The following is a 72,089-nucleotide window of genomic DNA, read 5'->3' as shown; positions in this document are numbered from 1 at the left end:
TAGAGTACTCTGAAAAAAAAATTGAACCATGACTGAGCAAAACTAATAGCTCAGAGTTACGACAGTGCAAAAGTTATGAGTGGCAAGTCGAATGGGGTTAAGAAATTAAATAAAGGCAAATACCCAAATGCAAGCTACATCCATTGTTATGCCCATCAGTTCAGCATTGTTATATCTACAGCAGCTTCTGTTAATCGCAAAGCCTGCATCTTTTTTGGACATCTTTCAGGTATTTCTTCTTTCTTTTCTAATTCGTCACAGAGACCAAAACTGTTGCACACCATTATTCAAAAACACTTGCTTGCCTCGTGTGTGCATCAAGAGATGGAATTACCATTCGCAAGTAGTAAAAGACATTTTCGAAAACAGGGAAAATCTTATTACTACACTCCTGGAAATGGAAAAAAGAACACATTGACACCGGTGTGTCAGACCCACCATACTTGCTCCGGACACTGCGAGAGGGCTGTACAAGCAATGATCACACGCACGGCACAGCAGACACACCAGGAACCGCGGTGTTGGCCGTCGAATGGCGCCAGCTGCGCAGCATTTGTGCACCGCCGCCGTCAGTGTCAGCCAGTTTGCCGTGGCATACGGAGCTCCATCGCAGTCTTTAACACTGGTAGCATGCCGCGACAGCGTGGACGTGAACCGTATGTGCAGTTGACGGACTTTGAGCGAGGGCGTATAGTGGGCAAGCGGGGGGCCGGGTGGACGTACCGCCGAATTGCTCAACACGTGGGGCGTGAGGTCTCCACAGTACATCGATGTTGTCGCCAGTGGTCGGCGGAAGGTGCACGTGCCCGTCGACCTGGGACCGGACCGCAGCGACGCACGGATGCACGCCAAGACCATAGGATCCTACTCAGTGCCGTAGGGGACCGCACCGCCACTTCCCAGCAAATTAGGGACACTGTTGCTCCTGGGGTATCGGCGAGGACCATTCGCAACCGTCTCCATGAAGCTGGGCTACGGTCCCGCACACCGTTAGGCCGTCTTCCGCTCACGCCCCAACATCGTGCAGCCCGCCTCCAGTGGTGTCGCGACAGGCGTGAATGGAGGGACGAATGGAGACGTGTCGTCTTCAGCGATGAGAGTCGCTTCTGCCTTGGTGCCAATGATGGTCGTATGCGTGTTTGGCGCCGTGCAGGTGAGCGCCACAATCAGGACTGCATACGACCGAGGCACACAGGGCCAACACCCGGCTCATGGTGTGGGGAGCGATCTCCTACACTGGCCGTACACCACTGGTGATCGTCGAAGGGACACTGAATAGTGCACGGTACATCCAAACCGTCATCGAACCCATCGTTCTACCATTCCTAGACCGGCAAGGGAACTTGCTGTTCCAACAGGACAATGCACGTCCGCATGTATCCCGTGCCACCCAACGTGCTCTAGAAGGTGTAAGTCAACTACCCTGGCCAGCAAGATCTCCGGATCTGTCCCCCATTGAGCATGTTTGGGACTGGATGAAGCGTCGTCTCACGCGGTCTGCACGTCCAGCACGAACGCTGGTCCAACTGAGGCGCCAGGTGGAAATAGCATGGCAAGCCGTTCCACAGGACTACATCCAGCATCTCTACGATCGTCTCCATGGGAGAATAGCAGCCTGCATTGCTGCAAAAGGTGGATATACACTGTACTAGTGCCGACATTGTGCATGCTCTGTTGCCTGTGTCTATGTGCCTGTGGTTCTGTCAGTGTGATCATGTGATGTATCTGACCCCAGCAATGTGTCAATAAAGTTTCCCCTTCCTGGGACAATGAATTCACCGTGTTCTTATTTCAATTTCCAGGAGTGTATTATGGAAGTCACTGAAAGAAATGAGAGCATAAAACTCTACTATAGAAAAAGCTGGTTCATACAAACAAAGAATGCAACATAACGAATTCATTTTCTGGCTATCATTTTTCTGTAAGATAATGATTTAACACTGTGTTACCAGATATACTGGTGCTGCGGGATCGAAAATGTAGTACGGACTTCGCCACAGTAGCAGAGAGCTGCTAATTTCGGACTATGACTGTGTATTACCCTTGGGTCAGCTGCTGGTCAGAGTGATGCAACTGTAAATGGAAGGGTTTGTTTGATAGTCTTGTGCTGATTCCGTCTGAATAAATTATGCCAGTGGATAAAAAACGGTTTAGTTTTGAGACCTAACCCTCGAGAGGGGGGGGGGAGGGTCTGCTTCATGAATTCCAGGCAAAAAAGCACAAAGAACAACGCAGGAAGGGTTCAAACAACTGCTTTCATTCAGAGACATGCATTTGGAATCTATTGATCGTGTAGGGGCCAAACAAGAGGATAACATTATAGAAACAATGATCAGGCTACTTAGTATATAATAGAACATACAGATTTCAATGATTAAATGTATGAAGACGCAGACTTCCTCGTTATCCATATGTGCGGCATATCTTTCGTGTTAACGAAAGTAATATCCCGCTTTAGCTCTTCTTAAATCACAAATGAAATTAATTCCATGAGGAATCGAATAGTTGTTGACTGTGTCTGTTCTTGCTTCCATCCCTACCAACATATTTCTTCATTCTCGTGGTAATCGTGACATTCTATATGTATGCTGCAAAAGATTGCACGTTGACACATTCGACATCGAGGTGCAAAGTGTTTGATATCACACATTATATTCAATTCAAATAAACTTTCGATGTATTTTTACTTCGTCTGTATTTTGAGTTGATTATGAACGTTACGGAAAATTATTTCACGTGCCTTATGCTTAATGAGAAACACTGAATCATCCGTTTTGATTTCCCTACTTTGAAATGATATAATGTCGGCGTCAACAGCCTTCTTCCCCGCCGGAAGCTGAAATTTGTATCATTCTGGATTAATGATTATTCAATGCGTCAAATGTATACATAGCCCACAAGGCGACGTCAGAAACTATGAGGGGAGAACGCCGCATAAAAACCAAACGTTCGCGCGCGTCTCCCGTCTAAAGAACCATATCGAAGAATCACGGCAAGCATTTCGCTGGAGAGCGGCCTCGTAAGAGAGCTGAGAATTGGCAGCGTCGTAGCAAGTATTTGTCAACACTGTGATAGTGCATCTACTTCCGGGTGTAGCCCGGCATTACCTCGCTAAATTCACTTGGCATTCGTTTTTCACATCGAAGACTCATACGATATAATCCACTGTAAGATGAAACACTTAGAACGTATATTTAATTTCTGGACTCCAAGAACTGCGTTCTTCACATAGGTAACACCTGCTTGTGTTTTTAATGATGTGTTTTGAGGCTCAGTCAATATCTCAATGACTATAGGCCGCATTTTGTAGCCAGTGTGACGTTAGCTCAGTGGTTCCCTTACATGTTGCGATGCTAGTGCTATATGAGGTGGCAGTTCCAATCTTGGTGAAAGCTGCAGAACACGACCTTTAATTTTCCATTTTAATTAATGGAGTTGCAAACTGTTAGTAAAAGTTCCTTATACGAAAGTTGAAGAATGCCTTTACACACAAATCTTTGTGTAATTTTGAATTAGTAAATTATGTTAGTATCACGGATGACTGCTTTGCAACTGCCAAGGTGTTTCACTGTAAACTAGTTTCTGAAAAGATTCAAACCAACTGTCAATGATACGAATTTGAGCTTTGTTCGTCATATAGGTCTAATATGTCATGGAGGTTGATTATGAAGTGAACATGTTGATTAACATAATTCCTCTCCTGTAAATTTTTGCAATAGCATTTAACTGTAGAGGTTTTCTGACACCGGCGTTAGCAATTCCTTTCCATTCTCTGAAACGTCAAAAACGATAACTTACTCTGATTTAAATCTGATGACCTTAACTATCACTTCCGATCAACGTAAAAATACTTCATGAATCCTTACATGGAACTCCAAATGTGCAGTGTTCCTGCTCTGCTACAGAGCATGCATTGCAAGATATTCACACAGTTTATCGCATAGACTTACCACAAGGAATGAAAAAAAACTGTAATATACTTTACACCATAGACACTCACTCTGCCTTGACGAAAACATCCGAATATTGGCCTAAAGTTGGACAAATAATTGACTTTGAAAGAAAAAGAAACGAGGTATGAAGCATTTGTAAATTCATCGAATGTAGTGAGGTGGTTTAACTTCATCCCAGTCTATAAAATTAATTTCGGGCCATACTCAGCTCTTGCCGATTAATGTAATACAATAATCTCTGTTGCTTTCGAGCGTGAATGGAAATCGTAGAAATTTTCTGTGAAGCAACATTTAATAATAATAAAGCGTTTTAAATTATCAAAAGCGATGAGCGGTAGCAAGTGCTTTCGATAAAGAACGGGGGAGTGCAATGCCGCTCCTGTCGCCACGGCCGCTGCCGGTAGCCAGCAAGGCGCATACGGCGTCCAGAGGACAGTCTGCGAGAAATCTGCCGCAAAATGGCTACTGGATAAAATTTTGCTATCGGTGTGTCAGAAAGTGAAATAGGTTCAATCTGCGCTACCATTACATTCACGTCTTCAGCATTCAGACAGAAGAGACTATAAAAATCTTTTGCGCCAGCTGGTCTCGATCCACAGACATTGTAGACCAAAAGAATCGCATGCTACCGCTAGACCACGGGCGTGTACAGCGTATGCTCTCTCTAGCACGGCACAAGACTTCCTCCAGGAAGTGCCGCAGTCTACAGTGTTGCCAGATTGTGCAGATAGGCGGACTTAGAGAATTAGCGAGTTGGTCAGTTTATTTGTCCCATGTCGCGATCGGCGCGGACTTAGCCTCTGCAGCGGCTGGCCGCCGGTCAAGTTTTGTGTCAAAGAGTGTACATTTCGCCAGAAAATGATACCGTACTTCAGTATTGAGTTTACACGAGCGAAGTATACAGCCCTAACTGTTTCTGCACTAGTACTGTTGCAGAGAATTCTTACCAAATAGCTCATTTTTGCTACTTTTGAATTAAGGGCTGTTATATGAGTGCTCAATTTACGATTTTCCTGGATATGAATCCCAAGAAATTTAGTTTCATTGACAGCACTAATGTTTTGGTTATCTATACATAATATAGGTTGTGCCGGATTTTTATTTTGATCAGTGTGGAAATTCATGAGTACTGTTTTTTGGGGATTAACTAGTAGCCTGTTTCTGGTAAACCATTCAGACACTCCTTTTGTAATATCTTTTGCAGATGCCATAAGATTTTCCTTTTTATTCCCTTCAATCAAAAGACTGGTGTCATCTGCAACGTGTGATGGGAAATCAATGTAGACCAAAAAAAGAAAGGGACCTAAAATGGAGCCTTGTGGAACACCATGACTAAGTCCATATGGTTCTGAAAGGTGTACCTGGAGTTCATTTCCTTGCATGTAATTAATTTCAGCTACCTGAGAGCGATATTCCAAACATGATTCAATCCACTGATTTGGCACACCTCTTACACCATACCATTCAAGCTTCCTCAGGAGTAGAGAAAGATCAATCACATCAAAAGCTTTTGTTAGGCACAACAATAAACCTGAGATATTCCTGTGGTTGTCCACCTCATTTAAGACATGGTTTATCAGATTGAAAGTGGCTATTTCAATTGATCTTTGTGGTCTGAAGCCATGTTGACATCCAGAAATAATATTATTCTTGTCGAAGAATGTAATTAGTTTTGAAAGGAACATTTTTCAATAATTTTCGAAAACACTGACAATAGAGACACAGGCCTATAGTTACCCATACATTGATGATCACCTTTTTTATGTAGGGGTATCACTTTTGCCATTTTCAGTTGCTGAGGGAGGCACCACATGATAAGGTGGAATTGCGTATGTCCAATAAAGGTGAAAGTATTTGTCTTGCTTTTATTTTTATAATATAATCTGGAATATCATCAATACCAGTTGAATACTTACTCTTCAGTGAATTAACGGTATTTAGGAGCTCTGTTGGGCTTATTGGAATAAGGAACAGGGATATATTATTTATTTCAATAGATGAAAGTTGTTTCCATTTTGTATTAGGTGGATTTCCAAATTTTTCCTTCACTAATTTTCCAGCAACAGTTGCTTAGTAAGAATTGAAACTGTTTGCAATTGCCCTAGGGTCAGTGATATTCTTACCATCATGTGATATCACAATATTTTTGTGAGTTGTCTTCTTCCCCGTAAGATCTTACATAGCTTTCCACATGGACTTAGTTTTTTTGGATGACTTCATAATATATTTGTCATTTTCCTTAATTTTTGTCTGTTTTATGACACATCTCAAAACTAGCTTGTATTTTTTGAAATAATTAATAAATTATGGACTGCTATGAGTTTCTGACTGCCGAAAAAGTTCCTGCTTCCTTTTACAAGATACTCTGACGCCTGGTGTAATCCAGTTTTTGAATCTATCTGTGCTTTTGGAAATCACTTTCCCTTGTGGAAAAGCTATGTCAAAATTATGCTTGAAAATGTTCAAAAAATGTTCCATTGTTTCATTAGTATTAGAGGTATCATATACTTCTCTCCAAGGTTGTTCACTGATTAGGTACTGGAAGTATTCAATACTTTTTCTGCTGTAAATCCTTTTATGGATAACATTTTCTATACCGATCGAAATGTGATTTACAGGTATGGTCAGTAGTTGCAAAATGTGGTCACTATAGCCAGTATCAAAGTTTTCTGATGTACACTTGTCCATGTTTACACTTCCTGATCAAGGAGAATGACACTAGTTTTTTTTACATGTGTTGGTGAGAGCTAACAGACAGACGAAGATTGTAGGCTTTTATAATATTTAAAAACGTTTCCCTGAGATGGCTATGGCTCAGAAAGTCAGTATTAAAATCACCACATAGTATCACTGTTTTCCCAGTTCTCTTAAGTTTGCCTAAAGCAAGGTCAAATTAAAAAAAAAAAACAACACTAATGTTGCTAACAGGAGAGCTGTACACATATAAAATAATAGTTTTTTCAGACATTAACTCAACAGCTGAGATTTCAAAGTCTCTTTCACAACCAAGTTTGCAAACTGATGCTATACTCTTATAATCTACATTTTCTTTTACATATATACAAGTTCCCCCTGTTTTGATTCCATTCTACAAAAGCAGTTTGCAAGATTAAAATGCAATATTTTTAAGTACTGAAAAAAATTCATTTTGTAACCAATGCTCACAAAAACATAACACTGAAACATCTTTCCATTCACTATTGAGGAGTATATTTATTTCATCAACTTCGTTTGTTAATGACTGTACATTCTGGTGTACTATCTTCAGTCTATATTTGCAATTTAATTCTGAATCACATTTTTTTGTTATACAGTCTACACCCTAAAAATTGTCTTTCGCACTTTTTATAAGACATCACATCTTTCTTTATGAACCATTTGTCCAAAATACTGTGGACTGCTTCTATATTATGCCTATTGTGACTCAAATGTGCTAGACGACAGATTTATTCAACCAAAAATTGTTTCCCACTGTGATTTAAATGAAGGCCATGGCTGGTGCCCATGGACCTGTCTAACATGCTTACATTTATTAAGTTCACATACAGAAACTTTTTGCATACAGCATCTATCTCTTTGTTTACTGTTTCTATTAATTTATTTAGACTTGACCAAGGAGGTAGGTAGTATCTATGTGGTTGATTTACAAAATTACATTTGTGTTGCCTAATTTGGGTAGCACACTTTCAAGAACAGTGATGAGTTCACTACCTTTATCTCTGGCAACATCATTCGCACCTGCACAAATTACGACACAGTCTTTTGGGTTACGGTTTTCACACGATTTTACCACTGTTTTTGTCATTTCTGCAATGCCTGCTCCTGGTTTGACAAAGGCTTGGACGCTTTCGTTAGTTTGTGTATCTGCTACCTTTTCTGCTATGTGACGTCCATGATTATCGGCAAAAATCAATACTTTTTGTTCTTTTTTGCACACTTGAGGCCAATCGACTGATTTCTTAATCACATTTCTTTGTTTAGGATGCGACACGCGCGAAAAATTTCCATTGCGCGGCTGTTGTTGTTTACAGAGAAGCGTATGTAATAAGAGATGTGTAATTTAACTGAATGTTTTTCACACTTTTATTATTTTGAATGTGAATTGTGTGTGTTATTTTATTGTTTGTTAGTGTTTGTAGGGCAGATATTACGCCATTTCGGAATAGGGCAGTCAATTAAAAACGAAACTTTATTTTCGGAAATCTTAAGCTTCATGATGTTGAGTGTCAAAAAAGTTTCGACACTCTTGAGAGTGGTTTATGAAGTGACATGTTAAATGTGTCTCAGTATGTGTACCGCGGGCGAATCTCGTCCAAGACAGAGCGGGACATCACTGTTTCGATACAATTAGTCGTTCTTTGAAACAACGATACAGTTTCTGTGGATGGCTCAAGATCGAATTGGTCCAATTATCCGAAGCACCACCGTTTCGAAACAGAGAAACATAGCAGTTTGGAAACATTGAAACAGTTCCACGTATCGATATACTGTATCGAAACATAGAAACAGTGGCCAAGTCTACACAGTACCTTTCGATGTCTTCTTCTGCAACATTCCTTCCAGTTTGTAGTAATATTTATAGCAAAACAGCTGGTAAAGAATCTTTGGTAACACTACGACGTTTTACTCAATTACGCAAATTATGGGAATTGAGAACATGTTATATTTATAACCAGCTCAGATATCCTCACAAAAAGAAGGTCATGACTTTTACAACATGTCGTTCTAGTGTGAAAACTATTATACACTTTAGTACACCAATAAAAAATATACTATAGTCTTTTCATGGTAGGTGAGCACCCTGCTTATAGCCTCTTAAGAGAATTGCTACAGTATGATGAATTTGCTGCTTTTAATTATGGCTTAGACGTCGTAGTACTTTCCATCGTCATACTTGGTCAGCACAATAGATCTTGCTGCAACGTAATGCATGCTGTAAGCTAGCATACAACAAATTCAAACGGCCCACAAAATATATAGCCACATCTTCTTCCTTGGATAAGAGCTGCTTAAAAACGTTGCAGAATGAATAGTAGGAAGTTTATCTCATCAATCCGAGGGTTTTATAACAATTATACTCAATTTTGCCGACACAGCGTAATACTCGAGTTCACCATTTCACACGGACCTCGAGATTGTAATCCACTTAGAGAATGTTCTAGTGAGTAAAAAGGCGGTAATTTTGCCGCCGAAACCCTTCTGTAGGGAAGTCCCTACTGATTATGCCTTAAGTCCATGATAATTACAATGATAAAAGCAGTTTTACAAAATACATATAACAATACACATGGCGTTATTTAAACAGTAAAGTTTAAAAACTTGTCTACGAGTTAAAATTGCTCATTTATCTGCCTGGCGGCAGCACCGTACAGTTTTAGTTGAGCTAAGTTTATCACTTTTGCCGCTAGATGGCAGAAGCGTACCGTGCTTGCTCTGACACCTCACTGCCTTTTATATGTCGTTGTCCGTCTATGCACGGCTATTATTTGTAATAACAAGTTAAAAAAACTAATATATATCTATATTATTGGAATGGAACAGTTTATACAGGGTGGTAATGATACTTGTATCGTTACAAACTCCACAATGTGAGCAGAAGATCAGTGAAGTTATTTTGTTTAGTCACGTAAGACAACTGGATAGAAAATACTGGGAAGGTACAGTTTGTCTGTAAGCTGAAAACCGATCAGCACTCGTGACAGAAGTTGCCTTTTCTGGAAAAAAATGTTACATTACACTTACCATACAGGACGAGGTAAATCAATTTCTTTTCTAGCACCGTAGAACAGTGTGCAAAGATTTAGGTGTTTCTTATATTAGTGTTATGAGTAGCTCATATCTTTTGTCGATGTAACGGACTTTGTGGAAAATCAATACTGCCCAGGTATGTCTGTTCATCGTCACAGCACACTGCAAAAAAAATGACTCTGAGCACTGTGGGACGTAACTTCTGAGGTCATCAGTCCCCTAGGACTCAGAACTACAAAAACCTAACTAACCTAGGGACATCACACACATCCATGCCCGAGGCAGGACTCGAACCTGCGACCGCAGCGGTCGCGCGGTTCCAGACTGTAGCGCCTAGATCCGCTTTTTTAATTTTTTTTTGCATCTGCTCGGGGTGCGCGTCTTAAGACATCCGTTTTTAAGTTCATTGTTGATCGATTAGCTCAGTTTTTTTTATTACAGAGGGCTGCTAACCCTCTGACCGAACATGCTGAGATACCGTGTCGGCTCTCGGCTACTCCGGCTGGCACAGCACACTGCAGAAGAACAAGTTATAGCTGCTTCTTTTGGCAAAGGGGTGTTAGAGAGAATAGGGAATCGCCTGCTCGCTCTTCAGTTCACATATTATGAAAGAATGAAGAGCATGACCACATTCCTGTAAACTGCCTTCGCCCACAAATCCACTTCCACCGCTTCTCTTCTGCTTGTAATACCAAAAGAACACAATTTATCCCTTAATACAGCTCTACAGCACATACATGTGGTACACACATTTAATATTTATTCTTGCCCCAATGTACTTAAGAATAAATATTAATTTTATGCCATTAAAACACTATTTTAGTAATTTGCGATTTTCCCATTCCCTGCAAAGTGGAAACTATTAAACCTAGAGAAAAAATGTATATGACCTTTTCTGTTGGTAATTTAATATAGTTTGATTTTGTACTGTAAAAAATTTTCACTAGAAGACATAGTTCTCGAGTTATTCGAGAAAAACATAAAAAATTGACCTAAAAAGCCAAGCTACCCTGGCTTCACGGCACCCCCACGTCATGGCACCGTCACATTAGGGTGTACAGTCATTGCCCATCACATAGGGCATATCAAGTCATTTCAGGACAAGTGATCTCGATCCTCAACCTTTTTTCGCTGGTATTACGATCTTCACAGGATGATTTTCATGTGTCTGGGCATGCCAAGTGCACGTGCACAATGGTAGCTTATATAAGTGGATGCTGGAGTCCACATTTCCATGAAAATGACATTTATTGGACTCAAACGGTTTGCAGATTGCAGGGTTATTTTGTACAGTAGAGAAGGGAGACAGAAGTGCAAAACAACGCAGAAAAAAATGTGGGTTCGGAAAAAGCATTATGTGGTACAGAATGGGAGATTCACGCGCTATACAAGGAGCTCAAGGAAGGGGAAACTGCATTTTATAAATACTTTCGAAAGTCGAAGCACCAGTTTTTTATTTGTTACGTCAATTGGACCATGAATTATTCAAAGGAACACAGTGTAATGAGCTGCCATCATTTCCTGTGAAAAATTGGTTTGTTTAAGTTTAATTGCTAATCTAGTGCAAATTTTTGTGCAGTAACCTTATCTCCCTCAATATCTTTCCCTTAAAGCTTTATAGGTTATCTTTATGGCTTGTATTTAGCTTTCAATACTACAAGTGCCTTATTTGTACTGGGGTTAGCTAGTGAAACGACGTAAGTATCGACTATTGATGATTGTAAAACATTTTCACAAACAATCCACAGTGCTACTTAACAATTAATAAGCCTCCCACTGACACATATTTAAGAAAATAACTCTAATACTTTATTTGACATATACATCAGAAAAAACTCATTTTGTCACTGTTGTAATGTCTTAAGGTTTCAGTCCATTTCTTTATGAAACATTACAAATGCCTTACAAGATAAGAATAAATTCCACTTACTAATCGATCTGATCCTACCCTAGGCACTTTTTTCACTTTAGGTTACAGCTACACTGCAATCCATTTCACTGTAAAATATTAAATACGGTACCAGTGTGAATAAAACTCCACTTCATAAGTATAGCAGAAGACAAGTAATTTAGTAGACTCGAGTCGTACAATTCGAACTGCTATCTCACAGCTTCGGTTAATCTTTCGTCATTAATTATTACATTATAAATATTATCGAAAGAAATAACGAAAAAATTTATAAGAAATGACAAAAATAACGAACAACACACAACTTACATCAAACACGAAAATCACGAGGAAAGGAATATGGAGATGTACGCATGGCTGTGTAGCGGAAGGAAATGTGCTTTGGAGACCCTGATCAACAAAGGACAGAATACATCAGCCATCAAAACTTTCTTCCTGAGATACTTTGAAGGTGCCGTAATGGTATGGGCAGTGTGGATGTCGCGATTTTAAATGCAATACAGAGTAGTTTAAGCGGACAGGACGTGATGTGACATGACGGCCAGTGTGAATTGTCCTTTAAACCTCCCCATTTCCCGTCTGCACCCACACATCCCAGGAATCAGGATGTTCAGTATGTTCTTCACAACACTGCCTCCTGTAAGTGCACAAAAATTTGTGGCTACATGATTTTGTCCGGCTTTGCAATCATTTCTTTTAGTTTTCGTTGATGGGTCATAGTAGAATGTTTTGACGCTACTTCCATTCTGTCTAGTGTGAATCGGCCTTACGGCAGCTATGAACAAGAGGTTTCTTTGTATGCTGATCTGATGACATCAGTTTACGTTTTTGCACATGCTGAAAAAGCTGCTGCGCGATATTCTTTTTTAATACATCGAGAATTCGATATTATTCTGTTTGGTGGTAAATATATGGGTCAATGATCTTTTGACTGTATTAGACGCATTTGTTGATCTACACAAATTGAATGTACGTATTCAAATTTTCCATGAGGCCGAAGGAAAGTTTTCTAGCGTACTTACTGAACCAAAAATTGGTATCATATGTGAGCGCCTAGAAGTCTACGGATGACAGAAGTGATTCATCTCTGCTCATGCATGTTTGACAACAGACGAATGTACTAACTTTAACCTTGACCTCGAACGTGCGTAAGGGACTACGCTAGTCAGTGGCTTTTGAAAATCTGCAATATCCGAAATAAACTTTAAAAAAATTATTTGTTGTGTGTAATGAATGTACTGAGTATAAGATACACATACTGTCACTAAACAATGAGGTGTGAGTATATTTATGAATGACACGGCGTTAGTTTATAATGCCGCGTAACTGCGACATGGCGGGGTTTCGAGAAGTTGATCGGCAACAGTTCCCGCTACAAGATATTTCTTCAATTGTTGGTTTATTTAAACAACAATTAGAAAGTTCTTACGAGCCTGATTTAGCACTGTTATCCATAATTGTTGGAGCTGTTGAAAATTCATTAACATGGAATCGAGCATTATCGGCGCAGAAAGAGACCGAAAATTTTACAGAATTCAAGTTGCCTCCTGTCGAATATCACATTGTAGAAGCATTGTATTCAAAGTTTCACGCTATAATAAAAGGCGCAGTCGATCTTTCACTATATGGACTCACAAAATTTGCTACACGGGATCTAGTTAAGAAAGTGTCTGATGTCATTTGGAATTCTCTGACACGAAGCTATTATAAGGATAGGGCGCACTTGCAGAGCTTGTATAGTTATTTGACGGGTGAGTTACTGGCGAACGTTTCTGTTTATGTGACATTTCACTACGAAATGTGTTAGATGTTTACATTATTACTTACAGGAAACAAACTGGATTGTTTTGGAGTGGCGTTCGCCGTGGTTGCCGGTTGTCAAGTTCTTGGATTTCGTGACGTCCACTTAGCTCTGTCAGAAGATCATGCTTGGGTTGTGTTTGGAGAAGGAGGCAAAGAAACAGCCGAAGTTACGTGGCATGGTAAGTGTTTACCTTCGCACGTACTATAAACTAATCGAAATTCCGCATTGAGTAGATGAATTGTGACATCTCGTGCAGTAACATTTTCCGACTATTTTCTTCTAGTAACCTGTCAATTTACACTAAATGGCGTGTTACCAATTGGCGGAGAATTGTGGAATTCACTGTGAGGCTAGAGTTGTCATTTTAATCATTTGTTGTAGGTAAGGGGAATGAAGACAAGCGAGGGCAACCAGTTGGACCTGGTATTGGATCAAAGTCTTGGCTGTATGTAAATGGACGTCCTGTGATATGTACTAGGCCAATGGAAGTTGCAGCTTTAGTCTCAGCAATAAATCCTAGCCTTAGTCCAACCACAGAGGCAATGGAAATAGCTTTGTTGCAACAAGAACTGCTGTGGTTATTGTATGATCTGGGACATTTGTCTCATTATCCAATGGCTCTTGGTGAGTGAATGCTTAATTCTTTTGTATCTATGAATTATGAAAAACAGTGTGTTACGTACAATGCTCAGTGATGTGTCTTGCACTGTTTCATAACATATTTGTAGATGTAGTTGATGAAGTAAAAGGGGTCCCTGGTTTTCTAATATGATCCACTGTAAGTGATTATGTAAATGTGATTTGCCAGTACTTGTTAAAACCTACTTGTGAGAAGAAACACATTTTTAGGAATGATTGATGTACGGTAGGCCTAAATTGCGATTTATGTTTATTAGTGAGACTGCCCCTTAAGGGACTGGAAAGTATTAGGTAATTAATTCAAATATGTAATCAACCCATCAATAAATTCTACAGAAGAGAGATTGAACCAGTTATTTTTGTCAGTCATCTTTCAAATAAAAAATGACAAGCAGGTAATTACTTCATTTTGTCCTTTCCAGTGTTTCTTGGTCACTGGCCAACATGGACAAAACAAGATAGTAACTTGTTCTAGGTTATTTCATATGATCATGCAATGGTTAAAGTATTGGCTTAAAACCAGGAGGAGTTTAGTTGAAATCCCCAGCTGGCCATCTAGATTTAGATATTTGTGAATCAGTAGAATGAATGTCGAGGAAGCTCTTAATGGGGTGCTAATGCATGATTCCTTCCTTTTCTCATTGCAGATTTTATTTCATTGTTATTGGGGAAAATTGCAATGAGTCCCCAATGCTTTGTGAAGGTTATTATTTGTGTGGGAAATTACACTCACCTCCATAAAGCTACACATACATTTATTTAAGTTAATATTTTCAGCAGAGTAGCTTTCACTGCTGTGATACATTCCAGTGATTGATTGGTTGATCTATGTCAGATGTGTAAATTTTTTGAAACTTCATACTAAGTTTAAAAGCTGTAAACAAGACGTATTACCATTGTTTTGCAAATAAAACTAAGGCACCAAAAGCAAAAGGTTTCAAAAGCATTTCTGTGAGGCTGCGGACTTGTATTGCTATTAGAGGTCACTGTCTTAGCTCCATGTAGCAATATCGTAAACCTCAATCATGATCTCTGCTTATACAAGAACGTTGTAGTTCTTTCAGAATGTAAATAACTTAGGAGCAAACAAGACCACAGGCCAAATACTGGAATCAAAGTGTTGATCTGTTGATGGGCACACACAGAAAGAAAAGAAAACTTGGTAGCTGTGTGTGTGTGTGTGTGTGTGTGTGTGTGTGTGTGTGTGTGTTTTTCCTTTCTCTTCTGTATGTGCCTGTCAGTGATGCCACACTTCTGCTAGGATTGGTATCCTTTACCCTATATTATTTATAGGCCTACTAGAAAATACCTATTCCGCCTTGATTGACATTTTGTCTTGAACACTTCAAATTGTTTTTTGTTAATGCACATACGCTATTATTTAATAGCTCGTGGGTGAAGCACAGGTAGTAATCAGTAGTATACATTAAGATTTCAGTAACAAAATTAACACCAGGAAAAATGCAGACTTACATGTTTGTTATGGAAAAGTTAAATTTATTTAACATTCTGTATCTTCACGTGAATCTGTTAGTGGTATCTCCATGATGGGATATAAATTGTGGAGAGCGAAAGGTAACAACTTGATAACAGAATACACATATATACTTGTGCAACATGATTCAGTATACCCACAAATAATGGAGGTCACATATCACAAGAGTCCCCTGGCATGTGATGGTTATATGGGCTATTATAATGGTGTTTTATATGCTTCAGTGGTCCCATTTTGGTCCGAAAAATAATCTTGGTATACTATGGTGTCTGCAAGAGAAATGGTGGTGCACAAATCATTATATCATCCCCTTGAAATTGAATGAACCCGCAACTATAACACTTGGTGTCCACCTGTTCAAATACTTGCTGTGCCCTCTGTCACGGAAAGGCAAACTCAAAAGAGGAGGGGGTCTGTTAATTATTGGCAGTTCAAATATACAGTGAATGGTGGTATCCCTTATTAGCAGCAAAGTTTGTGATGGATCATCATGTGCACTCAGTATCTATGCCTAGAGAGCTCATTCAACATGTTGAAGAGGCTGTTGCATCAGCTGTTGAGTGAACATGGTGCATCCAGCTGCAGATTGTGGTGCATATGCCCATTGTCTTGGCACTGAGGACATACAGGGGCCATTCCAGTGACTGACAGAGAGGTTTGAGAAGAGCAGCATTGCTCATGGTCTTAGAAAGAAATTCAAAATCTACAACATTTTCCTCAGAACTGATTGTGGCCAACTGGTTCTAAATCAAGTGTAAGGTTTGAACCAGCGACTTAGAAGGTTCTGTGCCGAGCTTGGCTGCAACTACTTAGGTTTGTGCCATAGGATTGAGAACTGTAGGGTCCCCCAAAATACACCAGTGGTGAACCATACATTAGAGGCTACAGATAGCTGACAATGTGTGGGCTGCAAAGAAGGCATTTTTTTAGAGTAATTGATTCTCCGTCAGTCCAAATAATGATAGCTGCAGTAAACACTGAAGTAAGGGCCAAAGGTATGGCCACCATAGGTGATAGTATTAATATCCTATTGTTCAACTGCCAAAGCTTTCAGAATGAAGTGCTTCTGAAAAGCAGTGGAGCTAATATTTTTAGGTACAGAAAGCTGGTTAAAAGCCGAAATTGAAAACAGTGTGAATTTTGGGGACATTTAAAATGTGTATCAAAAGCGTAAGTAAATTGGAAATGGAGGTGGTGTATTTGTTGCAGTCGACAAGGATTTCAAATCCATTGAAATAGAAATTGGAAGAAATTGAAGCTGAACTTGCAATTTTATCTTGCTGTTGACCACCAGACCAATACCCAGATGTAGCCAGAAACCTTAGAGAAAACCTCATTTCATTGTATGTAAGTTCCCCAGTCATACTGTCATCATTGGAGAAGACTGTACTCATCCAGGAGTCAGTTGGTAGAAGTGGTGAGGTTGCAAGACATCTTGTGAAACAATTTTAAATGTGTTCTGTAATTTAGAAGACCAGTCATGATGGAAACATATTTGATTTGATGTCAACTAATAGACCTGACATCTTTGAGGATGTCCATGTTGAAGCTGGTATGAAACAGCAAGTGGCAGTTGTTGTAACAGTGTTTACCAAAGTACGAAGGACAACTAAGAAAAGTAGAAGGAATTATATGTTCAGCAAATTAGTTAAAGAGGTTGTTATGTTTTGTCAGAATGAAGAACTATGAACATTTAGCTCGGTACTGGACCATGTAGAGAAACTATGGCTCGATTTCAAAAGGGTGATTGACCTTGCACTGGTTAGATAGATATCTAGTAGAAAAGTTCAGGTATGAGGGGTGCTCCATAGTATACATTCACTGTAAAGAAACTAGTAAAGGAACAGAGACTACAGCATAATACGTGTAAAACAATGCATAAGGCAATAGAGGGAGAGATCCTAATGAAACACATTTTATTGTCAAGAAGACAATGAGTGACTCCTTCATTGACTATTGTAGAAGAATATTATTGGAAGATCTCTCACACAACCTGAAGAAATTCTGATCAAATATGAAGGTTGCCATTGGCATCAAAGTTATGTTCGTCTATAAAGGAAAATCTAAGAATATTACCCCAATTTTATTTTGTACTACTGCAAAATGAGTGCTGTAGATATTAATGTCCATAGTGTGGAGAAACAATTGAAATCACTGAAACTGAATAGAACTCCAGAGTCCAATGGAATTCCTACCAGATTCCATATAGAATTTGCAGTCGAAACTCCCGTTTTTCAGCTGTAATAAGGTCCCCTTCCCTTGGGGGGGGGGGGGGGGGGACACCTGTGCTCAGTAGTTGGAAGAAAGTGCAGAACACACACATCTACAACAAGGATAGCGATCCACAGAGGTACAGTCCAATCTCATCGACATTCCTCTGTTGTAAAATCCTAGCATATAATGAGGTATCTCAAACAGAATGACTGCCTTTGTGACAACCGACATGGACTGTGAAAACATAGATCTCGTAAAATAATAACTCAAGCTTTTCTCATTTGACGTACTGAAAATGATGACTTAAGACAGTCAAGTAAGTCCAGTATATCTTGACTTGCTAAAAGCATTTGACTCAGTACCACGCTATCAAAAGTACAGAACTGTATGATGTATCAAGTGAAATTTGTGATTAAATTAAGGATTTATTCATTGATGTGGAGTACGCAGAATGTTGTCCTGGATGTCGAGTTACCAACACATGTAGAAGTAACTTCAGATGTGCTGCAAGGAAGTGTGCTGGGGTCCCATGTTGTTTATATTGCACGTTAATGTCATGACAGACAATATTAACAGTAACCTCAAAATTTTTGCAGATGATGCAGTTGTTTATGATGAAGTACTAATTGAAAAAAAGAAACTGCAAAATTATTCAGTTAGATTTTGATAAGATTTCAAAGTGGCACTGAGATCAGAAAATTGCTTTAAATATACATCTGTATTCTGCAAAACAAGCCAGGTGGCGCAGTGGTTAGCACACTGGACTTGCATTAGGGAGGATGGTTGTTCAAACCAGCGTTAGGCCATTCTGATTTAGGTTTTCCGTGATTTTCCTCAGTCGCATCAGGCAAATGCTGGGATAGTTCCTTTGAAAGGGTATGACTGATTTCCTTCCCTAATCCGATGGGACTGAAGACCTTGCTTTTGGTTCCCTTCATCGAATCAACCAACCTGTACTCTGCAAACCACAGTAAGATGCATGGAAGAGGGTACGTCCCATTGTAACAGTTATTAGGTTTCTTCCTGCTCCATTCACTTGGGGAATGTGGGAAGAATGATAGTTTGAATGCCTATGTGTGCAATCATTATTCTTATCGTACCCTCACAATCCCTAAGTGAGTGATATGTAGGAAATTGTAGTATATTTTTCAAATAATCATTTAAAGCCGTTTCTTGAAACTTCCTTGGGATAGTTTATGACTATTTGTGCTGCCCTTCTCTGTATATGCTCAATATCCTCTGTTAGTCCTATTTGGTACAGGACCCACACGTTTGAGCACTACTCTAGGACTAGTCGCACAAGTGATTTTTAAGCAATCTCATTTGTAGATTGATTGTGCTTTCCCAGTAAACCGAAGTCTACCATCTGCTTTACCCACGATTGAGCCATTCCATTTCATATCACTACACCTGGGTATTTGTATGAGTTTTCTGATTCCAACCTTACTCATTGATATTATAGTCATAGGTCACTACGTTTTTTTGTTTTATGAAGTGCAAAATTTTACATTTCTGAACACTTAGAGCAAGTTGCCAATCTCTGCACCACTTCGAAATTTTATCAAGACCTGACTAAATATTAATGCAACTTCTTTCAGGTAGTACTTCATTATAGATAACTGCATAATCTGCAAAAATTCTGAGGTTGCTATTTATATTGTCTTCAAGGTCATTAATATAAAACATATATAGCAAGGGTCTAAATACAATTCCCTGGGGCACACCTGAAGTTACTTCTATGTCTGTTAATGACTCGTCATACAAGATAACTTGCTGTGACCTTTCTGCCATAAAGTCCTCAATCCAATCACGAATTTCCCTTGATGCCCCATGTAACTGTACTTTTGACAATAAGCGTAGATGTGGTACTGATTCAAATGCTTCTCGAAATCAAGAAATACAGCATATAATTGACTGCCTAGATCCAAAGCTTTCAGTATGTCATGTGAGAAAAATGCGAGTTCGGTTTCACATGATCTATGGTTTCGGAATCCATGCTGGTTGGCACTGAGGAGGTCATTCTGTTCAAGTTACCTCATCATGTTTGAGCTCAGAAAATGTTCTAAGTTTCTACAACAAATTGATGTTAAGGATATTGGATGGTAGTTTTGTGGATCACTTCTACTACCCTTCTTCTAGATGGGGGTGGTATGTGCTTTTTGCCAAGAACTGGGCATGATTTTTTGTTCAAGGATTCTACGATAATTGTAGTCAGAAAAGGGGCTAGCTCAGCTGCAATTTCAGTATAGAAACTGACAGGGATTCCATTGGGCCCTGGAGCTGTGTTCAGTTTTAATGTATTCGGCTGTTTTTCAGCATCTCTGACACTAATACTTATTTCATTCATCTCTGCAGAGTGGTGGGAGTATGAAATTGGGGCTATTCTCTTGGGGCTTCCTTTGTAAAGGAACATTTGAAAACGGAGTTGAGCATTTCGGTTTTTGCTTGTTACCCTCAATTTCAGTTCCTCTCTTATTTGCTAGAGACTGAACACTAACTTTGGTGCCACGAACAGCCTTTACATGCCATCCGATTGTCTTTGGATGTTGTGAAATATCATTTGACAATATTCTGCTGTGGTAGTCAGTGAAGGCATCACACATTGCTATCTTCACAGCCAAAATCATTTCATTCAGCAACTCTCTATAGCCTACGCTTTGTTTTACATCCAGTAATCTCTGTTTCTTGAGAAGTTTCTCTACAGTGAGTATACCAAGGAGGTAAAATTGTGCACATCACATAATGAAAAAATTGTGTCATCTTAGTACTGCAGTATCAACAACTCACAGTTGGAATTGGAATACAAATGCCTGGGTGTAACAGTTTCTGGAGATAGGACATAGAAAAATCCCATAAGCTCAGTTGTAGGTAAAACAGGTGGCAGACTGGTTCATTGGTAGGGTACTAGGAAAATGCAGTCAAATCTACTAAGGAGATTGCTTACAAAACACGTATGCTACCCATCATAGAATACTGCATAAGTATGTGTGACGCATTTCAGATAGGACTGTCTGGGGATATTGAATGTAACCCATGAAAATAAACATGATTAAGAGCAAATCAAAATAGTACCAAAAATATGATGTATACATCATCTGCTATTGTAGTAAATACTAAATTCTAAATTACAAGTTTGCACTTAGTGTGATTTTGTACAATAAAAGAAACTAGTTTTTAACTGACAGTAGACAGATCTACAATACATTGTTCTGAAATAAATTTTCATTACTCATTTAGCACTGTTTGCACATGAAGATAATTTTCGTAAAGTTTCCAGAGTATGTAAAGTTATGTTATTGTCATTACGTATCACATCTGCCACTTGTGTGTGTGTGTGTGTGTGTGTGTGTGTGTGTGTTTTAATTACTTGCAAATGCATTGTCAATTAAATTAGTGTATTGTGGTATCTCTACATCAATATACATTTTCACTCTGCAGCAGAGTGTGCACTGATTTGGAACTTTTTGGCAGATTAAAACTATGCCAGACTGTGACTTGAACCCAGATCCTATGCTGCCTAAACGTGACAATTGCTCTACTGACAGCTAAGCAGGCATAACTCAAAACCTGCCCTCATAACTTTACTTGCACCAGTACCTTTCTGTTACCTTCGAAACATAACAGAACTTCTTCTGTATACTTTCCAAGACTAGCATTCCTGGAATAAAGGATATTTCAGAAAACTGCCTTAGTAGACATAGCAGTAGCATTGGAAAAAAAACCTTACAACTGAAGAAGTATTTTCAGTCTCTACCATAATGCTCAGTTTCAGATGTGTCTCTAGCAGGGTTGTTTGTAGAAAGGACATAGCTGCTGCAGAATGATAATTCATTCTGGAAACAATCCCCTGGGTTATAGCTGAAGGTAGGAGATGGCTGAAGGTTGGAAGATAGGAGATAGGTGCTAGTGGAAGTAAAGCTGCGGAAGCAGGGTGCGTGTCATACCTGGATAGCTCAGTCAGTAGAGCAAGTGCCCGCTAGAGGCAAAGTTGTTGGGTTTGAGTTCCAATCAGGTGCAGTTTTTATACGCCAGAAATTTTCATCTCTCTGCCATTTTGTAGCATGTGAGAAGCACCATTCATTAACTTCTTAGAGGTCACTGTACCAATTTTTGTCTGGCAGATGCTAATTTTTTAATTGAGTACGCAATCATTTGTCTTAAAACAAGAATGTCCCTAAATTCTTTTTTACATTAATTACCCCTTTACATTAGAAGTTCTGGACTATATTTTTTTCCAGTGTTATAATTTGTTTTCTCTTAGGTTGACTGGTACTGATAGTGATAGGTATTACTCATACAAATTCTGGATATTGGTGATGTTCCAGTACTCTGTTTTCAACGTAACACAATTATTGTCATCATGGCTGTCATTGTGCCTGGAAACTCCTGTGTGTGGCATCTTGCTGTCTCATTACCGTTAACAGTTTGAATGAGTCTTGGTATCTTACTGGCTTCTACCTGTCTTGTCCCAGAGACATCTACAGGTATACTCTGTAAACCATTGTGAAGTGTGTGGCAGAGGATTGTCCCATTGTACCAGGTGTTATGGTTTTTTCCTGTTTCATACACATATGGAGTGCAGGAAGATTGATAGAGAGAGAACATTGGTGCAACAATGAAGGAAACATAATATGAGATAATAGGACAGAAGTTAGACATGTCAGTATATAATTATGGTAATGAAAAGTCCTTGGTGCAATATAAGTTGGTGAGTGGTCAGTAGGCACATAAACAAGATTGAACGTTAAACTATGCATAGAATGATGTCCTTTTTCAGAGCTAATTGCATATTATACATGCACCTGCATGGCTACATCGTCTTAGCTGATGAAATTGTACTGGCACTGCATCATGTCTTGGGTGAGGTTTCCATATTTACTCCTCTCGTTATTTGTATTCTGTCTAGAATTTTCCATTACTATAAACTTAGGTGACAAAAGTTACGGGATAGCGAGAAGCACATATACAGATGGCTGTAGTATTGCATATACAAGGTATAAAAGGGAATTGTATTGGTGGCACTGTCATTTATACTCAGGTGATCCATGTGAAAAGGTGTCCGATGTGATTTTATCCTCATGACAGGAATTGACAGACTTTGAATGCAGAATGGTGGTTGGAGCTAGATGCATGGGACATCCCATTTTAGAAATTGTTAAGGGATTTAATATCCTGAGATCCACAGTGTCAAGAGTGCGCTGAGAATACAAAATTTAGGCATTACCTCTCACCACGGGCAACACAGTGGCCGATGGCTTTCACTTAACAACCAAGAGCAGTGGTGTTTTTGTAGAGTTGTCATTGCTAACAGACAAGGAACACTGCATTATATACAGCGGAAATGAATATGGGGAGTACGACGAACATATCTGTTAGGACAATGTGCAGAATTTGGGGTTAATGCACTATGGCAGCAGATTACTGACACGAGTGCCTTTCTGACAGTGCAATGTCACCTGCAGCACCTCTCGTAGGCCTGTGACCATATCAGTTGGACCCTAGAGAAATGGAAACCGTGGCATGGTCAGATGAGTCCTGATTTTAGTTGGTAAGAACTGATAGTAGGGTTTGAGTGTGGCCCCTCAAAGTCATGGACCCAAGTTGTCAACAGGCTGCTGTGCAAGTTGGTGCTGGTGGCCTCCTAATGGTGCAGACTGTGTTGACATGGGTCCTCTGGTCCAACTGAACCGATCATTAACTGGGAATGGCTGTTTGGATACTTGTAGACCATTTGTAGCCTCTTATGGACTTCATGTTCCCAAAATGGTGGATTTTTTATGGATGACAATGCACCGTGTCACCAGGCCACAATTGTTTGCAATTGGTATGAGGAGCATTTTAGACAGTTTGAGCAAATGATTTGGCCACCCAGATCATCCAACATGATCACAATCAAACATTTACAGAATGTAATCAAGAGGTCAGTTTGTGCACTGGCAACACTTTCGCAATTATGTATGACTGTAGAGGCTGCATGGGTCAGCCTTTCTGCAGGAGACACCCAACAACTTGTTGAGTCCATGCCACGTTCAGTTGTTACACTACACTGGGCAAACGGAGGTCCGACATGATATTAGGAGGTACCTCCTGATTTTTGTTGCCTCGGTGTACATGTGGCTCCTGTCTGTACACCATTTGTTACTAAACCTGTTTCCCCCCCTCATATTATCTATCCAATATCCCTCCTTATATTTTCCTTCTCACTTATCTTACACACACACACACACACACACACACACACACACACACACATACACACATAAACAACATCCCCCCCGCCCCCCCCCCCATCCCCTTCATTACCAAGACTGCACTGGACTTGTGGTACCAAAGCATTGGTTGTGGCCACTTCAAATGCATTGCACATTATCCATCTGTCTGACTGACCACTAGATTTTAGTTTAACAGGATTTAACTATGAGATTACCTCATTTTAGCCCCTCATACTTGTACTTTCCACTCTCTCTCTCTCTCTCTCTCTCTCTCTCTCTCTCTCTCTTTCATTCATTGTTCTCTTTCCCCCTGCCACTCCACTCCTTCATGTCGTCATGTGCCACATGCAACTCTCAACGTATGCAACAGAGTTCACCAGTGCCACAGTCCTATCCTGTGTGCATCCTGCCACTCCATGCCAGCCATCCTTCCATCTTTCCATTCCCCCATTTTCCTCCCCCCCCCCCCCTCCCAACGTCCTTCCTCCTTCCATCCACCCCACCTGAGACGCATCCTCATAACTGCAGTGGTGTGTGTGTGTGTGTGTGTGTGTGTGTGTGTGTGTGTGTGTGTGCAAGGAAGTGCTTATTTTTGATCTGTCAAATAGTCTGAATATATGTGAAAAGATTCTACAAATCTTGTGAGCCTTTGATGTAATCTGATTGTCATTTGATGTGTTTTATGTTCTATATCAACTTCAAACATATTGCTTCAAAGGCTGTACTTTGAATGCTCCCTAAATGCAGTTAAACATTTTGTCAAACTTTTTGTGACAGTTTGCATACAGTACACTGATGCCCTTACAATTTTGCATACCAGTTTCCTTACATGGCACCTACAGTGTTCAGCTTCATTCTGCCTGAAGAATTTCTTTGCGGTCAAATATTTTTCCCCTAAAAATATAAAATCTTGTACTTTGTTCTCTCCAGCTTGATGTTCACACGTCTTCACTTGCAGTCATTAAAATATGCCAGTCTACGTATTTTATCCCAGAAACCACAAATCTTTCTATGGTTTCTGTTTTATGTAGATGCCTTGATGTACTGCCGACCTATTTGGAAGCTGTTGTCAGACGGTGCTGATGCTGTCATGCAGTCTGTATGCTTGAACACCATGCATATCTCAATGCTAGAATCACATCATTTTATGTATATTTTTTAATGCAGATCATCTGCTCCATGAAAGATTTGGTCTTCCGTCTTCACAACCTAGCATATCCATTCTACCTTAATATTTCATGGTGCTTTCATTGATTGGTTCTGGTGAGTTTTCTTAACATTATGGTCAGCTACAGACTGCAACACTACAAATATTCTCAAGTTGAAATAAGTGACAGTGCAGTGACATCAAATACGTATTGCATAGTCCTTGCTCCAGTATCTTAAATTCTTGAATACTTGGTGCATTCACAATATACCCAATCATAGACAGTTGTATGTTTTAAATGATGCTATCAATATTCCTCTTTGCCTTTAATTTGTAATACACTACTTCTTCTCCCTTCATCCCTCCCTCCCCCCTCCCTCACCCCCTCCCCCTTCTCTCTCTCTGTCTGTCTTTAAGATACTGCATAAAGCTGTTCACACTTATGCCAGCCAAGTTTAATCAATTAAATCAGAAGGAAAGGTGCTGAGCTGCTAGTTTGGAGGGATAAAACAACAACAACAACAACAGGCCGTGAATCTAGATATTTGTGGGAAGATGGCTAATGAGGTGTGATTTTAATTTTCCTTTGAACTGGTAAGGATTCCCAATTTCTTGCTTTATGTTAAATGGGGGCTTGTTGAATGTTTGCGGACCAGAGCTTTTAACTTGTTTCTGAGCTGTGGACAAGGAAGCAAAGACTACACAGAAACTATTTTTGTGTTTTGTATTGTGATTGTGTATAGCACAGCTCAGCTGACACTGACATTTACTGGAGAAAAAACATTAAGGAATAAATCTTTGTTTCCCTTTGTCACAACAGCAGAGTTCCTCTCGTCTTTGTGTCTGAATGATCTGCCCATCCTTTTTAACCTTCCCCAATATACCCCTCTCTCCTCCTTCACCTTCAGGAGGAAGGGCCTGTCAGCTCCAAAACCTAACTTTTTTGACAGTATTGACATTTTTCTTGAAGATAAGTACTGGCCAGCAGTTTTGTTTCATAATATTGTAATTTTCTATGTTTGTAGGTTTAAAAATGGTTGAGTTCCGGTGAAAGATGTTTTATATTGTTTTGTTTTTATTACAGGGAATCTGAGTGACTTGGAGGAAGTAAGTCCAACACCAGGACGACCTCCTTGCAATGCCCTCTTCCAGGAAGCTGTTCTCTCAGCTCGAACATATTATGCAAACCAACATGTTTATCCATACACTTACCAAGGTGGTTATTTCTACAGGCACAAAATGTACAAACAGGCATTTGAAAGTTGGGCTAATGCCAGTGATGTTATAAGGCAGTAAGTAGTTGTACATTATTATATACTAACATGTCTCTTTTCTTTCTTATTCTTTCAATAGTATATTTTAATTAGAGTTTTAATAAGAGCAATAAAAAATAAACAATAAGGAATCTAAATCTACAGTTATCAGTGGGATCTAAATTGGGGACATCTTACATGACTGAATGGGGCCAGGTACTGAAAAATATTTCTAAAAGAGAATACCAGTTTGAAAGAAATTGGCACCAGTTGTAGATTGTTTGTCATAGTACAAGTGGTTCTATTGAACATTCTTTCAATCAGTCAACAACAGAACTGATCTATCTGTCTATATCAAGCCTCAGGTGTGTGTGTGTGTATGTGTGTGTGTGTGTGTGTGTGTGTGTGTATGGAGATGGCCAGGTATTTTTCAAGCCTCCACTGTATTTCTGGGGAAGTATATTCTTATTACTCTTAATAACCTGTAAGTGCTGTGTATCATTATGAATTAATAAATCTTATAATTAAATGTTTCCCTGAGACATTTAAGTATCTTTTTATTATCTACGATAATGATTGAAACAAACAAAATGAATTAAAATTTGTGCGGCGGCCGGGACTCAAACCCCGGTCTTCTTTGCTTGCTAGGCGGAAATGCTACCATTACACCACCGTCTGCTTCGATCATTATCGTAGATAATAAAAAGAGACTTAAATGTCTCAGGGAAACATTTAATTATAAGATCACCAATGGTACAAGGGCATCCCATTACGTCCATTGCTGGGGTGCTTGCCGGTATCGTAGAGCCCTGGCAGTAGTGACAATATGTAGGGAAAAAATGAATTGAGTTTGTGCTGGGGAGGGCACTCAGCTTAGGTAGTTCGTGCAGCAATGTTTACCATTTTACTGCGGTGGTGTAATGGTTAGCATTTCTGCCTAGCAAGTAAGAAGACACGGGTTCGAGTCCTGGCCGCAACATAAATTTTAATTCATTTCGTCTGCTTCAATCCTTATGAATAAAATTTTCTTATAAAATGCTTTTGGTGATGTATACAGAAATTATAATAATACTTCATCATATATACCGAGCGAGGTGGCGCAGTGGTTAGACACTAGACTCGCATTCGGGAGGACGACGGTTCAATCCCGCGTCCGGCCATCCTGATGATTTAGGTTTTCCGTGATTTCCCTAAATCGCTCCAGGCAAATGCCGGGATGGTTCCTTTGAAAGGGCACGGCCGACTTTCTTCCCCATCATTCCCTAATCCGATGAGACCGATGACCTCGATGTCTGGTCTCCTTCCCCAAACAACCCAACCCAACTTCATCATATAGTTATTTTTATAAAGAAATAAATTCAGACTATAAAGAGTAAAAATTTTTATGTAAATACGGTGTATGACATAAATACAACAATCACTTGCCAAGCCTCGAAATGGGAATGAGAAAGTCCTACGGGAGAACACACACAAATAGAAGTCAAATTAGAGAAATCTTGAGCTTTCAGAGTGGGGAGTTCATTTGTAAGACTAAAGAGGCAGAGAAAAAAGAAAGAGCTACTGTACACATTTTCTTTTGTGTTTTCAGTTACAGCTAACTTTCGTCATAAGAAAGGTATTGCCAGTTAAAATTTTTAACTATTTTTGCTGTTGATATTTCTGTTGCTGTCATAAGGGTGTGCACACACAGAATGGAGGTTACCTGTAATGGAGGCCAGTGTGATGCCACTTGAACCAGTGCCAAGAATATCCCCATATTATCTAATTGGACCACACACAGTGGCTGTACTGACGGCAATGGGTACGTCCTTGCCTGATAGCTGGTATGAATGGTATGTTCATTGCCTGTTTAGGAGTGACAGGTGACTGATGTACTTCGACAGAATGGCAGTGCTCTGACATTGGGCACTCTCAAACAGTATTACAGAAACTATTCACTGGAAAGTTTTGATTCTTTGGTTACTTATAACAGGTCTGCCCAAAAGTTCCTGGAAGGATTAATTTTTGGTAGATGCCAATGCTGGCTGGTGGGGTGGAGGTCAGCCGGAGAAGTTGGTGGGGGAACTGAGCTGAAACGAGACCAGTGTCAGTCCCATGCAGGCAGTTGAAGCAGAAGCGTGCTTCATGGACAGATATCTACTGCAATTCGTTGAGCAAAAAAATGGACCAGTTTTTGGAGCGGCATTATGCAGTAAAGTTCTGTGTGAAACTTGGCAAAAATGGCGCGGAGACACTTGAAATGCTTCAGAAAGCCTATGGTGACAGGGCAATGAAATAAAGCCCAATTTTCATGTGCCACAAGATGTTCTGGGAAGGTCAGTAGTCTACCAGCGATGACGCCCGCTCAGGATGCCCATTGACATCACAAACTGATGACTCTGTGCAAGAAGTGCATCAAGTGGTGGACAAGGATAAATGATTAAGTGTTCGGATGATTGCAGAGGAGTGTTGAATACCCGAGGAGTGTTGAATACTCGGAACAATCATTCACCACATTTCAACTGAGGATTTTCAAATGAGGAAAGCCTGTGCGAAAATTGTACTGAAAAGGAATTGCATCAGCACTGTGAAACAGATCCAGAGTTTTTGGACAGGGTGAGCACAGGGGATGAGATGTGGCTCTTTTTTTTTGAGTAATCAGTCTTCTGACTGGTTTGATGCAGTCCACAATGACTTCTTCTCCTATGCCAACCTTTTCATCTCAGAATAGCAATTCCACTCTAAGTCATCAAATATTTGCTGGACATATTCCAATCTCTCTTGTACTCTACAGTTTTTACCATCTGCAGCTCCCTATGGTACCATGGAAGTTATTCCCTGATGCCTTAACAGATGTCCTGTTATTCATCCCTTCTTCTTCTCAGTATTTTCCTTATGTTCCTTTGCTTCCTTAGCATATCAGTCCATCTAACTTTCCAACATTCTTCTCTAGCACCATGTCTCAAATGCGTTGACTTCATTCTGTTCTGGTTTTCCCATAGTCCACGTCTCACTACTGACAGTGCTGTGCTCCAAATGTACATTCTCAGAAATTTCTTTCTCAAGTTAAGACCAGTGTTGGATACCAGCAGAATTCTTTTGTCCAGGAATTTCTGTTTTGCCAGTGCTAGCCTGCTTTTTATGTCCTCCTTGCTCCATCCGTCATGGCTTATTTTGTCGCCTTGGTGGCAGAATTCCTTAAATTCATCCACTTTGTGATCCCCAGTTGTAACTTAAAGTTTCTCACTGTTCTCATTATGCTACTTCTCATTACTTTGGCCTTTCATTGTTTTACTGTCAATCCATATTCTGTACTTATTAGACTGTTCATTCCATTCAACACAGTCTACAATTCTTCTTCACTTTCACTGAGGATAGCTGTGTCATTAATAAATTTATCATTGATAAATTATTTCTCTCTGAATTTTAATCCCACTCTTGAAACTTTTTTTTAGTTTTCTCATTGCTCCTTCAATGTACAGATTGGACATTAGGGGAGAAAGACTACATCCCTGTCTTACACCCTTTTTAATCCGAGCACTTTGTAGTTAGTCTTCCATTCTTACTGTTCTGTCTTGTACGTATTGTACGAGGGTTGACTGAAAAGTAATGCCTCCACCTTCGTAACTCTTCAACAGTTGGCAGCATTGTTATGTGGCAGGTACTGGCTTGTTCCATAGCCTCTTCTCTACAGCTCCTGTTGGCGGGGAGCCTTAGCATTGATCGGTTGTTTTGTTACAGTGTAAAATATAGAACCCTGCACAGACGGTCGGTCAATGTGATTTAAGCAACGTGCAGTCATTGCATTCCTGACGGCGGAAGGTGTCACCCCAAAGGAGATTCGTCAGAGAATGAAAGCAGTTTATGGTAATTGTGTTGATGTGAGTACTGTGCATCGTTGGGCGAGTAAGTTCAAAGATGTTGAGGCGGGTACATCTGACCTGCGTGACAAACAAAGAGTTGGAAATCCTGTGACAGCAATCACAGAGTTTCGCAAGCAAAATGTTGACAGATTTAGACAATCATTATATCACTCAGAGAGAAATTGCAAGCACAATCGGCATTTCACAAGAACTTGTGGGCCACATTATTGCTTTGCTTGGGTATTGGAAGATCAGAGACTAAATCTCGTTACTGAATGGCATCCTCCATACAGTCCAGATTTATCACCTCTGACTTCCATCTGTTCCCGATCATGAAAGATGATCTGCGAGGACATCATTGTGCTTCTGATGAAGACGTTGAGGGAACTATGAGACTGTGGTTGCGGAAACTGTGTTCCGACTTCTTCCGTGACGGCTTCAGAAAACTTGCATTGTGATCTGAGTCGATATCTGCTCCTGGATATGCCTTGCAGTCCAGTATCTGATTTCGGAGTCTGTGCCCAACAGTGAAGTAATCTAAGAGAAATCGTCCAATATTTCTCGGCCTTTTCCGAGTATACCTCCCCTCTTGTGATTACTGAACAGAGTATTTGCTTTTACTGACTGATGTTTATGGCAGAACTCAATTAGTCTTTGTCCTCAGTTGTTCGTACTACCAAGCCCATATCTTCTCGTAACTCTCTCTTCTATTTCCTCCCCTGCAACTGCATTCCAGTCACACATGATTATTAGATTTTCATCTTTACTTTCTGAGTTACCCATTCAATATCTTCATATACTTTCCCTGTCTTGTCATCATCTGCTTGTGACGTCAGCGTATATACCTGAACCATTGTTGTTGGTGTTGGTTTGCTACCTATTCTGATGAGAATAACCCTATCACTGAACTGTTCACAGTAACTCTCTCTCTCTGCCCTACCTTCCTATTCGTATTGAATGCTACTTCTGTTATACGATTTTCTGTGGCTGTTGATATTACTCTACACTCGTCTGACCAGAAATCCTAGTCTTCCTTCCATTTCACTTCACTGACCTCCACTATATCTAGATTGAGCCTTTTTGAATACAATCTCGAAACAAAGCATCAAAGCAGGAATTGGCACACTGAGGAGTCTCCTTGCCTGAAAAAGCAAGGATGAGCAAATCGCAAATCAAGGCAATGCTCATTGTGTTTTTTGACAGAAAAGGTGTGGTTCACGAGGACAGTCAGCAAAGAGTTTTCTGTGAATTGCTCAAACGGTTGCGCAACAGGATTTGATGCTTCCGAAAAGAAGTTTGTGTCTGTTGGATCATATGCCGGGACAACATGTCAAGCCACACCGCATTCATTGTCTCGGAGTTGCTGACCAAATAGGTGTGGCAATGCTGCCCCAGCCACCGTGCAACCCCAGTCTGGCACCAGATGACTTCTTTTCATTCCTAAGGATCAAAAGAACCCTGTAAGTAAGTCGGCATGGGATGCTGGAGGCAGTAAAAACAGCTTTGATGGCCACACTGAAGGTGATTCCCGTTGATGACTTCCAAGTGCCTTCAGTGATTGGGTAAAGGGTTGGCAACGGTTCATCGAAGCAGGGGAAGAATCCTTTGAAATGTTGTGAAAAGATTGAAAGCTGGTGTTTATAAAGATTTATAAAAAATTCACTTTGGAAACTTTTGGGACAGACCATGTATATCAGCGTCATGATCAACTGCCTATTTTTTCATTGAAGATTAGATTTATTTAGGAATTACGTACTTTGGTATACATAATTCAAATAGTGAACAATGAAACACATGAGATGCTATGAATTTACATTTGGCATATATTAGATCATACATTTCTGTGGACGAAATATTTCTTTAAACTTGGGAGGGGCTCTATACCTACCTCCAGCCTTGAGAAAATGGATTGTATGTAGTGTGTTCACTTCCACTCGTGTAGGCTAAAGATGCAGCAAGAATGAAGTATTCGTAACATAAGTTGTATTTTCTAAAAGCTTTGAGATATCAAAACAAGTTGTCATCCCCACTCCCCCCCCCCCCCTCCCTCCGAATGATAGTATCAGTTAGGAGAATATTTCTTCCATATGGTTAACGTGCAATAGTTTCTCGTCTACTGTGATATATGAGTAACTACAGACTTTTTCAGTTGAATAATGTAATTTTTTTGTGGGCTATTGATAGCTGTTGAAATGAGGATTAGTTTGGCTTTGCCACAAAATAGTGAAGAAATTATACATTCATTTCTGTCCCAATACTGTATTTTTCCCCATATGTTATTGACCTGACTTGTTCTCAGTTTCTCCTTTAATAAGCCAACCTTTCAGGAATCTGCCACAGTTGCAACTGTATTAGCACTTCACTGTTTTTTGTAAAAGAAGCAAATTTTAACATGGCAAGAAGTTGTGGATGTTACCCTAAATTCGTCACTGATGATGCTTTTGTGAAGTAGAAAAAGGTTAAGTAGCCTGGGGCAAATAATTACTCCTTTTGTTCTAATTTAACCCAATGTATTTCCTCTTTTTATTTATTTATTTATTTATTTATTTTTTGTAATAATGAACAGTGGGCATTGAAACTTGCCAAAGGATTTTGTGTCCGTACCTCAAAGATCTGAGAAATATTAAAACAATCCACAGCTCACAGTGCACTTGATTGTGCCTGTCCCCGTTAAGAATGAATCTTGATGAGTAGTTAAGCAACACAGAAAAGGAAGTAATAGTGTTTAATGAATAGAACTACACTCCTTTTGACTCTGGAATTGTAGTTCTTGTTGAGAAAATATACTTCGTAACTCTGTAGTTTTGTTCGTTGTGACGACTTGCAGAATCCTGTCAACTTTTGTCTAGGGGAAAATAGATTATCAAAATCTTTGATGAACCAAATGATATTTGAGATGAACAAGTACACAGTGCTTTATCTATAAACATAATCTTGCATAGAACTGCCACATCCCTTTGCAGTTTTCATTGACACAATTCGGAGAACTGAAACACATTACGAAGGTCATTTTGACATGAAGTCATTGGTGGAGTGAAGTATGGAAAGGATGAAATGCATTGGAACATGTTATTTGTAGAACACTCCTTTTTTGATCTCATTGACCCATCCAAGCTGCCTCGTAGTAACATGTGGATGGTTTGTTACTGCTGCTAAAATGAGTTGAATTTCAGTCATTGGTTGCTGTTCTTTTTTGTTGGTGTATTTTAGTCTTCTCATTTCCAGTTTCTTGAAATTTGTTTATAATGGATGCAAAGATAAATTTTACAACTGTACACATTGATGTGTTAAGACTTCTGCACCACTTGTTAGCAGCAGACACAGTGGCTGTGCCAAAGAATGAGACGGCGTGGAGTTTTACAATTATTTATTGAACTTACTTTACAATTTCTCCCTCGTCGTTGCTGCCCTGCGGATCCCCCTGCCTGGCTGCTGCTGCAGTGTTGATTCTCCGACAACGCACGCATCGCGCGCCGCTGATCGCACTCGGGAGCCTGAGGCCACCAGTGCTCAGCTGAAGCCAGGATGCCCTGTGATTGAGATGAACTTGTTTGCGCTCGGCGCCCCAGTACGGCATTCCCACGGAGCCACGTCTGCTGTGAGGTCAGCTGCCGACGCCTGCTGCACCGGCAGCTGGGAAGCTGTCAGTCGCGATGTCTGCGAGGTCCCGTCATGAACGGACCATGCGCCGTATGGCCGGATTGCCGTGAAGTCCAGGTGTCAGTCCGTGGCGGCGCCTGTGACCAAGACCACACTGCAGCCGGTCCTGCTGGAAGTTCTCGCTGTAGTTAGTCAGCCATGGTGCTGACCGAACTCGGGCCAACCTCCAGAGCTGAAGTTGACATCTGGCGGCGAACGGATGACTCTTGCAAGCTGGAACAGACTTACGGAATCGTCACCTATGAAGATTGAACATTCAGACACGGACCACGTCCGTCCTCAGATCCGAACTGCTTCCTAATGGCTTCTGTCTGTTGCTGCCTGCGCTCCACTATTTATATCCGGCAGGAGGACATTTTGTACCCTTGGTGGTAGCTTTTTGTTATTACTCCCGCTGTATATTGCAGCGTAACTTAGCGTGCTGGCCTCACTTCCCCTTACTCAGCACTCTCCAGGCTTCGCTCAGTCTGTGTGCGTCCTTGTGTCAGTCTGTTGGTAGACTGCTGCTGTCAGCAAGGCTATCTGTGTCTGCCTACTTCACAACGCCTCTGTCGCCGGTGTGCCTTTGTTTTGCCATTCTCCACTGCGTGAAGCAACGCTTACTACATGTGGCCGCAACACTGCCTCCTCCTAAAAATTAAATTCGTTCCCGAATTTACCCTATACGTTAACTCTAGTTCTATCCTATCTTCTACTTCTTCCCCATATACATCCAGGTTGCCCTGACTCATGCCCTACTGGTTATCCATTCTACAGGAATCTCATGGAGCGGTCTTGCAATAACATGCTGAATCCTCCGTTTTAATATGACATATACCACACTGATAAATACATTCAACACGGTAATAGTACTGGTAGAAATTTCCATGGTCACTATGCTACGTTTCCGCCTGGTATCGTACTCCTCCACATGCCTTAATAATTCCGCCTGGTATCGTACTCCTCCACATGCCTTAATAATTGCTGCATTGAAATTTGACCTTTCTCCGAATCTACTAGTTTATCTATCGTTTGCAATAGAGTAGCATCCAAGGTGGTGTTAAAATACATCAGATTTTCTCCTGGAGTGATGCTGAATGACGCATCTGGCCAGTACAGCGTCAGATGAGTATCTGTAACCTTGGTGACTCCCGTGACTGTTGCTGGTAAGCTGAAATGATCCCCTACTATTTCACAATGTGTCCCGTTGATTAGCAAACCACTGTCCCGTAATTCCATCTTTGTGTTTGCTGTCCAATTCCCATTGTCATAACACTTGGCTGATATCCTCTCCGTGGTGAATACTGAATACAACCAATGCCTCCCAACTTGCTGAAAATGTGGCGTAGGCTTCACTATTATTCTCCGACACTCCGAAGCTTCTGCTTAGGCCCTAAATAACTGGATCTCACACGACCCCTTGCCTGTGAAAACAACCTGTGATGGACAAACGGAAACTTAATCCATTAGACATCTACTCAACTCTAAACTCGACATAGTAGCATGAGTATCCCCCTCCTTAGAAATTAATGAAACCTCCTGTGTCCTGAACTGTACACCCTTCCCCATGCACTCCCATCTGACCGGATAAGGATGCACTGTGTAACAGTGATACTGTACATCAACGTCACACTCACCTGCCCGTGCAATGCGTGATGTACGCCTTTTGCAATTCATCCGTCCTCACTCTGCATCACCAAAGCTGTTAACCAGTTCCCGCAGCAATTTAGCCATTTCCAGCTTCCTTTCCGCTATATCCAATCACATTTGTACTTGTTCCAGATTGGTATTCAATGATTTCTGTGTTTGTTCTATATATGCTCGTAACCCTGTAGCCATCCCACGCACCACACCTGTCACATTCAACAACTCTGTACCTAATCCCCGTATCCCTGTTGTGTGTATATCCACTAACTTCCCTATGCTTTCCTCCCTGTCGCGAATAACTGTTAAAGAATTGTTCAAACCCTCAATATCGTCTCTATCCGCTGTTCCAAAAATTGTTTTCAGCAACTTCCCACCTGCATTCAACCAATCCCTCTTTACACTCTTCCTTCTCCCTGGAATCATACTCACGACTTGGCGCAGTTGTTCCCTTATTTCGTTACATGACCTATCCAAAGCCTCGTACTCTTCTTGCACGTCCCGTAATATTCCATTCTTAGATGCAACCATTTCCACACTCGATACCACCTCCTGTAGCTGCTGCATCTCATTCCTTACCTGCAGGATGTTGAGTACCAGCCGAAGAGTCCACTCGTGACTCGTGATGACCACATTCGGTTGTTTCCCAAACAACACCCCACTTCGCAGCAGCATATCCTGTACATGGCCAGCTTGTGTCAGCTGCCAGAGGACTACGCCCCATACTATCCACGTGTACCCCATCCTGCGTCACCTAAAGAATGGAGAGAGAGGGAAAAAACTCCCATCACTACCCCTTAATACCAATAAAATAACCCTAGTCCGTGCACAAAAATAATACACATATGATAATTACTGCTAACTACACATCCCTCGAACGCAACTTATACTTCATACCTGGTTAACTGTCTGCTTCTGTCGCTTCTTTTCGCTTTCTGCCAGAAGTAGTAGTACATATACACGGATCTACTACCCCCTGGAACGGCTTAACTCTACTGACGTGAACCACTGTTGTCTTGGTAGGCAATTGTAATTTTGCATTGACAGGTGATGTCATTTCCACTACCTGGTACAGTCCCTGGAACTTGTTTGTTAACTTCTTGGTTCTCCCTTTTGGAACATACGGATTAGCTAGTAGCTCTCATTGGCCTACTCTGTACTGTGGCAACTTCCTCGTTGCAACACTTTCGTGTTAGCTCGTCTAACTCTCTGCCATTCTTCGTTAATGTTTTTCGCAAATTGCCTTACATGCTCGTCCTCCGCTCCCAGCCTTGGACGAAGCATGTCAAAAGGTGATTGCATCTTCTGCCCATACACCACTTCGTACGGCGACAATCCTGTCGACGTATGTACCTTACTATTATATGCACTGGTTATGAATTGCAAGTACACATCCCAGTTGGTGTGTTGACTATTTACATAGTGACTCAACATCTTAGCGATCGTGCGGTACACTCTCTCCATTCGTCCGTTTGCTTGCGGGTGGAATTGACTAGTCCGTAGTTTCTTTACCTTCAGTAACTTAAACCGTTGCTTCATCAGATCAGACGTGAAATTAGTACCTTGATCCGAGATTAAGGAGGTATCCCATACCTGAGTAACCAAGTATTAACTAAAGCTTGTGCCACTGTACTTGCATTCTGTTCTGGTAATGCGACCATGATTAAATACCTAGAAAAGTGGTCAATCACTATCAACACATACTTATTCCCTGCTGCACTCCTATTAAATGAGCCTAATACATCAATTCTGATTTGTTGGAAAGGTCTGTCTACCTCTGGTAATCTTTGAAGCTGATTCTTTTGATGGCTCAAGTCCGCACGCTGTGCGCATGGCACACAATTCCTGTCGTACTCGTCCACATCTTGACATCGTGTCTTCCACCAAAACTTCTTCGCTATTCGCCTATCCGTAGCTCTTCTCCTGCCATGCCCTGAAAGAAAATGGTCATGCGCCTGTTGCAAAACTTCAGATCTTAACGCTGCTGGTACGACGACCCACGGGTCGCATTTTGTTGACCTGCAAAGTAACCCATCCTGTACTAGGAACTGTGGTTGCTTTCTGAACAATTCACTATCCATGTCTTGTACCCTTTTCCACTCATCTTCAGTCACCCCTGTTACTTGTAATGCTGCCACTTTCCTGCTCAATGCGTCAGCATTGGCACGTTTCACACCTGGCTTGTGTATTACCTCATAATCGAACTCACTGAGTTTCAGTGCCCATCTCACTAGCCTACTCGCTGGGTCTTTCAGACCTAATAACCATTTCAGAGCTGAATGATACGTCACAACCTTAAACCTTCTGCTGTACAGATAACATTGAAAGTATGAAATCCCGTATATTACCTCTAACAATTCCTTCTCCGTCGTGGAGTAATTTTGTTCCGTGTTGTTAAGTTGAAGAGACGCGAACGCAATCAGATGTTCTTTGCCATTAATTTCTTGCCAAAGTAAAACCGCAAGAGCGTGATTAGACGCGTCACATTGTAGTATAAACTCCTTCGAAAAGTCTGGGAACTTCAAAACTGGATCTGATGTCAGTATCTGTTTCAACTCTCGAAATGCTTTCTCGCACTCTGGTGTCCAGTGGAAGGTAACACCTTTTCTTAGCAACTTAGTAAGTGGCCTCGCTATTTCTGCGAACCCCTGCACGAATTTTAGATAATAGCTCGCAAGACCAATATATGATTGCAGTTGCTTAACCGTTTGCGGAACCGGAAAATCTTGTACTGCAAAAGTGAGACGAGGATCTGTCCATACCCCGTCCTGACTGATAACATGCCCGAGATAATTTACTTGTGCTTGTGCAAAATACCATTTGTCCAAACTTAATGTTAGCTGTGCTGCCTCTAATCTTTTAAACACCTCTTCTAACCGTTCCACATGCTGCTCTATATCTCTTGAAAAGACTATAATGTCATCCAGATACACCATGCATTTTTTCGGTTTCAACCAGTGAAGGAATCCATCCAACACCCTCTGAAATGTTGCTGGAGCGTTTTTTAGTCCAAACAGCATTCTTTTATATTCAAATGCTGTTTTTGGCCTGTCCTCCGGACATACTTCATTCTGGTGATAACCGCTTCGCAAATCCATAGTGGAGAAAAATTTACACTGCCCTAGGTTGTCTAACATTTCTGTGATATTCGGAATCTGATATACGTCCGCCACTGTCCGTTCATTCAAATGTCTGTAATTGCAACAAAAGCGAAATTTGAAACTTCCTGGCAGATTAAAACTGTGTGCCAGACCGAGACTCGAACTCAGGACCTTTGCCTTTCTCGGGCAAGTGCTCTACCGACTGAGCTACCCAAGCACGACTCATGCCCCGACCGCACAGCTTTACTTCTGCCAGTACCTCGTCTCCTACCTTCCAAAGTAGGAGTGCTAGTTCTGCAAGGTTTGCAGGAGTGCTTCTGTAAAGTTTGGAAGGTGGGAGACGAGATACTGGCAGAAGTAAAGCTGTGAGGACGGAGCGTGAGTCGTGCTTTGGTAGCTCAGTCGGTAGAGCACTTTCCCACGAAAGGCAAAGGCCCCGAGTTCGAGTCTTGGTCTGGCACACAGTTTTAATCTGCCAGGAAGTTTCATATCTGCACACACTCTGCTGCAGAGTGAAAATCTCATTCTAAAAGCGAAATTTTTTTGACCCGTCCGGTGTCTCCTTCAGAACTAGGACCATGCTACTAGACAAAGGACTATTATTGTGCTGGATTATCCCATCTTCCAGTTGTTGCTGCTCTATTAATTGCCCTACTACTGGTTGTAATTTTTTTGGTAGTCTGTATGGCTTACGATACACTGGAGCGTGATTCCCTGTCGGAATACTATGCTGTGTTATCGGTGTAGCAGGTAACGTACCCTGTGCTTCAAACAATGCTTTATACTTTAGTAATAATGCTTCCATACCCGAACGATCTATTCCTCTCAAATGATTTACCTTGTCACGTAGTACAGACGTGCTGACTGTTTACTTTACGTCATAGTCTAGCCTTGAACTATCGATGTCCTCTTCATCCATTAACTCTACTGTGGCTATTACTAATCCCTTCGGCAGATCGACATCATCCCGCCCTAAGTTATCTAAACTCACCTGGAATCATAAACTGCCCATTTATGTCTGTTACCCGTGATACACTCCTACGAATAAAGCAATGATTTTCGTCTAAAACCTCATTACTCGGTAGTGGCTCTACCAAGAATAATCCCTGCTGTGGCATAAAGACATCCACCGGTACCCAGATCAACTTCCCTGTACCTGTTCGTACTTTGTCACACGAAATCATCTTTAATGCACTTGTACGCAGTTTAGTTGGTGTCACCTTAGCTATCGGTACACCTTGTGACTCTGAAACATTTGCAACGGCTGTACCCATTCAGAACAAGTTCCCATCGTGTTCCAGCGTATGTTGCGAAAGGTCAATTTTGGCGTGATGTTTAATCAGAAAGTCCAACCCAAGTATCACTGAAAATCCCTGTCCCACAGTTGACAACACCTCCATTTGCTCCCGGAACCACACGTTCCCTATCTTAAACTTGAGCTGTGCTGTCCCTAGTGCATCTAATTTTTTATCACCTACTGTGCGCAATCTGTATCTCGGAGCTTCCAATCCTTTCTGGCCCATGAGGTCCACACTGACAACTGATACATGCGCTCCAGTATCCATTAAAACTCTTCGCCACTTATCTTTTATCCAAATCATCAAACTACAGCCTGCCTCTTCGTGCACTCTCTAAGTACCTCTTTTTACTGCCCCTTTTCGTTTAACAGTTTTTTACCTGCTGTATCATTAACCCGTTTCTTGGCTTTACACTGCCGTGCCTTATGCCCTATTTTCTGACAGTTGAAACACTGCGGTTCCCGACATTGTTCCTTAAAATAACCTTGCTTCCCACAACGGTAACATTCTTTGGAAGACGAAAAAATTTTCTTGTCATTGCGACTTATATTGGTGCTATCCACTTCCTGCAAATGTGTTGCTACACGCAATGCTGCTGCTAAGTCACTTGGATTTTCCATCTGTATCCGGCGTGAAAAATCCGGCGAGACCCCTCACAAAAATCCGTCTCAAACTCTAATCTCCGCTTTTTTCAATAGAACTTCGTTTGCACTCGCATCTTGCGTTAACTCATACATGTGCTCATTTGTTCTCCTAATTCTGTCTGAATATTCTTTACCGTTTCAACCGTTTTTTGCATCATCCTCCCCAATTTTTCTCTAAAAATTCTGGCACTGTTTTGTTTCCTGAACCTTTGCAATAATCCCTCAGCCAACTCTGTGAACGTAGTAGCATCCTTTAACCCTTCGTGATATGCCACATAAGTCTTTGCGTCATCTACTAACCGTAACCTCGCCATTTGCAGACACATTTCATCCGACCAGCCACACAGTCTAGCCATACTACGTACGTCACCAATGAAAACATCAACATTCTCTGATGTTTTACCCGGGAAGGAAGGTATCAAATTAGCCGCTGCCACACCGGCAAAGACAGTACCCTTGCATTCTACACCACAGCTTCCCGAGCTTGATTGAGTATTTTGCAACAATTGTTGCTCTATCCTCTGCATGAGCTGCTTTTGCAGCTTATTTTCTTCAATCAGTTTCTGAACTTGCTCTGTCAATGCGACTGTGGCGTCACTTGTCGCGGTTGCACGTGTATCTCGCATTTTCCGTGTGGTATACTTCGCCCCACAAAAATAGAATTGTATTACCCAGAAGCAATTTAATTCCTAGCACGTCTAATGGCAAGCCATCTAGACTTACCACATTGCCCCGTTACATGGCAATAGAAGCTACACACATCACAAATGCTTGGTACAAATTTATCGCAAGGAGCAACGTGACCTGTTAATCCACACACTACACATTTAGATGGCACTAAATTAACAGACTTACGGAATCGTCACCTATGAAGATTGAACATTCGGACACGGACCACGTCCGTCCTCAGATCCGAACTGCTTCCTAATGGCTTCTGTCTGTTGCTGCCTGCGCTCCACTATTTATATCCAGCAGGAGGACATTTTGTACCCTCGGTGGTAGCCTTTTGTTATTACTCCCGCTGTATATTGCAGCGTAACTTAGCGTGCTGGCCTCACTTCCCCTTACCAGGCTTCGCTCGGTCTGTGTGCGTCCTTGCGTCAGTCTGTTGGTAGACTGCTGCTGTCAGCAAGGCTATCTGTGCCTGCCTACTTCGCAACGCCTCTGTCGCCGGTGTGCCTTTGTTTTGCCATTCTCCACTGCTTGAAGCAACGCTTACTACATGCCAACAGATGATTCCTAGCAGGGCGACTATATTTGATTCAATTTGGTGTTCATTAATAGCTTGCTTAGGGTCCCATTTCCAAGTGAGTTTGCATCCTTCGATGCAGAGCTAAACACAGGCTTAAAGGCACTGGAACTGATGATGTGGGATCAATGTAAGAATTTATTCACCTGTTCTTCTTTATCTGCTTTTCTTCTAAAGGACTTTTTTTACCATTCAATAGGTATATTTTTGTTCACATTACATTTATTTCTTAGCCCCTTAATTCAGAATAGGCAGAAATTGGATTTTTTTGGACAACCAGTGTAAACACTTTGGATTTTGTTAGCTTTGAGAATAAACAAATTGATGTCGCACTAGTATCCTAAGTGGCATTATCATGTTATCTGTTTGTCTTTATTTATTTATTTTGGTTTTTCAGTGTAAATGGAAATATTTGACCACCTGTTTATCACTGCAAACTAGTTGTGAGTTGAAAAGCTTCTCCAGGCGAAAAGAAAACTTAGTTTTTATTTCTTAGTTTTCCCGTATATCATAAGGTTGGTTGTTATTCCTGAACCAAACCCCCCCCCCCTTCTTTCATGCCAGAGCTAATTCCCTCTATTTTCACATCCCCCTGTTTAAGTTCCTAGTAATTCAATGAGCTGAGAAGTCATTTGTTGGTGAAAGAGTGGCTGTCTGAAGTCACAGAATAACAAACAATGGCGGCTTAAATCATTGACTTCTAGCAGTGTGAAAGTCATGTGCTTCATAATGCTTCAGCACAATTATGAATAGGTAAAACCCCTCTGACAAATGGCCTCCTCCTCTGGTAGATTGCAGGGGAGTTTTCCACAGGTTAGAATAGGTAGGTAACCATACCTACTGCAAATCTTTTCCTGTTCACACACCTAAATGTATCAGTGCTAGCCCGAACACTTGCAAGACATATACATTTAAAGGAGAACCAGGGATAAGACAACCCATGTTATGAACCAGTTAACATGTTACAGTGCATGCCAAACTGACTCTAAAGACAAACAAACTCACAGTGCTATTACACAATAGTCATATCGTTGGTCTTTGCTTAACTGCATTCTATGAATCCCTTCCCCTCAAAATTTACAAGTAACTTCATTTAGGCATAGTGCACACTTTGGTGTGTCTCGGCCATCTGGCAAAGGTGTGTGTGGACAGGGCATAGGTGAACACACTGAATTAGTGCTACAAGGAGACACAAGATGGCTGTGCTTTTTCACACCAAGATAGTCATGCACCCTCTCTCGCAACTCGTATATGTTCAGGAGCAAAGAAGATATTGATTACAATCATTACAGTTGTGAAAGTACCGCTGAATATAACATATTCAATATGTGAAAGATCCCACCATCTATTTTTGTCATTTCCGGAAAGTTAACAGAATGTCTTGGAAGGGTTTCTGTATTGTGGTAGGTAAAGTGAAGGACAGCATACAAGGAAAAGCAACAGAGTGGAGCAAAATGATTTTCTACACATCGTGTAACCTGCCCAACAGTGTTGGCAGTTTGAGCATTAAATACATTGGAATAAAGCAAGAGTACATTCGGGATGCCATAGTGAACTATAAGGAATTTTTTAGATATGTGCTGTTTGGATTTGCAAGTGCACCAATTTTATTTGTAATGGTGGACATGGGTGAATATACAAGCAACTGATACACAAGCATTTCAGAACATTAACTTGGTGAATATACAAGCAACTGATACACAAGCATTTCAGAACAGTAATTTTGGATTTATTTTGCAACAAGAATACATAAATTTATGAGAATCAACTCCATTACCAGGTGAAACACATAAGATTCCTTTCTTTATCTCTTTAGACAAGAAGTGTCTCAGGTATCTGCAACCACCTTTAGCACTGAATGGCAACACTTTTGTCTTGGTCACTAATATAATTTGTGTTTACCATCTCATTCTGCGTTTAGGGATAATGCTATCATCTGATCAGTCAAATAAAAGCATTGCTATCATCAGATCAGTCAAAACAAAACAAAAAAAAGAGTTCCCAGTCACCTCCTCCTGCATTCTGAAACACGGTCAGTGACAGTTTGGGAACTGGTGTTGTTGCAGAATTGAGTGGGAAGTTACAGGGTATTATGTATTGATTTCGACAGATTTTATGATGGTGTTATCCCCAAATGTGTAATGAGATGGTAAGGAAACCCTGTGATCAGACACTGAAGACCATGCGATAGTCACCTGACTGCCATGTCATCCTTGGCATTCGTCGTCGGATGCAGTGTGGAAGGACATGGCGTCAGTGCCCAACACTTCCGGCCACTGTTGATATTTTGACCTCGAATGTCCTACCTCTCAATCAGATTTCTCCTCAGTTGGCATCACAAGATTGTGTGCAGCCCAGTCCAGTCCTCCCACCAAGGAAAAATCCCTGGCATTAATGAGAATCTAACCTGGGTCCCCCCGCATGAGGATCTGTCGCGTTGACCACTCTGCTATGGAAACAAACACAATGAGACGATAAACAAAAATTATATGGGTGATCGAGACAAGTGTATTACCATTCAGAATTGTCTCTGTTTTGTTTTTGTGACGTGTGTAATTTGCCCATCACAAAAATATAATGAAACCATTCTCATGGAATCAGTTGACAAACGATCAAAAAATATTCAACAGCAGATGGTCGGTGAAGAAAAGCAGTAGAATGCACATTTGATACGTTCACATGAAATTCAGAACTATAAATATGCTACTGTGTTGCAAACCCAGCCAAACTTGATGTTATGAGGGTTAATCCAAAAGTAATGCCTCCTATTTTTTTTCTCCTCAAATAAAGTCTGTTAAGTAAAATATTTGAATTTGGCTCTGTTTTATAAAGCTCCTTCTCCAATCCATTGCAATAGTAAGTTCCTGCCTCAACAGATTCCAGTACTACAGTCGCTTGCAAAATGGCAAACGTCGATGTTCATATTAGACAGCATTACGTGATAGAATTCTTGAACGCAGAAGGTGAAACACCCATTCTCATTCCTGAAAGACTGAAAAATGTGTACGATGATGCAACAGTGGAAATCAGCACTGATAGACGATGGGCTCGTCGCTGTAATAAAGCTGCATGACAAACACTGTTGGCTGATGAAATGCAGAGTGGCAGGCCAGTGACTACAGTGACTCTACACAACATTTCAGTGAGTTGTGACATTGTTTGTGGTAACTGCCTGGTGACTCCAAATGATTTGTGTCGCATAACCTCTCTCAGTAAAGGCAGTTGTTATTCAACAACTGGGGTACTCAAGGGTTTGTGCAACTTTGGTACCAAGAAAGTTGTTGTTGTTGTGATCTTCAGTCCTGAGACTGGTTTGATGCAGCTCTCCATGCTACTCTATCCTGTGCAAGCTTCTTCATCTCCCAGTACGTACTTCAGCCTACATCCTTCTGAATCTGCTTAGTGTATTCATCTCTTGGTCTCCCTCTACGATGTTTACCCTCCGCGCTGCCCTCCAATACTAAATTGGTGATCCCTCGATGTCTCAGAACATGTCCTACCAACCGATCCCTTCTTCTAGTCAAGTTGTGCCACAAGCTCCTCTTCTCCTCAATTCTATTCAATACCTCCTCATTAGTTATGTGATCTACCCATCTAATCTTCAGCATTCTTCTGTAGCACCACATTTCAAAAGCTTCTATTCTCTTCTTGTCCAAGCTATTTATCGTCCATGTTTCACTTCCATACATGGCTACACTCCATACAAATACTTTCAGAAACGACTTCCTGACACTTAAATCTATACTCGCTGTTAACAAATTTCTCTTCCGAAACGCTTTCCTTGCCATTGCCAGTCTACATTTTATATCCTCTTTACTTCGACCATCATCAGTTATTTTGCTCTCCAAATAGGAAAACTCCTTTACTACTTTAAGTGTCTCATTTCCTAATCTAATTCCTTCACCATCATCCGACTTAATTCGACTACATTCCATTATTCTTGCTTTGCTTTTGTTGATGTTCATCTTATATCCTCCTTTCAAGGCACTATCCATTCTGTTCAACTGCTCTTCCAAGTCCTTTGCTGTCTCTGACGGAATTACAATGTCATTGGCGAACCTCAAAGTTTTTATTTCTTCTCCATGGATTTTAATACCTACTGTGAATTTTTCTTTTGTTTCCTTCACTGCTTGCTCAATGTACAGATTGAACAACATTGGGGAGAGGCTACAACCCTGTCTCACTCCCTTCCCAACCACTGCTTCCCTTTCATGTCCCTCGACTCTTATAACTGCCATCTGGTTTCTGTTCAAATTGTAAACCAAGAAAGTTAGCTAACCAAAATAAAGAGAAAAGAAAAATAATTCCCTAACTCTTGGTGTGCTTCCATTTAGAGGGAGAGGAGTTTCTGGAAAAAAAATTATGACTGGGGATAAAACATGGGTTTATTTTTTTGAACCAGAATCAAAGACATAGTCGGTGGAATGGATCACAGAAACTCACAGAAGAAGAAACAATTCAAAACTGGGCAGTTGGCAAGGGAAGTTAGGGCTGCAGTATTCTTGGATGATGGTGTGATTATGGTTGATTTTTTGGAGCAAGGATCACAATAAATTTTGTCAAATACATCAGTACCCTCAAACAGATTAAAGCACATTGTCAGCAAGTTCATCCAACGAAAACTGTGGTGGATGATCATGTTTTGTGTGACAATGCAAGACCACACACACCAATCGTCACACTGCTGAAGATATTGTGAAAACTGGATGGGAACTCTTGCCATATCCCTTATACAGCCTTGACCTGGCACCATCAAGTTTCCACCTGTTTTGCATGCTAAAAGGAGGTCATCGTGGGATTCACTTTGATGATGAAGCCATGAAAACGGAGTGTCAGTATCTGTGGAAGTAGGACTGTGTGTTTTACCACACTGCAATACACACAATTTTTAAAAGATGGGCAGAAATTGTGGAAAAGGATATTGAATTGAAAAGTTGTAAATTAATTGTCAGTATTGTAGTTTGATTGACTGTTGTAACAATCAGTGTGTTTGCATGTTACACAACTTTATCACAAATTGTGACAGAAGATTCTCACAACCTCAGTACCTTAATAGGAAATCAAACAAATGTTGAATTATAGTTACAGCAAACATCTTCACGATATGTTAAAACATATACTTCCTAAAACACTTTTTCACTTCATTTCAGGGTAGATTTGACATTTTCTGAACACTCTTAGCAAGTAGAACCATCAAACTGATCCCTAAAATTTATAATTTGCAATTATGTTCAAAGATGATTGTTTATGTGATTTGCCTATGACTAATGATGAAACAAACTGTTCCTGATAGGAATTGATTTTATCATATGAAACTGTTTAATGCATTTAACTAAGCCTGAAACTTGTGAACTTACGCAAGTGGTAGCTATTATTAAGTTCAGTTTAGTTATCTGTCAGATTTTGTTACGCTGTGTTTGACCTGTGAACAAAAACATCAGTGCACCACTTAAATGTCTCCGCCATGTGTAGCTCTGGAGTGCCACTCATGACTGCAAGTATTCACAGTGCAGTCTACAGAGGATATTGTTGGTGCATGCCACATCTGTGTGTATTGCTGCACACATGGTTGACACGTAACTGCACCACAGGTACACCACAACTTCTCCACATGTCTATGCCACATTGCTCGTGTGTGCATTGCGCCTTACATCCGGATATCTGGTATTGGCTTTCCCCTTTTCAGTATCTCAAGATATTTTCCATGAATTGTTTGTTAGCTCTGCAAAGTGACATTAGTTCTGCAAATTTATGTTCAAGTGTAAGATTCTGTGAGATATTTGTAAAACTCGTACTGATGCAAATAACTCTGGAACTAGTGATCAACAAACAGTCCCTGCAGCGAAGTAGTATCTTTTAAGATGTGATGGTGACAAGAATCAGAAACAGATAGCTCAAAGTGGAAAAAATTGTGTGATCTAATGATGAAATGTATGATAAAAGGATTACAGTATACCTACTCTGTGTGTGTTGAAGAATGCTGAGCGCACCAAAGTTGCTATAATGTACAAAATTAGGAGAAGTCTGGATAGGGGGGCAAGCTACTTGACATGGGAAGTTGGAAGCCAAACTATTTGTTGATGGAAGCCAAGGTCATCTTGAGTGAAGTGCTGGGAGTATGGATTGTATGAAGCCAAGGTCATCTTGAGTGAAGTATGGATTGTACAAGTCAAAATCTGAAACCAAAGCCGTTGTCAGTCATCAACGTAATACTGCTGTGGTACATAACTGTAGGCTTCATAGATGTATACAAACTGTTGGTGGTCAGTGACACTTGTGGCTTTGTAGGGACTTGTTCACCAAGAATTCTGTCAATCACAGCTATTTACTCTGGTGACCTTTGCTGCTACTTGGATTACATGTGGTATGCCACACCTCACTAATACAGTATACGGCCTCTATTTTCGTCCCACTGTCTGGTGGGTACGTTAGTGCTCCTGTTTCTGAACCTTTGCATGGCAGGAATACTAAACCTTTCTTCATACTCAGTGTTTTGTTTTTGCTTTATTGTCACTGTTTTATATTTTGTAACTTGTATTGTCATTTCTTATCTACAGTTTTTGCTGTCTTCTTACCCACTTCATTTTGTGTGTCATTGCCCATTTGTGTCTCATCTATATATCTGTCCCTCTCTCTCCTTCACTTTTTCTTGACACACTGATTGCCCTTGTGTGCCACTTCCAGCTTTTCAGATTTGAAAAATGATGTGGTAGAATTCCAGTAGTGATTTATTTCTAATGCCTCCTTCTGTTCAGTATACTGTGTGACTTTCCTGCTTAATACTTGATTAGTCTTATTTCCTCCAGTCATTTCTTCTATCTTCCAATCTAAAAGTATTCCTTGCCTGCAGAGCTGATGGTTCTCTCTGAAAACACATCAGTCTACTGCTACCTTGTATGTAGCATTTTCCAATCTCTATTTATTGGAAGAAATGAAATTCTGACTACATGTGAAACACACTTCAAAACATAGGTATTCGTGCATGGATGTGAAATGGGAAAGTTACTTAAGAAGAAAAGAGGAAGAAGACAGGTGTGACAGATAATGTTACAAGAGAACTATGTCTGTTCATGACCTTGCTTGACTTAATATTTTTATTTCAGTTGTTACCTCACTGTTGCCACATTTGACCACACTCCACAATGATTTGCAATTTCATAAAATATCTTTTTCTGTTTTCTGTGGTTTATAACTGTTGAATGGAGACCATAGTAAAAAGCTAGTTTTATTTTAAAGAGAAGTCGGATTCACATTATAGTGTAGCCCTTTTGACTTACATTGCCTGTGGTACATTTTAAGAACTGTGTGTTGAAACACTGAAACAATGGCCTGCATTGAGACTGTGGGTGGTCAAACTATTCAAAATTCTTTCAAACAATTTATCATTGACAATAGGGAAAAAAATAATATGCAATAAAACACATTCTTCCTCATATGTGAAAATGGTGCAATAGTACAGAAGTAAACACACTTTCACATCAAGATACCTGAATCACCGCTGATCATTATGATTATTAATTTGTGTCGCTTTTGCAGTAGATTCTCTTAGACGGCAATGACCAAGTTTTAAGTTTTTGACACTTTCTGTAAATAGAGATTGTAGAGTACAGCAAGCTTGCAAATTTTCTGGGTTAATGCAGACCTGTTAAACCACGGTTAACTGAAAAACATGCATAATCCAACATACACATTTTTACAGATTCTCCGTGTTGCGTTTGAAATCCCATTGCATTACTTACGTATTGCTTCCCAGAATTTGATAAATTATTTACAAAATTAACTTAAAACACACTATTTCATATCATTTGCATTCAGTTCACTTTTGTGACATAATCACTTATAATTTTTTTGTTTCTGTTTTTCATTTCCCTTTTCCCTGATAACAGCTTTCATTTTCTGGAATGTCAAAACATAAGTATAGTCAAATGAATTTTGTCCTGTATTCTCTAATAACTGATCAACAGCATTTCAGTGCCATTGTGCTGGATAACAGATTCTTCAATTACATCATCTTTGCACTTTTCACCTGCCAAACTCTTTTCACTATATCTGCATGACTTAGTTACTCAGATCGCAGTTCATAGGCATTGCTATTTAACCGCTCACATTTGTTTCCATCATCTACGTCTTAATAATCAGAAATTTGTATTCTAAATAAAAATATTCGTTTTGCTAAAAATGCAGTACTGCAGGCTTTGTTTTTTATTATTTCAAAATACGGTAAACGTTGTCTAGATAATCCACACCCAGGTAATTGGGAGCTTGCTGTGTGTAGTGAATAAACAATACATATATTATTTGCAATTTCCTTGAAAGTATAAAGCATCTATCCATTGTTCTTTTTGTCACAGCTACAATTACTCCAGAGATGACGAAGAAGTGTACAAAGAATTCCTGGAAATAGCAAATGAGCTGATCCCTCAAGTGATACGTGTGGTGGGATCAGGTCACAGTGCACGTTCTCTACTCAAGGACCCAGAGTGCTTTGCGCACCTCTTACGTTTCTATGATGGAATTTGCCAGTGGGAAGAAGGCAGTGCCACACCAGTATTGCATATAGGTTGGGCAAAACCATTAGTCAATACTATCTCAAAATTTGATGCAGCTGTACGTGCACGTGTCGACATTATATGCCGAGGAGCTACACCGGAAAATGGAGGCGAAGGCGGTGGGGACAATGGAGGAGGGACAGGAAGTGCAAGTGGTCACCTCAATAACAACAATTACCGTGAAACAGACATTGTTCGGAGTCTGGAATCACGTGTCGGACCTGTAGGAACTTCTGCCGGAGCTCATCCCAGCATTGCTGCTCTTACTGCCGCTTGCGGTGAGAAGATTCTCAATCGAGATTATTTACTAGCAGGAGGGGGACCGCCATTTGCTTCGGAAGGCCGCGAATCGCCAGGCCCATCAAGTGACATACCAGAGCCGACTCCATCTGTACCATCATTACCTCCACCATTGCCGGTAGTGGAGGAATTGCCCCTCGGACCTACTGAGGAGGGACGACCACAGGTGATACTGCACTCTCAAAAGATGCGTGGGTTGAAGGATTTGCTTCTGGCAGAAAAACTGAATACTCATGCCATCTCTTTGCAACTTACAGCACAGTCACAAGTACAGGTAGGGCGCAAAGTACGTGCATCTGACCATGATTCAATGGATGGCTTTGGTATTCGCAACTCTTATAAACGTGCCAGGAGAGAGTAGCTAAGGCAGTCCTAAGTTATAATCCCACTTTACTTCGTTGTCCCACATTTGCTGTGTAATTTTAAGAAATAACACAGTGATTGCTGAACTCGAGTACAAATCCATCTCCATTAAAAAAGAAAAGTGGTTGTCTATTCTTGAGATATGTCTTCTGTAGTTCCATTTTGAAAATAGAAGCACAGGCAGTTTAACCAAAATCTTATAGTCTCTATGTAGTATAAGTATATTTGACTAAAGTCATAATAATAGCTTTGCCCACACTATTTATTTGTTCAGGGTACAACCCAGTCAATCATAGAAATGTGATATACTGTCAGGTCTGACCGACAGTTGTGATCTTCCCCCCCAGTGTTTAGTCAGATTCTCTAACTTAATAGAATATTGAGAATTTAAGGTGAAATACTGTAAGCACGTTATTTAACTACAATTGATGTAAATTACTGCACCAAATTGGTCCAAATATAAAAGAGTTATTGATTGTCAGATATTCTAAGTGTACAAAAGAAGTGTTGTATAAAGTGCAATCAGCCGAGTCCAGAAAAGGCTGTAAACAAACTAGTTTGTGGTCTGAGTATTGACTATGAGCTTAAGCGAATATGTAACGGTAAACATGATGCAGTTAACTGGAGCTACTTTTCTTCAAGAAAGCACTGGAAAGGTTTATAATTATGTCTCGGCATTCTACATAAATGGATATTTGTTTATGTTGTTTGAGCCTCATCAGCTGATACATTTACAATGGCCAGCTCTGAAATGTCATACATATTTAAATAACCAATTTAAGAATGTTCTTTCTAGCTATTTTGTATCTTAAAAGTAAAATATGAAGAGAAAAAAAGAAAAGCATCATTCAGAACTTAATTTCCAGAGTGATCTTTTTTTAAATATTGATAGAAACTTTTATGTTTTGTAGTAGCTTGCTGTCTTGCCATTTTATGAAATGTATTTATTTTATAGGCACTTCTGCTTTCAAACAATGAAAACTCCAGGATGGGATAATAATGTGAATTAGGATAGATTGCTACTCACTGCATAGAGGAGATGTTGAATCACAAACACACACCTTTAAAAGTAGAGCATTTAATATTGTTTAGCAATTGGAGAAAATCGTTATCAGATGAAGAAGCACACTAACAAACACACAGTCATACATGGGGATTTCTGCATGTATGAAAGTATGTGTGTGTTTATTCTTCTGATGAAGGACTTTGTTTGAAAGCTAAAATGTATTCTACAGTTTACTTTTAAATGTTCTTATCTACTGTTCAATTCCTCCTGAGTGTGGTGTGTAGCAGTCCAAAATAATTCATATTTCTTTGTCTGCCCCCCCCCCCCCCCAAACTACTGACGTACTCTTGTTTGATGATTTTCTTAGAAAAGTAATGTGAAATTGCTGTTGTATAAAGAATATGTCCAGTATTGTAAAATATTGATAATTGTAAAAGTTATTCCTTTGTGCAACTGCCTCAAAAAGAAAGTAGCAGTTGTTTGAATGATATACTAGATTCCAGCGTAATTACTGATACAACAGTTTTTTTCTTTCGTTTGTTTCGTACATTCCATAATTTGTTATTTTGCATTCCAATTTGTCCAGTAATTTGTATATTGGTGTGGCATATGTAATCTCTTTTACTTTAAGATTTGCTTCCTCGTCCAACAAAAAAAGTTAGAAATCGTACCTGCAATAGTTGTGCAGCAAGAAATACTTTTCTTTAAGACCATTTGCTAGTTTGACCTTTTAAAGTAGTATGCCTCTGCTCCTTTCTACTTTTTTAAGTGTGTCCTTGCTATTTTCTATAGTGCCCACTTTTACTTGGGAATTAATGTACATTTTTTTCTCACCAGAGTAAGACCTGTACTGAATATGAAGTACAAATCATTTTGGTAGTACTTATCTATTTTTGAGAAAGAGAGACACTTTTAAAGAAATGAGAGTATGTTTGTGTGTTTGTATGTCTTTACAAATGTTATAGCAGTATTGATATATTCTTTCCATTATAACTTTTTTGAGCTGTCCCATGTTTTTATAGTTGAATGTTATGTGGCCTAAGTTGTGAAATTGTTGGTAATCTGTTGGTCAATGTGAGTTGTTTTTATTATAATGTTAATATTACACATTTTCAACCAATAGAGTCATTTTAATTAAAATTGCTGAGCTGTGTGCCAAAAGAAAGACAGTAAGGTTCCTCACGCATGGAAGCATTGAAGCATTTCTGTGCTGATGTTATCTAGCTTATTTTGTATATGTGTAAGACACATTTGCACATAATAACTCTTCATTGAACTGGTGCTGCATGACTAAAATGTCTGTATTTTAAGAAGTTTTCCATATACTTGTCTGTTAGCTTATTACATGAAAGGTTAAGTTTCCTATTTGATACTGTCTCAAGACCAGCTTTTCCCATCGTCTGTTACTCTGCTTATAAGAAGGATCGGTTCTGTTTCTTGCCTTCTGTTACCTCTGTTCTCACTCTAGGAATTTCCTAAAAATTGTCTGCATTAAAATAGTGTGAAACACTCATAATAAGTGAAGAGACAGTAGTTTAGTATAAGCTGTACTTTAATATCAAAGTGTAAATTGTTTATCCCACAGCATCTGCTGATCAGTAGACAGTGGTGTGCTCCTGTGACTCTCAGCAGTGTCATTATATCCCTTTAGTTTTTCCTCTTCTATGAACAGTGAATAAACTTGGCACAATTAGGCATCCTCAGATCTGATTCATACATGACACTGTGTTATAGATTTTATCTGGGTAGTGAGAGTTCAGCATATTGTCCTCCACAGCTGGTGAGAGTGAGATTTGCTGTTATCTGGAAATGGTTTAAAGTGATCTGACGGCAGGAAATGAATGTACTGAAAAATGGTAGTGGGATAAGTTGCCAAGGAGTCAAGTTTGTATATAGAATGGGATGTATTCGCAGCTACACTGCGTTATAGTAAGCTCATAAGATGTTTATTTTACCTGAGGTGAATACAATGGAAATGGATGTAGGCAGTATGTAAATGAGAGTGTACTTCTCACAGTGATCGTATTTACAACTCATCATTTACTTTGGAACGGTTTTTCGTTCTACCTCATGCCTGTTAGACACTGCTTCATTTATCCTATGATATGCAATTAATAATCAGGAGTTATGTAATCTTGTTAAGATTTTCTTGTTTACTAACAGAAAATATTGGGGAAGGGATTAGGAAGCAACTTTTGCCATCAACAGGCAGTGTCAGTATTGCACATTGTAACAATCTACTTCCTCTTTTTAACAGTTTGATATCACAAAAAGTCTGTCAGTGCCACGTGTGTGTGCTCTAGGGCTTTGCGACCCACATGATCTTGGCGGTGTGACACAATTGGACTGCTGTTGGCTAAGTATCTATTAATCAGTTGATACAGGTGAATTATCCACCCTGTATTAGTTAAATAATTTTTGGAAAAGACCAAATAGCCTTTCATTGATGTGTGAGACAGAGTTAAACAGTTAATACTGTGACACAACTGGCTACTGCCAGGAGCAATCTGATTGCAGTCAGGTAAACTGTAAGATCCAACTGCTGGACTGTAAATACATAAAAGTAACAGAAAGATCCAACAACTGGACTGCACAACACATGACACTAACAATCTCCATTAATTGCCAACTAGGTTTTTGTCATATCCTTGACAAAATCTGAGGGTAACGTTTCAGATAAGTGAAGATGAAATAATCACACAAAAATCAGTGTAACATCCTTTGAAACTAGAAGAGTTTAGTCTTCTCACCAAGTCAGTTTCTTTTATCTTTATTTTGCCCATCAGCTGTGACTACAGCAAGGTTGCTGGTGTACAATAAATTAGGTCAACACTAAAAATAAGAATATCAAAGCCCATGAATGAAACTCAGAACCGCTGATATTGTTTCACATCCTGGTTCTCTTGGACATGAGTTTTCCCCTCAAACAGGGATCTGCAACTTACTCCACATGTTGAGAGTTCAAAGCAAGTCTCAAAATTTGTTAAAACTTCTAGGTTTATTAACTGTACTGTGCTCTAGCTACAGAAATTTTAGTTTGTTTCTTGCTCTCTGGCGTTCTCATTTGTTCAGCTTCCTCTACAGTTAACAAACCATCACCATACTTGTGATGTGACAGGAAAGCATTCTAGAGGACTGCATTATGATTGGAAGCCGCTGACAGAGGGACCCCAGCTCCCTTGCGGTTTGGAATGATCTCCAAAAATCAAATTGAGGCTTGCACCTGTATCAGTGATTAACGACCCATACTTATTAGCACGGGAAAGATACACTACAGCATGTGCTTTGAGCCACCTGCTGCACGTCAGCACAGAAGTAAAAATAATACACAGAAGTAACAATAATACACAGAAGTAACAAATGCTTCTCGAAGAAATTTTCGACAATTCCTGCAGTGGTCCTACTGTTGCTTTATCCTTTATTACTAATTTATAATGAAACAGAGTAACAACACAACAAGGGGGGGGGGGGGGGGGGGTTGGCAATTCTTTTAAGGTTGGCAGTGGCACTGGCTAGGAAACCCAGTAATCATAAAGCTCAACAGATAGTGCATTGTGTTGAAGGACAGACTACAAATCCATAGGCTCATTATTCAATCTGTGCATTGGTTTTTGACAGTTAATGGAACTTATAAAGAAAGCAACTGCAGTAGGATTGTGCTGATTTTAAAACTGACTTGTATTGTTAACACTTGCTGTACCCTTACTTTATATTTTTGTTATAGTCTCATCCTGTCTTGGTTTGTGTTCTGCTGCTTTTTTCACATGAAGACTTTTCACTCATGTGGTCATACTCCCGAAAGTGAACTTTTAAGAAGCTGCAGACTTGCAATGATTAAGGCAAAAACCCTCTTCAGTGGTCTTCTTTGTTTCTTGGCTTTTTAGGTCAACAGCAGAATAGACTGTCTTCTGAGACTGATAAAGTTTGTTTGTACTTTTTTATTTCTTTCATTTGAACAGTATCTTCAAAGAAAATCAGTGAAACTGTCTGTTTCAGTGAACTGTTCTAAACTACAATTTTGTATTGTATTCTTGTTTAGAAATCACCCCGAACATTTAGGCAGATACCAAAACTCTCTATCTTCCGTAAAATGTAAACATTTTGTATGCATGAGATGATAAGTTTGCAATGTGTGAAAGTTGTGACATTTTAATTGGCTTGCAGCTTATTGAGAACTAGCCTTTTCCCTGTAGCTTCGCCTGTGTATATGTTTGACACATTTGTTGAACACAGATCCTCCTCCCTCTGTCTGTCAATCTTATTCTCCCACCTCTATCGATCTCTTCCTCCCTACTCTGACTCTTAATTTCCTCCACCCCCTCTCTTTCTCCATTTCCTCCAACCTCTCTCTGACCATACCTCACTCCCCTTCCCCCTGATATACCCTCGCCCCCTTCTTTCCATCTCTGTCCCCCTCTTCCTTTTCCACCAGTCCACTACCACTCTACACCCCTCACCTGCATAATGCATCTTTCCCTCATCTCCTCTCTCTGTCCATTTCCTCCTCCCCCTCGCTCTGTCCATCCCCTCCTCTGTCCATCTCAATGTGTCCCCAGCTATGCTCATTGGCATGTGTAGCCCCTGCAGTGCAGTTAAAACAAGCAGGCCGTTACTACTCCAATAACATGCCTGTCTGTAGGGCAGGCTACACATCGATGGTTGATAGTCATTTATTTGCCCGTGACATACAGTCTGCCATGCGAAGCAGCTCGATAAAGCATGCTGATACTACTATAATGCAAGATTCCTCTTGTGCAGGGCAGTCTACATGTCGGGGCCGGAAAACAGTTTATGGCCCCTGACATGCGGCTCCACTACAAAGCAGGTTGATTTAGCAAGCTGATGCTGTTTCTGAGGTACACCAGCCCAGACTTCACAAGGGATCAATAAACAAGGATCAACAGGCAAGAAGCTGGTCATAGCGAACCAGGTGTATTTCAGTACACAACACCATAGACAGAAATATAAATAACAATCATAAGCTGTAAACTTTTCAGGTCGTATAACATTTGAATGCAGACAATCCAAGTTGTGATTCAGAGAGAAAACCAAATAACATTTGCACTGTTCATCATAGTGTCTGATGTTGTGTAGAACACTTGAGCTGTTCACTAGATGTGATGCACAGAAGACTACAGGTATTTTGAAGAGCACCCGTTTCAAACATTGGTTAGCGCACACAACAGCATGTGGTTGGCTGGTTTCTGGGGTCACGGCTGAGCTGCTGGGATCATTATGGCCGTTGACCACACTGTATCCAGGTGTGCATACAATGCGAGTGCGTGGTTGGAATTGGTGGCAGGAAATTGGGTGTCAGGAGATGACACCACAGGACAGCTTACATGCTAAGGGCTGGAACACTATGTCCCTCCTTGAGCTAGGAGGTTATAAACCCCACAGTAATGACACTCATGAGGCCTGCTTTTTCTGTATCAAATTTGGTTGAAATCGATCTATGGGTTTGGGAAGGGATCCCGGACAAACACACATGCACTCCCCTTTATATATACAAAAGGATAGCTATAATGAATATTAGTTGCCTTTTTTGCCAATAAGACAACAGTTTTATTTAGAAGAGTAGCCCCTTGATTTAACGTTCGTTGTCATCGACGTTTGACAGTTTCACTTATAAATCAGTGTTGCGCATTAATTTTGTAAAAATTGCTTTATAACGCAGTGGCAATGAGTAGGCTTTCATAGACGTCAGTTTTTCACTGGAGTTATGAATTGGACCTATATTGATTTATAAGGCCCAAACAGTTAACTTTGTTTTGTAACACTCTGTGGTGCTCTACAGAAATGGAAGAGAGGGGAAAATACAGCTGCAAATAGATTGAGAGTAAGAAGAAAAAGGTTAAAATTCGACTGCTATATGGAATGGGGTTCTTAATGATACGGATGAATAAAAAATGCACTTGAAATATGTCTGAAATGCAGTGAAACAAGGAGAGGGGGCAAAAAATAGAGCACATTGGACAGTTTTTCTACATTAAAGAAACAATTTTAAGGAACATAAGAGTAAGAGGTGGCAGAGTGAAACGTGTTGAATGAAGATTTGTTATTTTTTTGGTGAAGTACTAATGAAAGGATAAGGCTAGGAAGTGTGAGCCAGCACAGAACAATTATCAACTTTTTTGAAAGTCAAGGTTTATGATTGAGAAGATTTTTCTCAATCTTTGATTGGACTGAAACAGTGTAGTGATAGAAGCAGAAGAAATGTAAAGTTAGAAATGTGTTATTGGCTATGATCAGCTGAATTTTAATATTTATCAGAGGCAACTAAAGACTGTTGTAAGTATCCAAGATACATTCGACAACCAGTTGTAATTTATTTCTACGCTGTCTCAACTGCACGTGCACAGTTCTCTTGAAAATACTCAGTATTTTTAGTGCCTAATTATGTTCTAGATATCAGTTAAATAGCTTTTATGAATCTCTGATAACAGTTCTTACGGAAAAGAGTTTTACCCTATTAATGGCTCGTCTCTCTTTCCTCCCTTATAAAATCTACATGTTAGATTCTCTGCTGTGAATGTGCATGGGTTTTGGGACAGCAGTAAGGAGGACATGGTTGGGTGACATATTACGGATGAATGTTTGCAGGTTATTGCATAGAGATTGATCCAACTGAAGCTATCACTTTTTAAATCTCTTTTTTGTTGAAAGGATTCACACAAACATAAAAATTATGAAAAAATTTCTGATGCCTTTCTCTAAAATGAATACTTTACTTCAGATTTACTTGGATCACTTTATGCGGAATTTTCGTTCATGGATATCATTTTATTTGGCACTGAGTTTTCTAATACATTGTTATGTACCATTGCAATTTGCGAAGAATAGTCTTGTGTTGTCTTTCTCTTTCAGTGTGAATAGTAGTACTAATAGTCCAAAATTTGTTACGCAATATTTCACTTCAACAACTTTTGTCTATCAATGTTTCAGTAGGCTATCATTCTACAGGGAAATGACTATAATGTACTGTAGTAGTATGTACACTATACTACTGTAAAAGTCCGGTAAAACTTTGTCTACCAACAGTTCATCGGCACTTGTGTGAAATTATACTTTCCTGTCAATAGCTGTGTTCTGTTGTTAAATGTACACGTATCTTCATTAAGTTCTGTCTGTTGCACAGCTCTGTACATGCAGATTGTATTCTAGTTTGGTTTATGTTGCTCCAATTCTCCAATTTCAAGCATTTTTGTAGTCAATCTAACTTCCGATGATATTAAGTCACTTGCCAATCATGTGGGCCATTATTATTTAAAATTTGGCCTGTCTAAATTTGCCACTTAATTTCAGATCAGTTTTCCAAATTCAATATGTATCCCTTATTTGTGCACACCAAAAATCAACGTAATGCATGTACTTATTCTGTGTGTGTGTGTGTGTGTGTGTGTGTGTGTGACAGTTAGGAGTTAAGCTGCCTATGCATGTTTGCCAGAAGAGAAATAATTCCCCCCAAAATACAGCTGGAATGATTTTTTTTTCAATGTTGTTTGATGTAATTACCTTCCTGTTAGACGTACAATAATTGCGTGTCAGGACTTCTTATCATACAGTCTCAATTGTGCTATAAATTTAGTTGTGTCCTCATATTCTGAGCTTAGTGTCATCATACTTTACACTTATGCAGTAATATGTATGTGTGTCCATTTACTCAATCCCTGTGGTGATCTAGATGATGATCTGGAGCAAGAAATATAACAGAAGGGCATTCGTTGAAATTTGCTTGTGAAAAATAAAATAAATGAATTTCAAGGCTTTTGGGCCAAAATTGTTTCTGTGGAACCTAAGACAGGAAAAGTAGAAAGGATTATTATGGTGCGGTAAGTTACTTATATCACCTGCCAGTTGACCTGTTAATCACATTGATCTTTATTTTATGAAGGCAGAGTTTCTCACTAAGCATCCTTGCATAAAACACAGTTTTCACATCAAATGTTTTGTTTGACATTACTTGTAACTTTTCTTAATCATCTGTAACCTTCCAAAAGTTCTCCTATCTCGTGCAAATTAAATACTTCTTCCTGATGCTGTAGAATTTCTCTTATATGTTGTTTCAATGCAGTACATATTCTTTATTTTTGACACTTTAATGAAGTTCGTACCTTCATTTTCATTTTAAAGAGTATTCTTATCCTCTTAGCTCACTTCTCGAAGTTATCTTGTTTGACTAACTTGCTTATTATTATTATTATAGCTGAGCTATTATTACAGTGAGTCTGTTAAATCCTTGTGATCTTCTGTTACTTTTGTCATGTATTTGTCTGAGTTCCCTTTCCATCAGTTATTCAACTGTAGAACTTCTTTCAATTACAGTAGCATGTTTTTGATGAAGCATGCTTTCCTATGTGATTTTACTTTTACTTGCTAAAGGCAACTTGGTTGCCAAGTGCATTACTGTGTTCTCTTACCAACTTTTGTGACATCTAGTAGACGATCATGTTTAAATTCACACAGCGACATTTGTCAGAGAAAAAACCACATTTTGTGAATATCTAATGAATCATTTGTGGGTCGACTATAGGTTTTCGCCAAATAGGGTTGAGTAGAACACCTCAAATGCAACTGATGAACTCAGATGTCTGTTGAACTCAGTTTGCTGAAAGGTCAAGTGATTAACTAAATGAAACAATTTTTAGTCTTGTTTCACAGCAAAACAAGGCTAAAAGAATGTTTTGTCTAGTTAATAAAGTATACAGTATTTCACCAAAAAACCACGTGTGAATCATTAAAAAATTTTCATCCACTCAACAGAACAGGAGAAAATACGGAACTGCTTACAGAAGTTCACATGTAATGAAAATTAATTCTTAGCATGGTAACACTGTAACAATCAAGGAATTGCAATAGTGGTCTTTCTGAAAATTTATTGTGCTTTTAAGGAAGTCATAACAAGCAGTTGAATCCATTGTTCATTTTTCTGCTTTTTCTTTTTCCCCTTTTTTTCTTTCAGTAATTGTTTGGTTTTGTTAGATTTGTGTGTGTGTGTGTGTGTGTGTGTGTGTGTGTGTGTGTGCATGCGTGCGCACGTTTTTTCTTGCAAATTTCATGACTCCAGCATTTGACAAAAGCAACTGAAGTTGAATATATGCTATGGATGCACTAAAAGGAATGCAGAATGCAACTGGTTATGCTCATGATAGTTGGATTTTCAAATGATTCTTAATGGCATTGTTGTTGTTGTTGTTGTTGTTGTTATAGCTATAGAAAGGAAAATTATGAGACTGTTCTCATGAGGATCCAAGGATTTTCTTAAAAAATATGTGGATTTCTTGCAGTCAGGCATCACAGATTCAGTAGATTCTGAAAAAGATAATGTAATTATCACAAAGGCTTTTCAGGTAAATGAACACACTTCTTTCTAGGAAATTATTTTATGAAACGTAATAGGTAATTTTTTTATTTATTTAAATGGTGGGAGTAATTACAGACAGGCCACGTAAGTCCTTAATTCTAGTGTAACACTCCATATAATGAGAGAATGTTAAAAAAGATGAAACCAAAAAGATGTTTTTGATTATACACAAAGCTGTGACAGCTGCATCACCATTAAGTAACTGTGCCATTAATGCTGCATACTCATTTTGGTGAAATAATTATAATATTTTTTTGTCAATTCTAACAAAATTAAGCTTGTCAAGACTGATTTTTGTCCCTCTGCAACCTGTTTAGTGTTGTTATTTCTGACCAAAGAGAAGTAAAAATGACAAGAGATGTGCATTGTGAAATAAGAAGAAACCAAGCACAGATCTGTTAAGATTTTTTGTTTCTATTAACCTCCATGACATTCATACTTTCCTTAATTTCCTTTCTGGGCTTAGCCTTTGTTTTATTATGTGATTAATTAGTTACATAGAATCTGTGAAGCATTTCATAAAAATTGCCTGAAAATACAAAATGTTATGCAGCAGGAGTAGTATTTTACTTGTTGTTTTTTGCCAGGTAACAATATCTGTTAGTTTATAATGTTATAGAACATAAATATGTAACTGCAGCTAATATTAGAAACTGCATACTGTGACAGCCACACAAGCCAAACTGTGATACAGTTAAACATTCGCAGTGATGTATTAATGTTTGCTGGTCTTTAATAAATATGTGTACTTTGAGTTATATGAATATAAGCTACGTAGTTATTGTTGTTGTTGTTGTTGTTATTATTATTACTACTACTATTATTAATAATAATAATAATAATAAGTAGCAGCTGGTTTCGATTTTGACTGTCACTTATGAAATTATGAGCTGTGTAATGTGCTGTTGGGTAGATCATTTACTTACGGGCCTGCATCAGTGTTTTACATTTCCTAGTGGAGCACAATGGAAAGTGAGAATTGATATAGTGTACTTATTTACAAATAATTTCATGAATTAACATGTTTTATAATGAATCTCTCTCAGGAAAAGTTTCCCAAGTTAAAGTGATTTGTATGGAAATAAAAAAAAGTTAATATGTAAGAAAAGTAATTGATCTAATAAATTGGACCACTGTTTTAAGTCAAACTATTCCACAAACTAATGTGGTCATAATTGATAGTTATGAAACAATAATTTATTTATATTTACAGTTTCATGTTCATTGTTAAATTAAATGTTGGGAAATTGAAATGCAAAATTAAAAAAAGGTTTTGTTAAAGGAAATTTCCAAACTATGATTGATTATTTTTACAAATATCTATTCTAAAAATTTCTAGTTAACAGAGTGTTAAAAACTGCAGTTTTGCTGTTTCGTTGCATTATAGGAATGGTTGTACTGAGACTGTGATTTCATGAGTGACTAAAAACACATCACACAAAAGTCAGTATTTTTATAATGTGCAGTAGTCACTTATGAATAATTGACTATAGTGACATTTGTTACAGAAACAACTTGATTTTTTTCCTGACATTATGTATTATTCTAAAGTTGTGTGTGTGTGTGTGTGTGTGTGTGTGTGTGTGTGGGCGCATGCGAGCACGCTCGCATGTGTTAAGTCGGTGGGGAGCTGTTATATTCATAATCGTATTTATTATAATAATAATGTAAAAGAAAGCAAGTTTCAAAATTTTTTTCAATGGAATGTGACACTGTAGTGTTCTATTTTGGAGAGAGTTGTGTGAACAGCATGCAGCAAAGACACTTTCGTATACGATGTTTGGCTTGTGAGGAACATCTAGTGATATGTCTGATTCTGCTTTTGTGTGTATGTGTGTGTGACAGAGAGAGATCATGTGTATAAATGGATGTTAGTAGAAGTGTGCGATAATTTGAGCTGCAACTGATATGTTGTAGAGCATTTGAGTTTTTCAGAATTTCTGAACACATTGTAAGAGATTGCACATTTATCAGATTTTGTATGTAAACCATCTATGAACTTGTTAAATACATTAAGTCTCAATGTAAATTGTTTCCTAGTATGAAACTGTGGCAAACAATTGTCCTGTAATCATGGATGGAAAATTTTATTGATGTTAGGCTGTAGCCAGTTCTGTGTAATTTATTTTAAGTATACAAATTAGAGAGACTTTGAGGTTTCACAAGCATAAAATGCAAAGGGTAGATACCACTGCTGATGGGTAGCGTTGCTAACCCAGTAATTTTTTTCAGCAGGAATTGCAGTGTTATTTATAATAGTAATTGTGCTATGAAGGGAAGTACATGAAGCTATTTAGAGATTAAGCACACTTAGAAAAAAAAAATGTTTTCCTCTCCCTGTAAAAATACTAGGCAAATGAAGCCCTTTGTTTCCCTGGTAGTACCAATGTAATCTGAAACTTATGTAGAATTGTGCTTGTTACAAGCTATGTAAAATAAGAAAGTTTAATGTTGTGAGTCCACCCTCACAGTATATATTGTGTGGCACTGTTTTTCCTTACCCAGCCCATATCTTAGGAGGGCTTAGTAATGAAATGTATATTCCTGATCATAAAGTGAAATTAATCTTCCATATCTTGGAGCATCTGTAATGATTTATCATATCCCAAAGCATAGATGGGAGTCTTAAACAGCAATGTGGAACTGTGGGAACTATAACAGAGAGTGAATGACAATACTAAAGCGGTTTGCTGCACAGTAGTATGGCACTGGTATATTTTTAATAACTAATGAGTTTGTACACATTTAAAAAAATAGTAGCTGTTTCTCACATGAACATTAGAGAACAAGAAAAGATTGATGTTATTATCTCAGTGACTTTGAAGAATGGACAGATGCAGATTTAAACTGACCTTTTCTCCAAGATGAGTGCATTGTCTTAACCACAGTGTCACATCACTCAGTGCACCAGATAATTAATATGACTCTTGTCAACAATATTGAATCTGCACTGAGGACACTTAACTGTAACACTGGTTTCTCGCATCATATTTCTGTTGTGATGATTTTTTCCAGTGGGCTTAGTAAGAGGCTTAGTGACTTAAATGTAGTGAAATATGGAGTGGATGCCTTGATGTGTATGGAATTTACACATATGACTTCTTAAGGATTTAGATGTTGTTTCTGTTTTGAAATTGAACTGTTCTTTCATTGAAACATTTGGATTTTATTGTACATTTCTTCCACTTTAGCTGTTTATATCAGTCCACTAAGGATTTCTTCTTCCTCATCTGAAATTTCAAAAGACCCCCAACACTTGTTTGTGATACTTTCTGTTTTACTGGGCTGGCATTTTAAATCAAACATTTTGTTATTGTGACTTTGATTTTTAACAGCTTCTACTACCACCACCACCACCACTACTACTACTACTACTACTACTACTACTACTACTACTACAACTATTATTACTGCAACACACACACACACACACACACACACACACACACACACACACTCCTGCATTTGTGGGAGCAAAATACAATGTTTTATTGATTGTAACTAGATGTTTCAATAAATACAACAAAAGAGGCTTCGGCTTGAAAACAGTTATGTTCTTTATCTATAATAGGAATTATTAAGAATGAGAAGCACACTATATGCTCAAAAATTGGCTTGAAAACAGTCAGAAGCCTTGCTTCTCAGGCACATGAGAGAAGTTTCCACATTCTTTTGTATGGAAACTTTTTGACTTAAAACTAAAATTATTTTGTCACAATTCCCTCCTTTGATCTGCTGTTATTTTGCTGCTCATTCTAGCACATAATTCAATTCCTTTTGTTCTTCTTTTTTTATTTTTTTTTTTTTTTTTTTTTTTTTTTTTTTTTTTTTTTTTTTTTTTTTTTTTTTGAGCAGAACCACAGATGATTTGAACTTGCCGATACTTTTTGTTAGTATACTTAACAGTAGTTATGATATAAGAAAAAGACAACCACACACACACACACCCTGTTTACTTATTTTTAATGTGTGTTCAGTCAACAGCCATGGAAAACATGCTAATAGAACATTTTGTGTAGAATACAAAGAATAGTATAAAGCTAGACAACAGTGCACCATGCAGAGAAATTACTGGGCATTAGGTAAGCATGTAAGCAAGAAGTAGAACTCCTCCATGTTTCACTCAGAATTCCACATTATTGTGATGTCAACCGATAAACATACAGATACAAACAATTAAAAATTGAAATCGTCTGCTGTGACATGCAGTAAACATAAAAATGGAATAAAATAAACAAAACTACATGTCACAAAATAAACAGCAAACCTCTAGCTTGAACTGCTATTATTCCTTTGTTCAAATATAAGAAAGAGAGAAACCTATAGCACAAATTCAAGAGGCACGTACTTTGTAATAGGAATATCTCAATCTGTACTGCGTTCACACAAAAGAATAGTGTTGCCCAGTTTGGCTTCCAGTATTAACATTTTATCTGTACATCAGCTCTACCTATTAAGTTTCCTACTCACATAATCGAAATAAGTGAAGTGACGCAATGATAAGACAATGGACTCATATTCTGGAGGACAGGGCCTCAACTCCTCATCTGTCCATCCAGATTTAGAGTTTTTGTGGTTGCCATTAATCACTAAAGACAAATGCTGGTATGGTTCCTTTGAAAGGGATGCAGCTGAGTTCTTTCCACAGATAGTTTGTGCTCCATTTCTAATGACCTCATTGTCAACAGGGTGTTAAAATTAATCTCTCTTCCTTTTTTTCATCTAATTAATAGCTTACTCTTGGTTTTTCTTGTGGGCTTAGAAAACACTACCCACAGTATTAATATTTTGTTTATTTTTTAATTGCCTAAGTATTAGGCACTATATCGCAACACAGACTCAGTTTTGGCTGTACTCTTTGTTGAGTTGGTTTTCAGTCAAAACAGACTATTTTTAATGTGTTTTAAGCTGTAGGACAATCTTTGTAAGTATGTAAATGTATATACAAAGGCAAAAAAGTACCAGCAGCTATCAGTATGAAAGAATTTAGTATTCTGCACAGTGTGAGATACTAATTTGTATGATAGTATTCAGTGGTGCCAAATGATGCACTTAAAAATTTATTAATGTATTTAGAGATATAACTGATATTTTTGTGACATTTATGTGTTCTTATATGATTAATTAATGCCAGTGGCATGAAATTAGATAATGAATCTTCAGTAATTGATCTTGGGTTGAGGATCAGTGTTTTTGATCCTCCTGTTTTAAGTTATTGCTTTGTTGTGACATCTCGTCTTTAATGAGCTTGCAGACCTTTATGTGCAGAAAATGGTCTAGCTGCTGATAATCAGTGCATATGGCTTGTTTATGTGGGGAGCTGTTAAACGATGCACATTAAAATGCAGAAATTATATGCATTTACTGTTTAGTGTGTTAGTTCCAAGTAACCCCTGTAGTAGCAGTAGTTCAAATAAGCATGTATCTTAGTGTTAATTTGATGTTTGTCGTGCCCGTTTATATAACCTATAGTATTAACAGCTGTACATTGTGTGGCTGTACTGCTGCTACGTGCTTCTTCTCTCCAAAATAAAATTTATTGTTTTGTACTGTTCTTTGCTTTAAGAAATTATGAAGTTGCATATCTCATAGAATCTAGTCTCCTAAACATCACTGTTCTATTTTTCAATCACGTACATAGAATTCTATAAATATATGGCTTTACTGTATATGTGTATAAATAAATGTATATGTCATAATGTATTGCTATAAATGTTAAGATTTTGACCCATATTTTTTTATCGGAGAGGTGATATGTCGTTTCATTTATGCTGTTTTATGTGTTTCTATTTATAAACCGATTGCTTCTGAGAATTTTGTGTGTTTTGCAAATATTATATTTTGTATAACTTATTGCCTTTTATCTTTGATCTCTAGGAAGACAGGAAACACAGCTTATGTACACTGTGTAAATTGTCTTTGAATGTCAATCATTGGCACCATGTAATGTGCAGTACATAGTATCTAGTATATTGAGGTTATTAATTTTAAAGCCTTTTAGCACATTCTTTGATCAGTTATGTAAATTATTATTGTACATGAAGTTATTAAATTTGTGTATGAACTGATTAACGGCTTTAAGTCATTGTTTTATGGTCACATTCCTGTGTAACTATGCAGTGTCTCTGAAGTATTGGATAATTTTCATTTTGTTCTTTTTATACATTTTTTAAAATTAAATATACACAATTCTTTCTTGAAGTCCTTTCCTCTATCAAATACAGAAAATTCTTCTTCTCTTTCGATACATAGCATCAGGTAGTAGAAATAATTCGAAAGTAACTATACGTGGGGATTTCAATAGTGATTTTATCTTCGACTGTTCTGGTCAAAAGTGTTAAGAATTGCAGATGTTCGCCTTTAATTTGCTCCCCACAGTAACCTTATGAACAAGAGCAGGAGACATGATATAATTCTAAATCCATTCGTCTCGTGTGAAGTAGTTGTGAGCCCAATAATAAGTAGTTTATCAGCTTAGGATGGTTAAACGGCAGAAATGAAGCTTAACTAAGAAGTGAAACACATATTATCACAGAATCATAAATGGTGATTCAATTACATTTTTCAGAGATAATGTAAAAAAAAAAATTAACAATGGCAAAAGTGTTCCCAAGGGGACACAAACAGTAGGTGCAAAATCAGCTGTTCTAGAAATTCCTTACAACACTGTGAATCCATTCTCCGTACAATGTGTCAGAAACAGTTAAAAGTGGAAGCCAAGAGAAAGGATGGAGATAACATTTTGTATCAGATTATTTAATGCCAAGAGAATGAGAGCTTTATGTAATGGAGATTTAAAGGGGCATAACAACTAATATTGCAAAATTCCTTATTGTGATATCAAAGAGGCAAAAACAATATACTGTGCACAAAAAATTCAGAACACCAGTACCAGAGGAAATGCAATTTGGATAATTATTACCGTATTTTACGGAATATAAGATGCACTTCTTTATTTGAAAAATTACCTCCAAAATTCTGGAGCACCTTATATTCAAAATTAATATAAAAATGCCCAGTGTTTGATTTAAAATTATTGCCAGTCTTAAAAATGGCCTTATATTCAGTGTCGTGGGAAACCTCTCTCTGTCTGGCAACATTGGATTCAACTGGCAGCAGCAGTGCATCGATGCGACGAACATGAGATGAAGCGATTCACAACCTTGCGGACACTCTCCCTCCTGCCCTGCCATCACAAACCCAAAACACTGTCTAGTCTGTGATGCGTCATTGTAGTCTACAGTGCCAGCGAACTTGAATTGAAAGTGATTTATGTTGTAACAGTACAATATTTTTGTTAGTAGCTAGTTATGTAATGGAAAAAAATGAAAGATATTCTTATGATGCGGACTATAAATTGAAAGTAATAGCATATGCAATGAAATGAGCATACTGCGTTGTTTGCTGGTAGTCCCCACCCGGGGAAGTTCGGCCGTCAAGTGCAAGTCTTATTGCAGTTGATGCCACATTGGATGACTTGTGTGCTGTTGCATGAGGACGAAATGATGAGGAGGAGAACACAACACCCAGTCCACGAGTGGAGAAAATCTCCAACCCGGGCCCGCTTGCATGGGAGGCAAGCGCGTTACCACCATATGCAGAACATGGAAACAGAGCAGCTGAGCAGCATTTCGGCCCTCCGCCAACAGAAAAAACGATTCACATTGTGGGCTAGTAAAGAAGAACTGGGGGGGGGGGGGGGTTATGAAGACTAAATGTGCAAATAGAGGACTGAATGCAAAACGACCAAAACTAGAAGATGACATATTGAAATGGATTCAACGACACTGTCAAAATGGCATTGGGATTAATACAAAAATGATTCAAATACATGCTTGTAAGTGGAACTTAACAGATTTTAAGGGTGAAGTTGGTTGAAGCTACAGGTTTATAGAGTATCATGTACTTTGCATGTGAACCAAAATGAAAACATCTCAGAAAATACCATAATAGGATGAAGAGAAAATATTTTTCCATCACTTTATTATTCGGCATTGAAGGGGAAAAAAAAAAAAAAAACAGTGTGGAACTAAGCCAAATAGTGACTATGGAACAAAACTCCTCTGACATTTGGTGTGCCGAATAAAAGAACTGTTGCCATGAAAGGCACTAAAACTGTAAGTATAAAAACAAGTGGACCTGAAAACATACACTACACTCTAAATTGTCCTTTGATGTCATGCTGATGGTACTAAACTTAATCCAATGATCATTTTCAAGTGCAAAACAATGCCAAAATCAAGTGGATACCTCCAGGTGGTGGTCATGTCGTATGTGACAATGATTGGATGGATGACACTGTTATGAAATTATGGATTAAAGAAGTGTGGGAGGGAAGGGAAGGAAAGGTGCTTTATTGAAGATGAGCTTGTGCTAGAGCAGGTTAGTAGTCATTTGAAAAATTCTGTGAATTGGAAAATCGGACAGGAAAATACAGAGCTTGCTGTTATTGTGGAAGGGCTTAATTCACAATTGTAACCTCTTGATGTCTCAATAAATAACCCATTTAAAGTGTATATGAGAGAGGAATGGAACAAATGGATAATGGATGAAACCCAAATGAATTCATGCCGAAGGGATGTTTGAAACGATCTAAAACGAAACGTGTGTCAGTGGATAAAACAGTCATAGTCTAGAATGAGAGAAAACATCATTGTCAAATCTTTCAAGAAGTGTGGCATAGTAATGCTCTCGATGGCAGTGCAAACCATCTTATATATGAAAAGGACAACGATGATGACAAAGCGGAAGAAGAAAAAAGTTGAGAGGACGATTTTCAGGGATTTAAAAGGTCAGTTAAATTAAACTAAGAATTTTTTATAGTCTAGCTTTGCATCTAATAATAAAAATGGCAAAAAATATTATTCTTTTGAAGGAAATTGTTTAAAAATTAAGATGCATCTTACAGCCTGTTGTGTCTTATAGTCCCAAAAAATGGTAGGCACAAAACAAATGAACTCTTAAGTAAATGATATGTAACTCTGATTATAGCAGTAGGTAGACTGGTGACATTAAATTCAAAAGATTGACAAAACACTGGACAAAAATGTACCCTCAAAAGTAGATCAATTAGACTTGCTTGGAAGGCGTTGCATACTGTCAACAGCAGACACCAGTTTTGCCAAATCATCTGTTTGAAAGACAACATAGCTCATTAGGTCCCTGAAACCCCTCTGGCTATGATAGTATTTCAATCAAAGTGCAAAAAAATGGTGCTGACTTGGAATTTCTACCACTTAAGTTACCTTTGTAGCCAGTGGAGACATTTCCTGAAAGACTGAAGCCTCAAAATTTTTTGAGGAGGTAGCTTAGAACAAAATATTGAACTGCTTCTCTGAGAATAACAATTTAACGGCCTCTGTAAAAACTTCTCTACTGAGAAAACAGTGTATGATCTCACAGACTAAGTTCTGCTTGAACTAAGCAAGAAAAGTATCCTACTGACACTCTCTGTGATCTTGCCAGACCTTTCAATATTGTGTACATCATAAATCATGGTATGCAAACTAAAATGTTACGTTAAAAACATTTCTTCTGCAAGAATGGAATCATACCTTCACAATAGAGGAAGGATTATGTTAGCAATTGACAAAATTTGTAATAGAGAAACATTAAAAATGGTGTCCCATTTGGCTGACTCCACTTTGAACTCCTTGGGGATCCAGACACATAATAAAATGAGGTGGCACTGGTATATGGATAAGATAACCAAAACACTGTTCTAAGTGCTTTGCTCTTAGAAAGCTGTGTTTCCACCATGAAAGGATTGCTGGCATAATCTTCTTAAGCAATACACCAAAGGTCAAAAAAGTGTTTTCTCTGTAGAAGTACAAAAGCCTCTTCATGGACGTAGTCCTTCATACAGTTACACTGATGACCTACACAAGTTATGATCACCTCTTTAGTAGCGTGTTGATCCACATTTGGAAAGCAGTGCAGCAACGATTCTTCATGGCATTGACTCAACATGTTCTGGAGATATGTGACCCAAGAATCTGCACAAATTGTGCAATAATTACTACGACAAGTCCCATGGATGCTCAGGTGAATGTCCACAATCACATAATACTGCTCGCACCAACCTGTGTCCGTGGTGTGCTGCGTATTTAAAATAGCCATTTGCCTGGATGACGGTGTATCCAGACGCAAAACATGCGACCTGGTATAACAGGAGGCATAATTCATCTGACCAGCCAACAGACTTCTAGTGATTCATGGTCCAATCTTGATTATCCCATGCCTGCAGCAATCATAATTGATGTTTTTGGGTCTCGGAATGTGTAGGGGTCATCTGCTGCAGTATCCCATGTTCAACAATGTGTGCTATGAAATTCTTGTGATTGCACCATCGTGGAACTCTGTCATCAGATCTGCCATCAACCCCCACTAAAAATAATTATAATGGAGAATTCAGGATGGAATTAGCAATATTATGAAAAGGATAGCTGCTACTCACCATATAGAGGAGATGCTGAGTTGCAGATAGGCACAACAAAAAGACTGTCACAAAATGAGCTTTCGGCCAACAAGACCTTTGTGGGAGAGGCAACAGGGTGGGGGTAAGGAGGAGTCTGGGGCAGAGGGGGAACGATAGCAGGGTAGGGGTGGGGGACAGTAAAGTGCTGCTAGTGGGAGCATGCAGGAATGAGGTGGATAGAGTGTAGGACAGCTAGGTGCAGTCGAGAGGAGAGTGGGGGGTTGCAGAAAAGGAGAGAA

At 39.2% G+C, this 72,089-nt stretch overlaps 1 protein-coding gene across 1 annotated transcript; it reads left to right on the top strand.

Moving 5' to 3' along the window:
• Window positions 1-12,943: 12,943 nt before the first annotated feature.
• On the top strand, window positions 12,944-52,317 carry LOC126416340 (menin). The gene is made up of 5 exons (XM_050084012.1): window positions 12,944-13,361; window positions 13,440-13,592; window positions 13,796-14,038; window positions 26,206-26,413; window positions 50,143-52,317. Exons 1-5 carry the CDS (start codon window positions 12,944-12,946, stop codon window positions 50,999-51,001), a joined length of 1,881 nt encoding a protein of 626 aa, XP_049939969.1. The 3' UTR covers window positions 51,002-52,317.
• Window positions 52,318-72,089: the final 19,772 nt, after the last annotated feature.

This window comes from Schistocerca serialis, chromosome 8 (assembly GCF_023864345.2).
Source record: "Schistocerca serialis cubense isolate TAMUIC-IGC-003099 chromosome 8, iqSchSeri2.2, whole genome shotgun sequence".
In the NCBI taxonomy this organism is placed as follows: Eukaryota; Metazoa; Arthropoda; class Insecta; order Orthoptera; family Acrididae; genus Schistocerca; species Schistocerca serialis.
This window is presented reverse-complemented; position numbering and strand designations above follow the sequence as displayed.

Bases quoted from the DNA above. Each gene is read 5' to 3' on its own strand.
- LOC126416340 (XM_050084012.1), top strand. From the start codon at position 12,944: ATGGCGGGGTTTCGAGAAGTTGATCGGCAACAGTTCCCGCTACAAGAT. The intron at 13,362-13,439 runs GTGAGTTACTGG...TATTACTTACAG, and splicing joins CTTGTATAGTTATTTGACGG to GAAACAAACTGGATTGTTTT. The intron at 13,593-13,795 runs GTAAGTGTTTAC...CATTTGTTGTAG, and splicing joins AGCCGAAGTTACGTGGCATG to GTAAGGGGAATGAAGACAAG.